This window comes from Rhipicephalus sanguineus, chromosome 5, assembly GCF_013339695.2.
Source record: "Rhipicephalus sanguineus isolate Rsan-2018 chromosome 5, BIME_Rsan_1.4, whole genome shotgun sequence".
NCBI lineage: Eukaryota > Metazoa > Arthropoda > Arachnida > Ixodida > Ixodidae > Rhipicephalus > Rhipicephalus sanguineus.
Window position 1 is genome coordinate 84692920 of NC_051180.1, and position 71780 is coordinate 84764699.

Sequence of the window (71780 nt, forward strand, 5' to 3'; positions counted from 1 at the left end):
AATTTTCGTACCTCTGCTACAAGGCTTTTTTGAAATAAAGACCTTCAAAGTAAAGAAAATTTTGCCGATTGAGCCATTTTCGAGGTTTTTTATAAAAACATCTACACTACATATAAAAACTAAAAATACCTGAGCAGAAGCAAAAACATGCATATATTTAAGTAAATAAATTTCAGCTACCTACCTTTAATATATTTTGTGCAATTCATAACGAAAGTTGGCCAAAACAGCAGAGTGGATGAGCGCTCCACTCCACCTTTTCGTCATTATTGATTTCCTGTGGTACGAAAAAATTTTTGGCGGCAAAACAAATTGCGGATCTCTTCTTTCCACTCATCAGGCAATAATATATAAAATTTTGAAATAAATATGAGAGGTCGACCAGCCATCGTTTGTTCGATCTTACGTGGAATCACCCAAGTACATATATTGTTTTCCTTGTTTAGGCTTCTCTAAATTCTTTTACGGTTACCAATCACCAGGTAATCGGAGATATAAGTGGCAACAGTGTTAATAGCAGCGGTGTCCTGCGGCGCTTTTTGCAACTGTACAATACGTCTGAAACGTTTCTGGGCAGCACATGTTCTTGGTGACGTACATCCGTCCAGTGATCCGTTATTGCCAAAACCGTAATACGTTTACGGCAAGGTAGAACTCCACAGCGCACCACCGTGCGGAGGCTTCTTATTTAAGTTCTTGTGATTAGATGGCAACCCGCTATCTGGCAGGCAGGTTGAGCAGCGACTTCCATAAATTACAAAATCGACAAGCGAAAACCGTTATCAGCGAAGTGTATAAAGAGCTGTCATGTTAAGCAGCTAAAGCAACGCCAGTAAGTAGTTTTGGAATGAAACTAATATACTTTGAGCAAGAAGTACGAAACGTTTTCAAATGAAACAAGATTGGTCGCATTTAATAAATTGTCAAGCGAACATTTTTGTGCATTGGCGCTCATTGCTACATTATATAGACATATAATAACAAATTTCCGAGTGTATCGAAGTATCGTAAGATACAAATCGGATACAATCAGTGTTGTAGTATTTTGTATCTGTATCTCAAATACTTCTCGCCTGAGTATCATGTATCGTATCGCGGTACAATTTCAAAGTATCTTTGCCCAGCCCTGTGCGAAAGGACGGACGCGATGCTACAGATGCCACACAACATCCGCTGCAATCGCACTTCAAAACCGGATTGAATCATGCAAGCTAGCCTTTTTTTATTGCAGGTTAAAGCGAGAATTCGGTCGCCACTTGCAGGCTGAACGAAAGCTTCCATTAAGTGAAATCACAAATAAAGCGGTGTGTATGCCCGTAAGCGGGCCAACAAAGTGCAACAATTTTTTTTGCAGCGTTTGTCAGAGAGCAGAAGGCTGAAGTCGTTCAAAACATTTTTTTCCTTGCGGTCATGTGATTCAATTTGCACACAGCTTTTCTGAACGCCCTATCGCAATACATTCAAAAGTTCGCACTCAGCTTGTGCCTGTACATGAAATGAAACTACATCTGTGAATAGGATAGCCAGATAACCTGTTTCTGTCATGCAGCTTTGGACTTGCTTCGTATTAAGCACGTGTTTTCGCTCTCCACGTATACACCCGACAAAACCATCGCGGCCACTGGGTATGTAAAGTTCTGCAACGCTAATACCGAGCGCGATCTGTTTGCTTTTTACACAAAGCATTACGTGTATAAATGCCTGGATAATTGTTCAGTTGAGCTTTGTCTTGGGCTAGTTGGTACGACAATCGAATTGTAGAAGAGAACGTTTGTTGAACACATACTCCTCTTGTTCTCTGCGTTAGTCATACGCGTCTTTTGCTCAGCGCGACTGCATAAGAAAGAGATTCAACAAGGAGTCTTGCAAAACAGCTCAGAAGCCAGATTTGATATTCATCACGCTAAACACCTTGATACATTGTGAGGTTTGCGTTTCTCTTGGCGAGACAAAGTTGTCGATGTGTATTATTCATCACGCGGCTTTTAAATCTGTCAATTGTATGCATGTAGAGCAGCTTGAGTCACGCTTGTGGGATGAAGCGAGGAATGGGTGTATTGCAGTATAACGTTTGATAACCGCATGTTGGCTATCATTACACTGCGAAACTATACCACACTCTAGAACAACATGAAATATGGATACTGAAAACTTCCTGTCTGAGAAAATTTCATCGGATACATGCTCACAGCCTTGGTGCCCTACGGTCAACATAGCGTTTTTGCCCATTGATTACAAACAATGATAGTAAATCACGCACATGTTCTCTCAGTCGTCCACGTTGCGGCCTCGTCGGTTACAGCGTTTGCTATTTGTTCGATATTCACAGGAAGACGCCTTGGGAAGAACCGGCACGTCTCCATGAAATGCTCAGTTGTGCCATTCGTTCTTTCGCTGGCCTGCTGTGCGAGCTGTGTTACCGTCTCTACCACCGAGGGTCCCCTGCAAGGTCGAACCATGAAAGTACTCGATAAGGAGATACAAGTGTTTCTGGGAATTCCCTACGCTAAGTCACCTATAGGGAACTTGCGGTTCACGAAGCCGCAGGCTCCACAGCCATGGCAGGGAATGTACGACGCAACACGCGCCAAGAAATCGTGCATTCAGCCTCCTTATCCAGGTATTTTCGACTTACCCACAGGGATATCCGAGGACTGCCTCTACCTGAACGTTTGGACTCCGTTGGCTTCAACGCGGTACGGGTTTCCCGTCTTAGTTTGGTTCCACGGTGGCATGCATCGAGCAGGCTCGGCTTACGAAGCCAGGTATAACGGTTCTGCTTTGGCAGCGCTCAATGACGTCGTGGTCGTCTCATGCAACTTTCGCCTGTCTGCACTGGGCTTTTTGGACCTGAATCATACCTTGACTCCCGGTAACTTGGCCCTGTGGGACCAACGTGCCGCCTTGCAGTGGGTGCAGCGGAACATAGAAGAGTTCGGTGGAGACCCCGATAGGGTCACAGCCTTCGGCGAAAGCTCGGGTGCCATGCAGCTTCACGGCCACATTTTGTCACCGCACAGTCGCGGGCTTTTCCACAGGGTGTTCTTGATGAGCGGTGCTATGAGTACCACTCCTGCGAGCATTCTGCGGCCGAGAACACTGCTAGCGTGAACACCATCTCGGAGGTTGTAGGATGCGGCTTGTACGAAGGGGCAACCGATCCTGGCGAACTGCTAGACTGTCTCCGAGACCGGTCGGCTCTAGATGTCGGCACAGTGAAAGCGGTGAAGTTTCGCACGACAGTGCGAGAACGAGTTTATCCCGTGCGAACCTTCGTTTGCCATGAAGGAAGGATACTTCGAGAACTACGACGCGATGGTCAGTGTCACGGATAACGAGGGGGCTTTCATTTTCAACCTTCATCCGGACAGAGGTGTTCGTGATGATGACTTGAGTTCTTATGAATTGGGAAGACTGAAAGATTCTCTTAAGCGCTTTCTTGGCGAGTATATTAGGGACAGCCGCTCTTCTGCTGCCATGAGCTACATTGACAACATTCACGTCGAAAACAACGTTGAATTGAGGAATGTGGTTGCAGACATTGTGGGCAATTGGTTGTTCAAGTGCCCCGCACTTCTGTTTGCTGAAAAGTATTCCACTAAGGGCAATAGTGTATATGCTATTGTTTTCGGTCACCGTTCTGAAAAATCGCAGCTTCCAAAGTGGTTTAGAACGACGCATGTTGACGAGGTGCCGTTCGTGTTTGGCCTTCCTTTCCTGAACAAGGCCGGTTACACTGACAAGGACAGGGAATTCAGCGCGAACGCTATGAAAATACTGGCATCATTCGCTCGATCTGGGTAAGTTTGCGATCTCCACTTCTCCTGTCTTTGTACAACGAATGAAGATATTAAAAAAAAAACCTTACCGTAACTGAGATTGCGTATTAACAAGAACCACAGAAACTGCTTGTGGTAATGCGAATCTAACTTGTCAGGATCACGTAATAAGAAGGGCGACTTCTCACTGGCAGTTTGCAAAAATTGCCAGTGCTATCGGTGTCGGCAAATTGAAAGCGACTATCGCATGTGTTGTAAAATCCTTTTACATTATTCGGCTACCATCTCTAAATGTGTATTATAAGAATGATAGGGTATAGAAGCTTCAAAAAACGTGTTGTATATCTAGATAGATTTGCAGAGAAGCGTGCTTTAGTGTTAAAAAAGTAAGGTAGTAAAGACATACACCTCATACACCTTCCAAGCACCATCTTCCGACGTGGCTATCCTGACGTTGTTTTGGACATGGCTTTTTCGAAAGGAACACCACAAAAAAGATGCAATCAGTAACTCTAATACCGTGTATTCAACAATGTAGCAGTTGTGTATATGTGTGTGCGTGCGCTTTTACCTTAATAATGTATATTTCTTCCGTGTCCTTCCCACAGGAAGCCTACATTACTTGACGGCAAGGAATTTCCCAGGTTCACACCCGAGCATCGGGTGTTTATGCGGCTTGAAGCAGAAAATTACACCGTCGTCGAAGACTTCGCCGCATCTGCCTGCGACATGTGGAAACACTCACTCTGAAATCCAATTGCACATGTAGGCTTCACCGCCGCAGGCTCGGAGTAAAATGTCGTGGCGAAAATGGGCAACAGCGTGTGAATGGTAGGCACTGGCACTTGAGACGCCTTAGCTATAAGTGCTGTGTTGCTGGACTTTACTATCGCAGGAACACAGTGATGCGCAAGTGAACTGAGCCTTGAGAACACTTGCGTGACTGTGTTCGTGTTTCTCTCTCTTTGTCTCTCCAAGGTTGAATAAATAAACGTGCCTCAGATATTCAGCTTTCCTCCCGAGTACTTCACAGTTAACGGTTAAGTGAAGGACGCCACGCAGAATCGCTGCTAGACCACGCATTACCAGTTTGGTCTGGTAAGTCTTCAGTCGCAGTGAAGGGTGCGGCTAAGGTGCCAGCGATAAAACACAGACGTATTAGCTTACTTGCGTCGCAATTGTATTCCATAAGTACTCGCGAAGGGATGCTTGAAATGCACCGAAGTAGTCTGCAGTGTGTGACGTGATAAGGTCATCAATGTCGAGGATGCATGAGTTTCCATCATGCACAACGCGAGCACTGATGGTAAATAAGAGAAAAGTCACAAAAGCCTGCTTGCGTGTCGAATAAAAATGTGCAAAGTACACACGCGCAGTGTTCCTGCGTAACAAAGTGCCTTATGGATTTGCCGAAGACGACGCGATAGCGGAAGCCATCTTCTTCCTGTTCTCAGTAGATTGTGCTGTTCCACTCTTACCCCCCCCCCCCTCCACTCCAACTGAAAGCTTCCTGCACCTTACGTGGATTTGCAATGCCCTCAGGATCGGCGCACCTTTGACCAAACGATCTCATGTGATGACGTCACCACATGACGTAACAAATTTTTTGCGGTCTATGACGTCATGAAGGTGTCGTATGGTGACGTTATCGCGTGATTATTACCTTTGCATAACTCATGTTGACTTTTTTGCATGACACGCCGACGCCGCCGACGGTTGCTTTTCGCGTTTGATGAGGCATCTAAGGCTTTTGCGTTGAAAAATGAAAGAGGTGCATTGACATTATGCATCCATGGCGAGCCTGGCACAGGTGAGCGGGGCAACAGTAATGAGAAAAGCTGCTAAGTTCGCAGCTAAAATGTGCCGCGAAAAATCCGGAAAGTGTGCCCAATGTAAACCACAAATATGCTAAATTAACTAGAATATTAACTAGAATACCTAACTAGAATATTTCCGAGTCATTCCAGTACTGACGTGATTCGCTTCCGTGTCATAGCGACTTAGATGCATTATGATGTCAAGAATAGGGGAGACTTGTCAGTGCACTTTTGCTTTCATTTATGCGTAACGCTACAGTGTTTAGTCTATAAATGAAGAGAATTCTGCTCGTTGTGTAAGCGAATACCTGATCCGAGTATTGCTGCACAAATTATATCAAGGGAAAATAGGCGTGGTCAAATTCTCCGTGAAAGGGGGGAGGGGGGCAATGTTCACCGCAGCGCCTCGACCCACCCTCTCATGGTGCAAGCTTCACAATGGATGCAAAAATACACATGACGAGATGAAGCGCCTCTCAACGGCCTGCCCTCGGTTCCCGGCTTTCCGGGGGTAAAGATAGGAAGTCTTCTTGTAATGAAACATCAGTGGTCTCGGCTCTCATTATGGTTGAAAGCCTGCGTCGCCATAACCAGAAGAGGCGCTGCCATAACCCGCTGGTGTAATCATTCCACGCCGGCTTTGCGAAGCTGAAGTTGTGGTCGTCGGTGGCGACCACGACAGGTGGCGTCGGTACCTAGGGCAGCTCTGCGCACGCGCGTGGTCACTGTATATATATCATGTTCGTCTACGTATTGAACAGTTACTGGTTTGCGCTGATGGGTTTTGTACGTCTTTCGTCACTGGCTTCAGTTTCTTTTTTGTAAAGTTCGCGCAAGAAAGGTTGATCATGTTTAACCAACTAGCCCATTCTCAAGCTTTTCTAGTTTTCACGTGACCTGGCGGACGCGATTCAGTACCGTGCTATCACTTAAGAAGAGAGGCCAAGATGACATCGGTGCACCATATTATCAGACTTATTACGACGTCTTGTGTTTCTTTTCTTTTTTTAAAGTTTCAGCTCCCGCACGCTCTCAGTAACATAACGAGGCGTAAACAGCGCACACTTGACGAGGACGGACAGGGGGAACACAGGGCACAGGCGCTGACCAGCAACTGGAGTTTTATTGCTGATAAGCCACGGTAAATATACAGCACTTATCAACAACAGCAAAAGGCACAGCAAAATAAGCAAAGCCTGACAGATACACAGTCAAAGCAGTTTAACGACAGGGAACTGTGATTGTCTAACCCCCGATAGGAAGGCTAACTCTTTTCTAAAAGCGCTATGGAAGTTCTAGAAGCGCTTTTACCCGCGGTAGAACCAGGCCCGTAGCCCCCGGCTACGGGCCTGGTTCTACCGCGGGTAAAAGCGCGCGAGCGGGGGCGACGAACGCGGCCGAAGCAGAGGTCAAACGAGCCGGCCCATTTCCGTCGCTCGGAGGGTGCATGTGATAACATCACCCTGCTCAGGAGGCCTGCCGTGGAAGCAGGCAGGAAACGCCCCGCCCGTCTTTAACGACTATGAAAAGACACGAGGCGGGGGGCGGGGGGTTGTCGCGCGAGCAGCCACTTTGAACTTTGAATCTAAGGGCCTGGTTGCGATCGCTGGCGCGCGCGCTATCTCGACATCATCAAAGCGAGCGGCTCGTATACCATTCTAAGTGCTGCGCTCGCAACGCGAAGTGACTATGCGGAGATCATCTCTCCCTGGAGCGGCCATATTCTCTTACACCAGCGTTTTGTAGTTACGCGAGATCGGATAGAGAACAGTTAGCTGCCAGCCTCACTTTGTGTAACACTAAAATTTGTTGCTATCGCATTCATTGCTTCGCCCTTGCAGTGAAACTGCGACTTTTTTGGCTTGGCACTTTTCCTTCGTCCTCGTTCTATTGCGCTGTTTTGCTTATATTCACTATCAGCAAATATAGTCTCAGTGCAGCCAGTTCTTTTTAAATAAGGTAATAGTACTCAGAACAGTACGCTCCGAAACAAACAATCGAGGGAAAAGCACAAAAAACAAAACAAACAGAACAGACGAAGTTTGTGGTGCTTACTTTTCAAACTCGAGGAAAATAGCGATTGGCTAAATAATAGACCTTATGCAAAATCTGCTGCCATCTAGCGGCCGCCGTGTGCATTTCCGCCATATTGAAGGCTAAGCAGGCGCGCTCCGCATGTGCACACACGGAGCGTACGCGTATATCGACGTGTGGCGACTGATAGGAACGGCAATGCCGACATGTTTTCTTGTGCCGCGTTGCTGAGATTCAGGAAATTGGGATGCTGAAAAAGGGTTCGCAAGAAACTAGCCTCCATATGTTGTCATATTTCTTTGCGGCCGACGAGAAGCGGCAGACGGTTCCGTCGCTCCGGCTACTGCTTACGACTAACGCCGTGTTTACGTTCGCCGTTCTTAATAGACGTGGTATGTGACAGCATCGGTACTCATCAGAGAACACTCTTTCGTGTCATGCCGGAAAGAGACAGGTTTTTCGCGCCGTGTACTTGCAGGCACAGACATACCTTCGTGTACGAGTTCCAAAGCTGCATCGCAGCTACCCGCGCATACCTGCGCAGTTGTTGACACCATTACATTGTTTATCACATTGCGATAAGAGTTACATGTTAGCTAGCTCGTGCGTGTTATCGATTCTCTGCGAACGGACCGATTGTGCTGGAGCGTGTTGTTCGTAGTTTCGTAGAATGGGAAGTTTAACAAGGTAGTATTTGGTGGGATGCCTTGCGCGCGCGTAGTGCTTCCCTATGCGTATTTTTCACGCATTTCATTTGCGATTACTGCCAAATTCAGAGGGGCGGCCCGGGTGGCCGGACAACCCAGCTTTATTTTTTTATTTATACCCCTAGAAGAACACATATCAGATTCCAGAAGCGTAGCCAGAAATTTTTTTCGAGGGGGGGGGGGTTCAACCATCCTTTTTTTTTTATTTTCGTGCGTACGTTTGTATGTGTACGTGTATATATGCGTCGAAACATGCAAAATCGAAAGATTTCGAGGGGGTTTCAACCCCCCCCCCCCATCTGGCTTGTAGCCGTACATTTACGGGTACATGTCGGAAGGATATTCAATAAAATACCAGGTAATCGGCGCCTACTTCTTGGAGCAACTCTAACGCTTTTCATGTTCATTTTACAGGTGCGTGAGAAGCGGACCTTGCTCACATTTTAGCCGTGCGGTAATCCTACGCAAAACATACATCGGTGACTACAGCAGCGAAATATTTCTTCTTTCAGAAATAACAAACAGGACGACGTTTTATATAAAATAAGATGCACAATACATTATATCGATGTAGGCTGTCCCTTATGAAATACGCTTTGAAATTGGGTCAACAGCACTTTCATACCATCATCGCTGTGCCCAGCCGCGTCGCGCGGTAATGCCTCTTCCCTGTGGCGTAGGCAGAAATCTTTTTTCCGTGGAGGGGGGGGGGGGGTGGCGCACCTTCTTGATTCGACATTGGTTCTGGGCAGATAAGTGGGGTCGAGTATCATCATGTGTTCTGTATCCCATGTGGGAAAAAAATTTCGGGGGGGGGGGCGCATGGGCCCGGTAAGCCCCCCCCCCTCCCCTTGACTACGCCACTGCCTCCTCCCAAACATCCTACACTACACCTGTGATATTCCGATAGCTAACAACGCTTCATTCACTACACTAAAAACAGACAAAATTTATAACCAAGCGCAAAGCTTCATTCTCAACGACGACAGGCTTACATGTGACTCGGTGACAAACTTGTACCTTCTTCTCGTTGCGAGGCAGTTCTTCACACGTAATAATTGTAAACGTAAAACTGGGGCCAGTAACGTGTACAGGCTCGTCTGACGTTTTTATGCCCCGAATGATTGCTATCAAAGGAGATGCAAGCAAGAAGTTATAGCAGCGACAGCAATACGATTCGGACACAAGCCTTCAACATGGCGCCGAATCGGTAGCTTCGTCAAACCTCTGACAGATGGCAGCAATTTTGCTTGCGGTCTATAACCTTACCTTATTGACACATCGTGCTCGTCTTAGAAACATTTACACTTGTGAGGTAATGTCGGTAACATCTTAATAAAGATGTCTTTGGTGCAGTCAGCTACCCAGTAACGCCGCAATCGCGCGTAACATGTTGATGTGATCGTCAGTTACTTCATGACTGCAGTACGGCTTCACCTAGGTGACCTGCGTATGAGCGTATCTTGGCGAATCGCGACACACACAGTGGAATTCCGGACACCCATGATTTCCTCAATTCTCTGACGGGCCTGCGATATCCCATTTCGTTCCAGTAATCCTGATATGCAGCTTTCCTTTCTCTTTCTCTCTCTCTCTCCCACGCAAAACGAGCATACGTGATCCGCGCCTGCGCATCGGCGCACGAACTGACGAGTTTACGAAAAAAGCACCAGAACGAGCAACCGCAGGGCTATCAACATGCCTAGTTTCCTACCTATGTTCGCGAGCGCGATACATGGCTGGCTTTCGCGCCTGCGACAATGGGCACCTTGTGCGTCGTGCTTTTCCTGCCCCGGCGGCGTGGTTAGCGCTGGCGTTTCTCGTCGGCTTCCATCCGGGCAACGAAGTCGGCGTCGTCGCGGAAGACGCCGTCGAAGCCCGCATCGAGTCGCCTTTCTCGTGCAAGGGCCGACCGTACGGCTTCTACGCCGACCCCAAGTACGGATGTCGCGCGTTCCACATCTGCAACCCGCAGATGATTAACGGCAAGATGGAGGCGCGCATCTACAGCTACTACTGCCCCGGAGACTGGGTCTTCGACCAGCTGCGCTTCGCCTGCTTGCCACCGAACGCGACCAGACCAGAGGCCTGCGAAGAAGCCGAGAGACACTACGTCATCAACGAAGCGTTCACCCTGCGGACCAAGGTGTTGGCGTCGCGGGTTTCCCAACGACGTTTCAGCTGCGAGAGGATTACGCCTGGAACGTACGCTGACATGCGTTCGGGATGCAAGTACGAATTGAGCATTTCTACCATCTTGTGTCATAAGGACCGTAGTTTATTGTGCACCGTAGGGGAAATATGCCTAGCTTTAGGAAACTGACCGTATAGATTCGTATTCGCGTCATCTAGAGCTCTGCATCACTATAAAGTCCTCAGGCACGCAAGGCCCGCATGAGACAGCATTTTGATGAGGGGTGGCATTCGAGAACACCCTCCCTCAGAGGCTTTGTTGCGGTTTAGAATAATCACACATGTTAAGTATTAAACCCAAAGACCTGAATTGGTGGCGCCCACTGTGCATTTGTGTCATTATTGTTAGCCATTATTATCAATTTTTCCGCAATAATTAGTAATGAAAGTTGGGTCATCAAAGAGCGCTTCGAGTTTTGACAGCTTAGCCGCCACGGTGGCTCAGTGGTTACGGCACTCGGCTTACGCCTTGCTGTACCCTCAAGGCGCGGCTTCGATCGCAGCCGCGGCAGTCGCATGTCGATGGCGGTGAAATGCTAGATGCCCGTGTACTCTTCGGTGTCTACGCGCGTGAAAGAACCGCAGGTGGTTGAAGTTATCCGGAGACCTCCACTTCACGGCGTCTCTGATAGCCTAAGTAGCTTTGGGTTGTTAGGCCACACCCACCAGCCTAGCAACCAACTTTTTGATAGCTTCTCAGTTAGATATCAGTTCACGTGGTGCTAGACGCCCGATTACTTAGATTTATGAGCTGTTAAATAAGCAGTGCTTCAAAGCTCACCCTCTCCACAAGGCGGCGTTATTCGTAGCTGATTTGAACACACTGGAACGCGCTAAACGTGACCTCATTTGAGGAACGCACCGCAGGGCTTGTTAAGGCGTGCTAGTGCGTGCATTAATTGTTATCATAATATTTGGGGTTTTACACGCCAAAACCGGGATATGATTACGAGGAACGATGCAGTATAGGGCTCCGGAAATTTAGACCACCTAGTGTTCTTTAACGTACAATGATATCGCGCAGTACAAGGGCCTGTAGCACATCATCATCATCATCATCATCATCATCATCAGCCTGTCTACGCCCACTGCAGGGCAAAGGCCTCTCCCATGTTCCGCCAATCAACCCGGTCCTGTGCTTTCTGCTGCCACGTTATACCTACAAACTTCTTAATCTCATCTACCCACCTAATTTTCTGTCTCCCCCTCACGCGTTTGCATCTCTTGGAATCCAGTCAGTTACCCTTAATGACCACCGGTTATCCTGCCGACGTGCTACGTGCCCGGCCCATATCCATTTCTTCTTCTTGATTTCAACTATGATGTCCTTAACCCCCGTTTGTTCCTTGATCCACTCTGCTCTCTTCCTGTCTCTTAAGGTTACACCTATCATTTTCCTTTCCATCGCTCGCTGCGTCGTCCTCAATTTAAGTTGAACCCTCTTTGTAAGTCTCCAGGTTTCTGCTCCGTAGGTAAGTACCGGTAAGGTGCAGCTGTTATATACCTTCCTCTTGAGGGATAGTGGTAGATTACCATTCATGATTTGATAACCCATCCTTATTCTTCTAGTTATTTCACTCTCATGGTTCGGCTCCGCGGTTACTACCTGTCCTAAGTAGACGTACTCCTTTATAACTTCCAGTGTCTCGCCACCTATCGCAAAGCGCTGTTCTCTGCCAAGATTGTTCCACATTAGTTTAGTTTTATGCATATTAATTTTCAGACCTACTCTCCTACTTTCGGTATCCAGTTCAGTAATCATGAGCTGCAATTCGTCTCCCGCGTTACTCGTCAATGCAATGTCATCGGCGAATCGTAAGTTACTGAGATACTCTCCATTAACTCTTATCCCTAACTCTTCCCAATCTAGGGCCCTGAAAAACTCCTCTAAACACGCGGTGAATAACATTGGAGAGATCGTGTCTCCCTGCCGTACACCCTTCTTTATTGGGATTCTGTCGCTTTCTTTATGGAGGACTATAGTGGCTGTGGATGCGCTGTAGATTTCTTCCATTATGTTTATATAGGCTTCGTCGATGCCTTGATTCCGCAGTGCCTGCATGACTGCTGATGTCTCCACCGAATCAAATGCCTTCTCGTAATCTATGAAAGCTATGTGTAGGGGTTGGTTGTATTCCGCGCATTTCTCTATCACCTGATTGATAGTATGAATATGGTCCATTGTTGAGAATCCTGTACGAAATCCTGCCTTGTCCCTTGGTGCATATCGCCTCCATCGAAATGCGACCGCCTCGACCGGCATCGCAGCCGCGACCTTCGGGGTAGCAGCCGAGCACTGTAAACACTGTGCCACCGACGCGACTGATTAGCGGTCATCAGCGCAAAAGCGCGAGACCACAAGGTAGGACACGTAAGCGGAACAGGCGCTGATAACTGTGAAACGGGCAGTACGTAGCGATACGCCTGCGTCATTGTGTTTGAATCAAATATAGTATAGCGATTACTGCAACACGGACTAAGCAAGCATCACTGAAACGTCCCGTATGCCGTTCCGATTATTCTGTTTTTTTCGTACAGTTCTTAAATAAGTACAGGGCGAAAGTATGGCATCTGCAAGATTTCGGCAAGAATTATAGAGGCATCAAATATGAATGTTGAAGTGACAATATGGACATGGTCTAATTGCCAGCATTTACACTTCGTGCCACTCAGAATTTGTTTGCTGTCCTGCTTCCGATGGAATGCTTAGTGCCCTTCGATTTTGTATATATTTATGATCACATACTTTCCCCATGAAATCTCCCAATTCGTTACCAATCCCGTATTTACCACAATTTTCCGGACGTGGTCCGCACGTGGTGGCTGGCGTGGATCGGTTGAGCGCTTGCACAGACGGCAATACTAGCCCTTGCGCTCTGGAACATGGACATCAGTTATTAGCCGCGTTACTTTTCTCTTTTGAGGACAATATTCACAGTGATATGAAGGTATTGACCATCGCCTAAAACGGCCGGAAGCCCAGCTTCTTGGTAAGGATTGATCCCGAAAGAATCTAAGGCGTGCAATCACGGACACAAGACAAGAGACGTTTGTGTTGTTTTGTTCTGTCCACTTGATCTTGTCTTTGCACGCCTTACTATATTTTATGAATGAATGAAAGAAGCGAAATTCAAGGGCTCGATTTAACAGCGAACCTGTTAAGCACGGCATAAAAACGACTGTTCCCCGCTAGCAACTCCGCCGCGCCGTTGCCTAGCAACGACCGACGCCACAGCTGCGCACTACCTGGCCTCACCTCGCTTCACTACCGCGCCAGCTGGTGTGACGTCATGTTAAGCCGCGCAGAAGCAGTAGCAACGGAGAAGCCGCCGCCAAGCCGCGCTCGGCAACGGAACGCGCTAGAGTTACTGTATATGCTACCTTTAGGTAGCAGAGTTGTGCATCTGTCTTCCAAACGGCCGCTAGCAACTATGCATTGCGGAGAAGCTGCCGCTTGGCCCAATTCTTGTATTTCTCTATGCCGCCGTCGCAGCGAATTGGATTGACACCAGACATCGAATTAAGTTAATCACCGGCCTTCGACGCGGCAAACATGTCGGCCGGCGACGCCGTAGGCATGTCGCCTGCAAAAACGGAGAGTGGCTTCGCTGCATAGCTTTGGTTGCTTGCCAGACCTATGCGTAACTCTGCTACGTAAAGGTAGCATATAAGCATATACAGTAACTCTAGAACGCGCCGCGCCTAGCTACGTCGACAGCTGATCTGACGTCATGCCAAGTCGCGCATGCGCCATAGCAGCAGCTGCAGAGGAGCCGCGTCGAAGTGTAACCGCGCCAAGTTTAAAGCGGCCTAGCAACCGTGTACCTGATTAAATACGTCATAAACAGACCTACTGCGCATGCGCCTCTCCTCAAAATCGTCATAAAAGGCTGCGCTGGGCCGCACCGAGACAGTTTGAAGCCATGGGCCGGCCGAGGAAGATCCGCAAAACCCAAGAGGAGGCTGACTACCGCGAGGCTCGACGTGCTGCGGAGCGAGAGCGTGTAGCCGTCGACGTCGAACTGATGCAGCCTTCTTGCCCAACGAAACTGCGGCGAAACAGCGACTAAGGGAAGATTCCTTAGTCGCTGCATGCAAAACCACGCAAAGCCAATAAAACACGACTAAAACTAACGGCAGCCAAGTACAAACCTAGAAACAGTCAAGTTAATACTCTTGGATCGACCAGCTTGGCTGTTTCAAGCCTTACGCGGACGAGTTCAAGCTTTTTTTATTTGTTAGACGCGCCTTAATGAAAACAAATAGACAGTGAACCCAAGGAAGGTGTAGGGGAGGTCATTTGTAGTCTCTTTAACTGCATCGTAGTAATTATTAGGCAAATGTGAAGAAATTAAAGTGGAGGAAGAGACAAGTTGCCACCGACAGGGTCCGAACCTGCAGCTTTCGAGTAACGCGTCTGATATGCTATGATGACCAACACGTATCCTCAGCTTATTATAACATGTCGCACAACCATCTATTTTGGAAAGAAAGGTGCACTGAAGAAGCATGGATCACAGGTTCAACGTTACATAATTGAAGTAATCTAAGCATAATGAAAAAAAAAATACTAGAGCATGAATCGTGCACCTCTGGTTTCGTCATATATACGAGAGAGACATGCCAATGGTGAGCGAGTCTAGAACGCCGTTATAGTCCAGCCGCGTATAACTAGCCATGGTTGTAGTGAAGAGAATCGACGGCCTTCATTACATTTCTACGGGCGTCTATGTATTTCTGGCTTTTTGCAACGACACCTGGGCACTTAGGTTTAGGTGCACGTTAAAGAACCAGACGGGGTCGAAATTCAGTTCAATTTTATTCTCTCATCTTGCAATACAGATGGAGGTGTGAATAAAAGTTGCCCTAGGCCAACTTGAAGACTCTCCAAAGCTAATGTTCAGCAGGGAGGCAGTGTAGAGCTTATTCAAGTGAAAACAAAGCTTAAGTTCACCAGGGAATCACCATAGAATACACGAAACAGCAACATGTTCACACGAGTAAACTTAAGTAATTTTATTTAAATACATAGTGTGATGTTCTTCGCGCGAACAGGAGAACTAATCGACGTCGCTGGGAGCATAGCTATTAAGCAGAGACGGGGAAGTACAATGAAGGCGTTCTTTTCCAAGAATACTTTGATGTGTCGGTACTATCCATTACTCGCCATGTCACAGTGCATAGCCCACTGCTTTCTTCCTTTGTTCTGCTGATTAATTAGTCCGTAGTCCCTCACTATGGCATGCCTCAAAATCATATTGTGGTTTTAGCACGTGATTACTCAGGAGCCATAGGTGGGCAAACTCACCCATGAGTCGATTCACTCAGACTCGGATCGAGCCTTGAGCCGGAGCCTGAGTGAGTCCGGGTGAGCAATATTTATGTAAGGCACGTTGCCGGGCTAGTTGGTTGGGAATCATAATTCGTATGGCGTAGCGCACCACGACAGGGACAGAGAAGAGGGACGCACACACACAGCGCTAACTTGCAACTAATGGTTTTTATTTTCGATCACACATGCCTTTTATACAATAACAGTGGATCGATAAAACCCAGAGAACAACATGTAAAGATACAGCACAAGCCTGCACGTTAGCAAGTTCGCGCTGTGTGTGTGCGTCCCTCTTCTCTGCCCCTGTCGTGGTGCGCTACACCATACGAATTAAGAATATTTTGGTGAGTTTGAGTCCGCGTGAGTCCGGTTGTGGGAGGTATGGAACTGAAAATGATAGTGTAATAATAAGGGACAAGTATAGATTAGAGTGGGTCAGGGAACAAACTGTTTTTATAGATATCTTAGTTGAAATAACGAAGAAATGAGCATCGGCAGGGCATGTAGAGTGTTGGCAGGATAGCAGTTGGTCATCAAGAGAATCAGACTGGATTCTAAAAGAAGCCAAGCGCGCCAAGGGGAGGAAGGAAGTTAGGTGGGCCGATGAGATTAAGAAGTCTGCGGGAATAACGAGGCCGCAGCAAGCACCGGACCGGGTTGATTGGCGGAACATGCGCCAACTGCTTTGCCCAGCAGTTGGCGCAGTCCAGCTGGTGAGGATGATGAGTCCGGTTGAGAAAAATTTTGATGAGTCTGAGCCCGAGTGAGCCCTAAGCGCGAAACATATTTCTTGAGTGAGCCTGAGTGAGCACCACTTTCTTTTTTGCCTGCTCATGCCAGCAGCTATTGTTAAAATTGCGCAGGTCGTACTTCGCATGCGCTCTCATCGCAGGCAAAGAGACCGCCGTCAGGCTGTCCTGCCCCATACCCACTGTGTTCGACCAACGCGCCAAGAATTGCATCTTTCCTGACCTGGCGACCCCTTGCGAGCTTTCGGAGATGTACTTCAACGTTCCTGACTACGCGAACATCAAGCTTACCAGCAAGCCGTCGCCAATGATCAACCTTTCTCCCCGAGGCAATCGTCGCCTGCCCCGCATGCCGACGGACTCTGTGTATCGGAGTCCCGTTGGAAATAAGGTGAACCTTAGTACATGCACACTGGGAACATATTTAGTCCTCTCTTTTACCTCTCTCCTCGTGTTTGCTTTGTTCAGCTACTGGTGTTTCTTCAGAGGCAGGTGATTGGGAAGAAAACAGGCAGACAAATTGTCTGCAAACGTTGCCATTTGAAAAAAAAAAAACATTTTCCAAAATCTCATATATGGGCCATTTCTGCCATTTCTGAAGGCGATTTGGTGCCAGGACTCCAACAACATGTCGATACCAATCCCCAAAATGACTAAAATCTGGTCGCCGATTCTGAAATATAGTTTTTCTTTCACGGTTATGTTTCAACACATGGTGACCACATGGGGTGCCTCACGGAAACAATGCTTTAGACCAGTCATGCCTGTGTAGCTCACGAAAATATTTATTAAGAAAAAAAAAATGTGCGGTGAAAACAGTCATGTGCGGGCCGCGGTCCGCGTATTTGAGACCCCTGTTCCAGACTATCCTCACCGCAGGCCTTCTCTGCATCGGTTCTGTTCATGGAACATGCATACACTTCAGTGTGCTCTACCAAATTTCTGATTATTTCGCTCGTCATTCCTCTGTGTGAGCATCTCTGTAGCTTTTCTCGTCACTCTGCGCCAGTTACTCTCGCGGCCTTCGCGCTCGACATCTGTTTGCTCATCGGTCTTTGCACTTATCGTTAACGACCACGGCAGCAGCTATTCGCGGGAATATACCGCGCTCTCTCGTCACGTTGGCTCGTACGTTGCGCTTTCTGTTGCGAACCGCTGTTCTCCGCGTCATACACATCCGGCAACCGATACGAAGGCTAGAGAGATTCGTTTGGTTGCTCGCATTCTTTAACTATAGATTGTGCGTCACTATCTGAAATGTATACACATGCGTCATGTAATTCGATGTCAAGTGAAGTATAATACTTATATTTCCTAAACTATGGCTGAGATATTGCGCAGGAGGCGTCGGTGGTCAGAAGCTATTTAACCCCGCAAGAGCGAAGTAACACCATTCGGAGTCCTGCAGCCGCAGGGCACCGCTTGCGCTCGCGACCTGAAGGTAGTGCGTCGCATACTGTTAGTTAGTAGCACTTATGTGGAGCGCCAATACCTGATATGACGTAAGCTTGCGTACACTAATTGTATAATTGGTGTATATGCTGTTAATATTACACATAAAAGCAAACTGCGCATCAAAACGTGGAAAGCGAGACTTCTATAACAGCACTATACTTTTCTTTAGTTTCGGTGGAAGTAAAAAAAAAATAAACCCACCCGTGCGCTTAGGTTTATTTGCACGTTAGAAGACGGCAAAGGGCCACAGTTAATATAGACACCTCATTACGGCGTGCCTCGTAATCGTATCTTGGTCTTAGCAAGTAAAACAAAATTAGATCCAAGACCTTGTCACCGTTTGCACTTTTTCTCTCGGTTGATAATGAAATATGCCAGCCCACACTGAAAACAAGGACGGCACACATAACGAGCAAGCGCGTATGCATGTTCTTCGTGCGTTTTTGTTTTTTTCTGTTGTGAATAACCAGCTGTCTGCGATTTCGTCTTTAGTAACATCCTTCATTGTTTTTTCTTCTCTCTTTCGCGACGCCACGTTACGGTGTTTAAAAAAAACTCAAAACAGTTGCTCTCATCCGAAGTTGTCTTGGATGGACTCGGAGTGAAGCACATCATGGCGAAGCACGCTGTCACGGCTTCCAACGGCCACAGCGTCCTCAAGGCGCCTCCTTCGAACTTCAGCTGCGAGGGTCGTCAGTACGGCTACTACGCCGACGTAGAACTCGACTGCGAGTACTTTCACGTGTGTACTGTGAGCATCGGCTCCGAAGGACAGCGAGTGTTCGTGAAACATTCGTTTCGTTGCGACGAGGGCACCTTCTTCGACCAGGAGCAGTTCGAGTGCCGCATCCCCGAAGAGGCCCTGCCCTGCTGGCAGGCTCATGACTACTACGACGGTAACAGTGCGTGGAACGAGTGAGGAAGAAAGTAGCCAGCGGACAACATTTTGATGACTCTTCACCAAAGAGAAGTGTGAAACGAATTCATCTGTGAATGGCTAAGTTTACATAAGGGAAGTGGGCTTTCTGACGCAGTTTGAGAATAAACCAAGTCGAGTTTAAGCAACTGTGGCGTGATATTAAGTAGGTCACATGGCCTGCTGGTGATGCTGCCGGTTGTTTGCTGCTTGTCAAAGTCGACGTCACTTCACCTGGCCGACCTCTGCATTATTTTGTAGATCTTGGTGCAACATAAACAAGGGGAAAAAATTTGCGGGTTTAACGCAACTATTGCGCATTCATTATTCTGACTTGAAGGACATAGCACTCAATCTTAACAATTCTTCGACCATGCTTTAACAAAAGTTATGACGTGGGAAGCTTACATTATAATTCTGGTAACACAGAGATTGTCTTACTGCATCAAGAGAGCAAAGACCAAACGTTGAAAACTTTTTTCTACTTGCATTGCTCATCGGGGCGCACATTTCTGTGACAACCTACACCCGCATAGTCATTTAACTTTATGCGCACCTCATTTTCACTGGTTTTCACGCCCATTTCTGATTTTCAGTGACCGAATTGGTGCGTTAAATATCATTCGTTGTTGACGATTCAAGTGGCTTGAAAAGCGCCTCGTTGGCTTAACACACACTAGTGGCTTGAGGCACAATTAATGAGACTAAGTACAGACGTAAATAAACTCACTTTAGTACCTATCTATTCTTTGTCTTATTTCGCGCCTCCTGGCCATATTAGTGACGCAGGTGCGGACTAGGCTGACGTCAGACTTCACTAAGCCCACGAGCATTCATTACTGCCCTTGTAATACGAATGTCACATGCTCAGTCTCTACGAGGCCTGATTCAAGTAGTACAATCATCTCGGCGCTGGACGCATGCCCAACAGAACGTCCGCTTGTTTGCCTTATCATTTGGCGCTACTAATGCTTGTTTCGTCACGCGCCAGGAAGCCCGGTATCTTAATGTCAGAAGGGTCGATTGCAAGAATGCAACCATGCGCACAAAATGTTCGAAATATTATTGCACGCCATAGTGCCGTGCGCACGAACCATGAAAAAATATGAAAAACAAGCACCTTACTTCAGTACGCGGGCTCACCTGTCTTTGTCAAGGCAGTCGAATCTATTTATGACATGATACTTGAACAACGGGGCTAAAGAAAGGACCAAGGAAGAGAAGACAGATACGACGCCGTTCTCTCTTCTTTGGTCCGGTGTTTTGCGCTGCTGTTCAAGTACCGTGAATTTAAACCGACCCGCCCAGTCTACCATCCTACTTCAGGCTATTTATAGCGTTGTTCAGAGGCGTCAGTTACGAGGGGCAGGTGCAAAGACTGTGATTCGCCTCTCCCCTTATCTCTTTCATGATGGTGGGTAGAGGGGCGGGAGGGGAAGCACCTCACCTCGGCGAAAGCTTTAACATCCCAAATTGCCTGCCAGATTAGCTCTAGACATTCTGCATACAACCATAACGCATCTCGAGGAAATAAACTTCAAATGAACTCACATCAACGATTTATTTTTAGTGAGTTCCTACATAGACCCGTTAGAATGTACGGGTACCTCCGCGCCGTCTAAGTATCCGAGGCTTCCAAGGCTGTTCTTCCACTTGAATCAGGTGCCGCTGGATGTCGCTTGCAGTCCACGGAGTACACGACGTAAGTCAATGTCGCTGCTTTTGCGTTTCTCAAACTCGAAAACCGCGCCGCTGGCCCGCCTGACTCGTTTCGTGACTTGCCAATAGATGGCGCTCCATGCGTTCCCACAGTCGCGCGGCACATGGCGCGGTAGCAGCAAAGAAACTGGAGCTTCCACCTGCGAAGAGAGCCAGATTGAACAGCTTTGCCCTGACATGCGCAGGTGTTCGTGCTCCGCAGTGCTATGCATTTGCATATGCGCTTGCTTGTGCATATCGTACGCTTGCTTGTGCGTATCGAATGACACAGTGCGAACAGTGGGACTCAAAAACAAATTTCATGTTTATCACCCTGATCTGCTTCTCTTACATCAACAATATTTTTTGCAATAACGGCAACGCCACTACCTCGGGAGCACCTATCTTTCCTGAACAGCTGGTGGTTTGACGAAACGATTTCCTCATCACACAACCCGTCATGCAACCAAGTTTTACATGTAACACACACATGCGGATTGTATAATAATAAAATCTCATGCAGTTTCTCTATTTTGTTGACAATATTTCGGGCATTTAGTGAAAGTAGTCGGAACTGCTGAAACTGTGACTGCTATTCTGTACGTTGTGTTCGCATTTCAGCGCTGCCTCTTTTCTTTAGAATTTGTTTCCGCGCGTTATGTACGTCATCCCAAAGGTATAGTGCATCGTCAGCGCGAATCTTATCATGAACGAGCTTGACTTTTTTACCGCTGTGAATTCGCGCCACAGATGTACAACTTATCCTTAATTTATTTCGAAGGACATCGCGAACAACTTTATCCAGTAGTTTTACCTCGGTTTCATTCGGCTCTTCCGGAATTACTAGAACTATCAAATTTGAACGGCAGCTGCGGTTTTCTAAATCAGCAAGTTTTTCTTGGCGAGCTTTAAGGAATTCCTGCACTGCATTCATAGCCGCATTTACTTCTTCGTTGTCGCGACTTTTTTGCTTTTAATTCAATCATGCTACATTCCAATCAGACGCTTTTCAAAACCGTGTATCGCTTTCTCTGTGGATTCAAGTCGCTCTTTCAAGCAAGCGATATCTTCTCTAATTGCACGTTGACCATTCACTAACGATTGGAACATTTCCTCTATACGGTAGGACCCGGATTCTCTTCATTATCGCCACAAACTGAGAGCTTGCAAGAAATTAAGCACTCATAGACAATACTTAAACGCACATGTGTTCACGGCAATACAATCAGGAGTCTGTCATCGCTGCTTATCGTGTACTGTAACTAACATGTACAAGAAGAACGAGACGCATGGTCAGCTATCTGTGCCCAATATCCGTTAACATCTGCGCTTCTATCGCATGCGGCCTGCCGATCTTAACGCTGCTTTCTTAACTCCTTTTTTAAAAGAAGTCAACCTCCGCGCCTGATTGAAGCCGCCCTTTGCCATGGACTTCCCAATTTGCCGTTAAAACTTCCATCTTTCTTGTCTTCCTCACAGGTAAAATGTTATTAGCGAGTAATTTCGCCTGCATGGAGATCTCTTCTAGTTCTGAAAACTAGTATATTAGTATAGTTCCGTGACTGATAACTGTGCTGTGTTCACCGTGTAACATTGTTTTTTTTTTCGGCTCCCCTCACCCGATATCCTTTTTTTGGGGCATGTAAGGTACTTTCAATGAATGAATGAATCTTCTTTGGCCAGCATATAGAAACCGTTTGACGACATTCCGAAGTATAGCGAGTAGTATCTTACTCGGGCTCCTGACTGTTATGTCGAATAATACTGAACGTTCGATTCATTCGCTTTTAGTCCTACGAAGTTAAAAAAACCACATTTGTCATGATCACTCACATAAGTGTTTTGGAGACAAGTTTTATGCAGTTGTGGAGAAACCACGAAGCGGCATGGCGCAGGCTACTGGCTCCCTAGTGACACGGGCCAACCACAGACACTGGCAAAGTGGCCATACTTATGCAACGCCAGGAAGAAGCTTTCCCTTTCATTTAAATTTGGCATGGGTAACACGTCGTACGTGACGTTTTTGCTTAGGTCACGTGACTTTTCCGCTTGTGATGGCGACGGGAAGTTACGCTATTGCACTCTTTAGGACGTAGATACACGCGTGACCAGCAGGAGCCTCCACTCACTGCTTCGTGCTTCTGTAGTTCACTCAGCAGGCGTGCGGCAGGCAGCATATGCTGGCAACATAAGCGCGAGGCAGCTGCAACGCGAGTGTGCATTAGAAACACAAGACGATGGCTCGGCGTGCCAGCTGGGGATCAAGGACGGACGAGTGCTGTAGCGTAAACAAGATCCTCTCTCTTTAGCGTTCAGCCATCATAGCTTCGATTAACCTACTTAAGCAGGAAAACGGCTATTAGGGGCGAGACCACAGGAAGGTTACGAGCTGTTGGGGAATAATAGTGCCTTCACACTGTTTTTGCTTTCCTCTAAGCTGCCCCTTATCTACGATGAAGGCAAAATGATCAGATAAATAGGTTGACACAGCGTTTATTCTTCGCAGTTCGCTGTACGCTTGAGCAATATTCACTAAGTAAACTCGAAAATTCACCCCTAAGTATCATTATGGATATCAGATATCTCGGGCTTTTTTATAGGGCATGTCATGTCCAAAGCTTACCCTGAGTGTTCTCAAGCTAAACGAAAAGCCGCAAAATATTCTGAATATTTATGAGTTCATTTTCCGTTTGTATTATCGTTATACAAGTGATGTCGGCATATCAATGCAAGGTAGCTCTAAACTATGAATATACCTTCGGGAAACCGATATCTGAGGTGTGTGAAAATAGAAGAAAACGGCCGCCGCATCTGGGGCATACGTATCATCATCATGGGATTAGAGTGTTCCATTAAAGGGGAAGAAAACGGGGCAGCCATGGCATCAGTATCATTTCTTTACATTTGGTGCCATGAAACCCGGGACCACGACTCCGGCTGGAACTGAGACCGCTAGGAGCACCCATGGACTGAAGTGACTGGAGGTTCGCGAGACGGGAGCCCTCATGTTTACTTTGGCTCCCTACTGACTCGCCCTTCACGACGATGGCCCGATGTTCGCAAGGCAAGACAGTCCATGGAGGTCAGCAACGTGTATGCAGGCGTCGTCTGGAGGCTCGCGAGACGGGAGCCCTCACGTTCTAATTCGGCTCTGTACTGACTCGCCCTTCACGACGACGGCCCGATGTTCGCAAGGCAAGACAGTCCATGGAGGTCAGCAACGTGTATGCAGGCGTCGTCTGGAGGCTCGCGAGACGGGAGCCCTCACGTCTAATTCGGCTCTGTACTGACTCGCCCTTCACGACGACGGCCGATGTTCGCAAGGGAAGACAGTCCATGGAGGTCAGCCACGTGACTCCAGGCGTCGTCTGGAGGCTCGCGAGATGGGAGCCCTCACGTCTACTTCGGCTCCGTACTGACTCGCCCTTTACGACGACGACCTGAGGTTTCCAAGGTCTTCGACGTGCACATAGAGAGGAACATATCGAGAGCCCTGCACCCCGACCAGTCAACGGTATCTCCGCCCATCGCAAGATTTTCTCACCAATGAGAACTTCGAGACGTGCGAGGCCAGGGCGACGAATTTCTGTCCCGACACCCGTCCTGTAGCCCAGCCTTCGAAGCAGCAGGAACATGAAGTGCAGGTGCAAACTACCATAACGAAGGCGGCTTCGATACTCAAGACCCTATAGGTGATTAATATTCTGAATCCTGATCACGCAAGATTGGCCCTTGAAACCACGTGCTGTGTACCTGCCTGCCTGATGAAAAGATTCGCGTGGCCAGAATGCCCAGTTCCTTTGGTAGCCCAGGAGGCTTTAAGAACGAAAGGGGAAGTGAAAGCTGTACATCGCCAGCAGACGCATCGCAGCAAATGTTCTACCAAATGCAGCAACGTTAGTGACCACCTGAACATCTAACTACTGAACTCGATGCAAGCCAGTTGACGAAGTTTCGAAGTGCTGAGGGACAGTACTCGTCTTTCGATTCAGTGTGTTCATTTGGCGGCAGCGGGAATGTGTTGAAAACAGAAGAAAACGGCCGCCGCATCTGGGGCATACGTATCATCATCATGGGATTAGGGTGTTACATTAAAGGGGAAGAAGACGGGGCAGCCATGGCGTCGGTCGGTCTCATTTCTTTACAAGGTGTGCGAGGTTCTATTCCAGAAGAGCTTTAGATAAATTAAGCGCTCGTCAGCAAAGATACGCATATTATAGAGCGTGAACCACTTCATTTTTATTTCTTTTTCTCGCTCTTCGAGTATATGCGTGGAAGAAAATAAACTAGAAAGAAAGCGATGTGCGAACAGAACCTATATACTCAAAAGAAAAAAGTAACGCGGTCTCTTATGCATTCGTCTAAGACGACTCGCTTCCATCTTGTTTTTGTTCTCAATCGAATGAGATTATCCTCGCCCGTCATCATGTGACGTCATAATGACTTCATGTTGATGTCAAATGACGTTATGATAACGTCATCTCTCATCACGTAACTTTTTGCACTGTTGGTGTTGACGCTGACCCCAACGATTAGTTTTCGCGTTTGATGAGGCATTTAAGTTTTCGGCTTAATATATTACTGTAAACTACACTACATACAAATTTAGCGGCGTTCACATAATGTGTGGTAGACAAGTGTCTTGCGTTTGACTTCGCGTGCGGTTGTTATCTCGTTTCCAACTGTAGCACGGTCAAAAGGCAGAGAGGCCATTTCTCTGTGATAACATGCAGAACAATTTTATAGGGGGCGATGACCGACTGATAAGGTTGGAGGAAGAAACTGGTGTCTGTCTTTGACTGGCTGATGCGCGTGCCCTGGTCTTTTGTATACTCAGTCTGGTTGTGCTGCGCTGCCATTTTATCACAGAATGGAGCCATACCAGCTCGTCCAAATGCCTACGTTGCCGCAGTTTCTGTTCCTTCTTAGCGGCAAGACGAAGACAGACACATTTTTTTTTACCCTTCATTTTACTTTATCGTGATAGGGGCTGATTCTGAGTACAGATGCGTCAATTTCTAAGCTATGCTCTGCTTCAGCCATTTGGCAGTGAGCGCACCGATCACAGCGGTCACTGCATGTCTTTGGCGAAAGAAATTGGGACACCCTACACAAGTCATGCCCTAGCGTAATAAAAAACATAAAAAAACAAGTTCATGCGTTTTTGAACTGCCACACAGCCATCAGGTTCTCTGTCGCAAAAGTCGCATAATCTCTATGAACTTTCTGTGCATTTTTAACACGAAAGCGTTTTAGGCCGGGGTCCACCAAGACTTTAGTGACGTATTTCCGTCACGGGTATGACATTGATAAAATGGACGGTAACAAATGAGAAGGAAAAAAAAAGCTGTAAAAAAGTTCCCCCGCCGGGAATCGCACCTACGACTCCTTAGCCGCGACGATAAGTGCCCGGCGCTCTACCAACAATGCTAGCGAGACTTTTTCTTTCTGGATTAGGCATAGTTTTCAATTTCATGGCACAAACATGCATATTCCACACACAAGATAACAACACGCATAACAATGATGGTGCTATTTAGAAAGGTCAACCTGTCGTAGATTTAAAACCGCTTCAATGAAACCAGGTCATCTAACATAGACGTCCATATTGGTGGCTCTTCTAGAACTCGATAGGTCTCTCTTAAACATACTGCATATTCGATGAAATACTCTCTAGCGGAAAAAGCTTCTAGGTTAGCATTTTGCACTCCATTATCCTTTTCCAGATACTGTGCATGCAACCAGCATAACCACGTCATAGGGGAAACCAGTTGTATCTGTGGGAAGGAAGCGAATACGATATGGAGTAACCGGTAATTCTTTCTTTAAAGTGCGTTGAAGAATGTCCCATAAAAATATTGCGTCCCAACAATCCAAAAAAAAAATTTGGGGAGGGGCGAAGCATGTAGCGAAGGGTGTTTCAGTTCCACTTACGTAGAAACCTGTGGAGAGGCGTAGCATGCAGTGTGCGCCGGTGTTTCCCACAGCAAAATCACTGCTCATGGGCAATGAGAGACAGAAGAAAGATTAGGTACAGAGACCCGCAGTACACTTTTAGTTAACGTGCATGCTGCGAATCTTTATTGTTCAACTGTGTTCAGCTACGGACTTTATTGTGGTCGGTGAACGGTTGTGCCGTGCGAGCGATCGATTTTTTTCAATCAAGGAACTCGTTAGCATACGCTGCCTGCATCGGCGTTGACTCTCACGGGCGAGGGCGCGTTCTCGTTCCTTGCGAGCAGATAGTTCAGCGTTCATCGCAGAAAGAGAGTTTCCATAGTCAGCGCGTGCCGTTCGCTCTCACTCGCAACACAGCGAGCGCTGAGGCGGTGGCGCCCTCTTTTGCGCTCAAGCAAATGGAGCAGACGACGATGCGCGATGCAAGCCCACACGCAGAGACCCCAAGGTGCTTCGCGCCTAAAATATGTGTTCTATCGTTTCTGGTTTGTTGCATATTATACAATTTATGCTCCAGGGAACAAAGAGTTCTTTTCGCTCTAGCCAAGGCTTGACAGAAAGTGTGTTGCTATGTAGTTGAAAGAAAAATGAATTTGTTTACGCCCTTACTGTCATCTTCGACGATAGAACAACCACCCTAGGAACGCCCCTACCAGCCAGGGCAGGGTCGTCCAGGGACAATGCTAGCGAGGCATATGCACGCCACTTCAGAAACGCGCCTTATATTTCTCACACGTTCTCTTTCGCACGGTGCTTGCTCTCTGTTGGCGGGGCTAGGCGGGGCGGGGCGGTGCCGCGGTCTGTAAGCGGGGAAGTGAAGTAATGCGGCATCATACACTTACTAGTGCCGCTAGAGAACGATTGGGCGACGACGCAGTTAAAGCGTTGCCTCGGAGATTGCGCTCCGGCGCGCAATCTCGAAGGCAATGGTTAAAGCGTCTCGATCACGCCAGCGAAAAACACTGGCTGCGCTAGCGTCGGGGAGTCGCCCTGGACGCAGTTACGTTCTTTTGCCTTTCGCTTCATGTTGGCGTGTGACGGCTCGTTGTCGGAGTAGTGCAGCTTCCACATGCGCCAATGATGTTTCGCCGCCGACTGCTTCGAGTGCGATAGCACCGACTAATAAAGCTGCTGCAGTAAGCACTGCAGTAAGCACTGCAGAAAGGCAATGATGTCGACGAGCGAATGTCTTGCCTTGGTGGAGCGAGGACTACATATGGATCGGACGCCCAAATCGAAGAAACACTACAAACAGCTGCAATGGTAATACAGGACGAGGTCGCCAAGGTAGGCCTCAGCTGTACACCATTAAAATCAGAACTTTTCTTGATTCCACCAAAAGGTAACAGAAACCACAATTCCATCAAAATCTGTGTACAGGGTAGGGAGATCCCTCAGGTCCCTACCATTCGCATCTTGGGGCTCTACCTGCAACAAGATGGGAAACATACCGAAACCATCAAACGCTGAAAGAGCACGCTGGCAGCTACCACGCAGCTAATACGCAGAGTGACAGTTAAAGATCACGGCCTGCGAGAAGCAGATACTCTGCGAGTGGTACACGCGTATACCATGAGTAGAGTATTGTATTCTACACCTTACCTCAACCTTAATGTGACCGAAATCCAAACAATTAACTCTATAATCAGACAAGCCACGAAGGCAGCGCTCCGCCTCCCAAAAAACACCAGTAACGAACGCCTGGTAGAGTTAGGTGTGCATAACACCATACAAGAACTAACCGAGGCACATCTGCAGGCACAATATCTCCGACTAGCCAGCACCCCTAGCGGAAGACATATACTTTCAAAGCTCCAAATTCGCATCCCCGCCAATCATGATTCCCTGAATTCCCTACCCAAGCAAATTCGCGAAACGTTCTGTATTCGACCGCTCCCCCGTAACATGCACCCCGATCGAAACCGCGAGCGACGGAAAGCCAGAGCAGCAACTCTCCATAAGGCGTACGGCGGGGAGCGGGATGCTATCTGGGTGGATGCTGCATGCGATCAGCACGGAGCCACAGCGGTGGCCTACACACCGAACACCCCTCCATTAATAAAAGAATTAACTCATGGAACAAAACCAGAAGAAGCGGAAGAGATCGCTATTGCGCTAGCGCTCGGCAGTTCCAATGCTACCTACATCCTCAGCGATTCAAAAACTGCATTGCTAAATTATGCTAGGGGCAGAGTTCACCCTACCACATTCCACATGCTGACCCAGAACCCCCCTTCCTCCCACAGCGCTGAGCTCATCTGGGTGCCCGCGCATTCGGGAAACCCTGGCAATGAGGCCGCCGATTCTTTAGCCCGAGGGTCGAGAAACCGGGCACAGGTGGATCTCATGGAGGGTTTCTCGAAGGAGCGTGCGTGTACCTTTGCTGAGCTCACTGCGAATGCTCGTGCTGAAAGGCAAATATACCCCCCCCCCCCCCCACTCTTCCCTTACTACCAGGGAACAGCACCTATGGCGCCGTCTGCAAACGCGGACTTTACCTACCCCCTCCCTCCTCTCCCACTACCGACCCATCCCACCTTCCTGCCCTCTGTGCAATGCACCGAGGGCAAACCTAACCCACATTCTCCTGGCCTGTCCGTCTTCTCCTCCTCCCGGCGGGTCGGTGCTACTCAGAACCTGGGGGGACTGGGAGACCTCGCTACGCTCCACGGACCCGGCAAGGCAGAAGATCGCCACCCGCCGGGCTGCCAGCGTCATGGACCTATTAGACATGAACCTTTGAGTGTGGTGGGGTCGCGCGGGGACCCAGGGGGCCTGGGAGGTCTTGAATTCCCTTGCAATAAAGTTTTTTTCGACTCGAAGGCCAGCAGGACGTGGAACGCATGCGCGCATTCGTAGCTCAAGCTACGAACCTCCACCTCCCGTGTTGCTGAAGCGCAGTGTGGTAGTGTATGCATGAGCACAGGCGTAGGTTACCCTATTACTCGGGAGCGCACACCGTGCCGCTTCTCTCCTTAACTGACGACGATTTGAAGAAGTGCACATCGAGTACCAGTGTTTATTATGTGCTTGTTGATGTCATCTTTCCGCGGGATTCACGATAAGCTGTGTGCAGGTATATGTTAAAAACTTCAGCTACCACAACGGTTAAATCACGATCACGGGCGTTAGTCGTCGCGATGGAGATGTGCCACTAGGCGTCAACGTGGGTGCTTCCACGTCAAACAGTGCTATAGGTGGCGAACACCAATATACATTGTACAAACTCTCATATAACACTACAGAATAAGCACTACTTCTGTGAAGACGCGTTTTACTTTCGTGTTATACTGACTCATATGGCGGAGGGATCAGCCATGTTTTTTTACTAGCGTCAAGTGCAAACGGGTGTGTACCGTACTTTTCAGATTATCTGCCGTTACGGTTTATTCAACCACACGCACAAAGGCGGTGCACGTAAGCTCGCGCCTCCGTTAGAGAATAAATACGAAAGCCGCACATTGGCATTTGACGCCAGTAAAAAAAAACACTTTCAATGGATACTTTAGGATATTATGAGCAGAAATCTTCAAGGCATTAATCGGTTTTCGCGACACCCTCGTGCCACATATTTTGATGCGTGGCATGTAGAATTTATAAAATTTTCAACTATGGTTTCTCTTATCTGAGCTTGTTATCATGTATCGCGAACAATTTTAGCAACCCTACAGATGCAAGGATGTCCATCATGGGAGAAGGGATAATTTTTACTTCTGGCACCTATTACTGGTAGCTGAGGCGGGTCGAAATTTCTGTGAGGAAATGAGTATGAGAAACAGAGGCAGAATTCACAAATTTCTTCCGTAAATGCTCCTTGTCATTGCTCGGCCGTGTTCGCTAATTATGTGCCCAGCGTCAGGATTGGCTGAAAATTCGTCTTAACGAAGGATTCTAGCGTTAGATGGTTATGTAAGTTCAGGCCCATTTGTTAGTTAGAGACCGTAGAGATTTGTACTTACGCTTGCACCCTAACGCACTCACCCGCCCAGTGCATAAAAGGAGTAGGCGATGTTACAGTTTATTTTAGCGTCATTGCAGCCACTGTATCCTAGATGAAAACACAGTTAAAAATTAGAAGGTGCGTATCCATTTATCCTATAAAGCATCAAGGAAAACTTCTCATATAGCCAAGAAAAGAAAATGCTACAAAAGTGACGGAAAGAAGACATCCGCTGCTGTCTATTTCGGGCGACGCTGTTGGGCTGGTCCCGAATCGTTGCCCTTCAAAGAAGAGCTTATGGCTTGAGGGACGTGGACGTAATTAAATGATCTCTCAAAGTAGCTTGTGGAAGGTAAGTAAATACGGAAGATAAAGCGAAGCGTAATAAGGAAAACCAGCGGACCGAGCCCAAATGTTTACATCGAGAAGACGATACTTGACGAAGATGACGAGTACTTCCTGTTTTGTGTATTTTTCTTAAAGGAGCGGTTAGGTAGGGTCTACTATGGTGCGCCCCTGTTCTGCAGATGTCACAATATCTGCAAAAGAGGCGTGGTTGCAGCTAATTTCGATGATGAATGAAGCGTTCCTTCGAACGTTGACTACAAGTACAGTAGGCGCAAAGCAAGACCAGCGCAGTTTGATGGAGGCGGCTGTGCTTCCTGCTTCCTTAATCACTTGAGGGACAGTATGCATCCGTTCATCGCTGTGACGCAGCCAGCTCGTAACGGCAATTGTGAGGGACCTAAATGCTAAATTTTTCTCTCTATTTGTGCGTTCGCAGCACGAGGTAATCACGGCGCTTATCGAGAGGTTTTGTCTGGCTGCCTACGTTGCCGTGAAGAGGAAGAAAACGAACGTTGTGAGCTCGTTGTCCAAGGTTTCGTGAGCTCGGAACGTTCCAACACTGGGTGCGCTTTGACAATTAGCGCTGTTTTCCGTTCTCTTAATTCCAGATCATGCGTTCGCTGGAGAATTATTCCACGCTTTCCGCATGTCGCAAAGGTCGCCTGTCCCATTTCGATGACGGCAATATGCAAATGCATCCGTGTTCTTAGATTTAAGTGCACGCAAAGAGAAAAAGAGAGAAATATGTCTCAATGAAAAGCTGGAGATGTTAGCCTGGCTCTTCGCCTGACATGCTACTCCAGGTGCTGGGTGAGGATTATAACACTGATAAACACATCGCAGCACATAAAGCCACACACACGCACATAGATTGCACTGCTTAGAAAGTTTCGTTCATGCTTGTGGCCCGCAAGAAAGGCAACAGCGCTTTCGTGGCACGTAACGCACAGGTGCTGATTGGCCATGGGCCCAGAATATGTCGCAGCTCTAAGCACGAGTCGCGTTGTAGGTGTGAGGTCGCCTTCAGAGACCGTCTCTCTGATGCGTATCGCATACATACGCACAGAACGTGTTTCAGGCCTTTTGGGATGTTACATTCATAGGAGTGCGCCATGGAGGAAGGAAAAACTAAGGAGAGGCCCTGACGTCACATTCGTGAAGCCAGGTGAAGCCTCCGCATCGCAAACGCCCGCATTGCCTCCTAGCGAATTAGCAGCGAAACATTTCGCGATATCCGTCTCGTCGTTTGCTAGCGCATGCGCGCATCGAGCGAGTCGCGAAACTTTTGCAGCCTTTTTTTTTGTTTGATTTTCGCCATGCAAGCGGCGTAGTCGATTCACGCGTGCTGCTCCTTCTGTGTGTTCGTTAGGAAAGCTACGAAATGCCCAGCTGTTGCGTATACCCTGTGCAAATCGCGTGCACTGCGGACAGTACTGGGTGGCACTTTTCATGTGTACGTATACGTTCGCTTCATTACTGATCACTAAGGCATGGTATTTGCGTGCGAAGCTCTCGGATGTGCGCTCTGTTGCTTCTTACTCGTTGTGTAAACTCGGAACACGCGTGAAATCTTGTTTTTGGCGTCTGAGGCGCCGTACATTCCATGCGCTGAAGGCATCGTACGTTTTAGAGGCTGTGTCGTTCAAACGAAAGAGCAATAAACTTTTGTTGTTATCGGACTACGTGATGTATGTATTGTGCGGTGTGCGCTCGCTGCGTGCTTGTGTTGTGTGCGCACTAGAATTACAAACTTTACGTGCACGATCGCGTATACAATACAGAGGTGTCTTCTTTTCGACATGAAGTTACGCCAACTATAGGTTGGCGTTGCGCCGAATAGATATACTGCGCTCACTCCATATACACGAGCAAAGAACCGCTAATCGGACAATAGATCTGGAAATCGGGCTACAAGAAAGGAAAAGAAAGGCCTAACGCCCAGTAAGACGCGTAAGTCACTCCTAGGTGAGTTCGAATACGATGATGCAGGGGCTGAATGTTTTTGATTACGGCACGTACCGGTACTTTCTGTACTGTTGCACAAAAACGCTCCACGAAGAACTTCAGCACGCACGAACAGCCTGGTAAACGTCTGCTTGCAACATTTTACTGCGTGCGAACCGCACAATACGAGCTAAGTTTACGCCGGGACTACAAATCCGAGCAGAAGCGAACCACCGCGAAGAGCACGCCGCGGGGCGTCTGCTGTTTTGTTTGCCCCATATCGGTTTGTTTGCCCCATAAATCTGACGTCACTTCCGCCACACTTTTTGCAATGCATTGGGATAGGATAGGGCCTCTCCTTAGTTTTTCCTTCCTCCATGGAGTGCGCACAGGGGGGGGGGGGTGCAGGGGGGCGGCCGCCCCCCAAATCACCTAAGAGGGGGGCGCAAAATCGGCCCCGTACATTGACCCTTCTAGTTACCTAAGAGGTGGGGGGGGGGCGCAAAATCTGCCCCATACGTTGACTTAGTAGGGCGGGGGAGCGCTACGATGAACCTTCGCCCCCCCCCCCCCCTGATGGGGAACCCTGCGCACGCCTATGGTTACATTGAACGCACAATGTTGAGTACGACAGCTTAATTTTGCTATTAAAGCAGTTAGTATAGGCGACGTTTAATCTGACGCGGTGTAGGCATGTTTTCTCTTGTCTGTTAAGGTCTCGCGGCGCATCGAAGGCACACGATGGATCAGTTTTGTAAAAAGGTCCATACTGGTGACTAGCATATGTCCAGAGGGTCGCTGGAAGCGCCAAGCGTGTGCCGATACGAGTGTCGCTGCGTCTTTTCTTGAGAAAGGTATCTCGACTATTTCTCTCAGGCTTCGTCTCCACCTTTGGCAGCGTCATCAGCCTGGACGTTGCCTCGTATTCCGCAGTGTAGAACAATGCGGTAATTCAGTTCGCAGGCTTTGTCGCATAGGCGTTTGATGTCCATTACGAGCTATTCCTGCGTGCTTGGGCACTTCAGAGACTGCAGCGCCGCTCTTGATTTGGTGAAGACGACCCAAGGCTCAGCTGTCTGGTCTACGATTGTCACTAATCCCGTTAATCGGGTTGCCAATCGCCGGGCGGATTCTAAGGGCTGGCGTCACGGTCCTCCGAAAACGCACCACGAAAGCACGGACAACTTAGAGTTGGTCCTTTGGTGCGCCAGCGAACGCCGGTTGTGGTCCAAAGACCGAGTCAGAGCCGAGAGTCGATAACACAAACGAAAACGAAATATATTCTCAGTTAAGGCAATACAAATAATACAAACACATGCACACTCGGCTGGTACCAGTTATGGTGTTTACACAACGGGAGCTAAACAAACAGATCACACGCTACGAATGCAATCGCATGCATTACAACTATTCAACGACAGTTAAAGTCCTGAATAGATAATGGCGTATCCAGTCCACAATACTTAAACGGTAATCGAATGCTTCTCTTCAAGGAAACACTCACGCCAGCTCCAGCGTTGATCGTCGTAGCTCAACCGTCGTCGTGACTTGTCACGGCTCACACGGCGTCGTCATCCAATTCTTCCAGATTGACGATCGACTGACCGCACACCATCATAAACACGTCTTCTTTGGCTAACGAAGCCACACTTCGCATAACTTCACCATCACCGGGCCACTCTTTCACTCTCTGACTTCTCGACCCCCTGTCTGCACTACTCGACTCTCGTCGTTTGCACGCTTTTATCTCTTCTTCCCCGGTTTCCAGAAGCGTCGGGAGCGTTCTTCGGCGTGCAATACAGCTAAGGCTACAGAAGGGGCGAGAGCTTTCTCGTAGGTTCGAATCGCGGCGGCACCGGTCGGGGATGCGTCCCCCCTTCCTTCTAGAACCATCCAGGCTTTGCCGGGCGTTCGATCGTGTCGACGGCGTCTGGCTCGAGTGGGTGAGGAGGATGCGGCGCGCCGGCGTCTTTTGATGCTTGTTTTTTCGTCTTTTGCGCTTCTTGGGCGAGCGGTTCGCGCCGTTCTGTCTCGTAGCCAGCTGAAAGCGGCCTCGCGCGCGCTTTATAACCCGCTAATTTGTGACAACGATGTAATAAAAAGCAGCCATTAGTACAGCCAGTTAAGTGGCTGTAGACGATGTACGGTGACTGAGAGTGAAATAAATGGTGACATTGGCAGACGGAATCCGGACACCGGAGGCAGATGATGCAGGTGAACAGAGCTGTCACTGTAAATACGACGGTTAGGCTTGTAGCTGTTTTGCACGTGCTGTAGAGTGAAATATATTAGTGCTGGTCCGGATGTAAAGAATTCCAGGTAGTCCATGTCAATACAGAGTGCCCCAAGACGCGAAGCGAGGTTCGTATATTTACATCGTAGCGTTGGTCCATTAAACTTCAAAATTTAACTCTTTTTGCGTCTTCGCTGCTGTTGGTTTACCAACAGGAGCGAAGATTAGTTAATTAGTTAAGCATTACAGCACCAATTAGTTAAGCATCACAAAAACTTCGGAAAGGTGCTAACTTACAATTGTTGATTAGAATTGGATAGATCTGTCTGCATTTTTACATAAAACCCCGTTTCAAAATAGAAATATCAAAGTTGGCTTTGCTTCGTTATGCAAATTTCAGTCGAATTTTCTCATCTGCGAGGCCATTTTTAACTGTGTCGGTCAAAATGCCGCTCCGTTGACACAGTTTTACTTTTCTTCTCCGTATATTTAGATGGCGAAGCGAAGAACGACTGGATGAAGGCCTGAAGATAAAAGAATAGTGTCTCAATACGTGAACGTCGACAAGTGTGAACATTGGATCGTCGTCAGCTTAACTGATTTTACCGGCAGACAGGCAAAGCAAGCTCACTTTCGAGCGCTTCACTACTGTCAGAGTAAAAGGTGAAAGAAGGCAGATTCCGGGGATAAGTATCTTTTTATTGAACCAATCCCACTACGTAATAATATTTTATATGGTGCCTAGGATGATGATTCGCTTGTATGTACACGGATGAGTTTGATGCGTATTTACAAAGTGTCATCTTTCCGCATTTTCTCGTAAAGAGACTTCAGCTCGTCGAGGTCCATGTAGCAGCCTTTCAGGTGCCTGGAACAAATCAAACGATATAAATATATCAAAATCGTGTTTGTAGGATGTGCATGGAAATCATGACTTCAAGAGCAGCTAGCAATATGCGTCAGGGCTGAGAAAGTACTGGTGCCAGCTCAAATTGCACATCCTGTGTTCCGAGTTTCTATTATGATTGTCAGCGTATAAGCTCGTGAATTTCATTTGTGGGCCTTTTTTCTAACTGCACTCCTGATATGCCAGAGCCTAAGGTAGCAAATGACTCGAGAACTTCAATAAAGTCACCAAACAGACCCGGAAGGATAAACTATGCTCAGCTTCCAAGCCCTTTAAGTCACGCTTTGCAAATACAATAATTGTACTTATTCCGTGAGGTCCCCGCGAATTATCACTAAGCATCTATCTTTCTTTCTTTCTTTCTTTCTTTCTTTCTTTCTTTCTTTCTTTCTTTCTTTCTTTCTTTCTTTCTTTCTTTCTTTCTTTCTTTCTTTCTTTCTTTCTTTCTTTCTTTCTTTCGCGATATTGGTGCCAGTATAGACACTCGCAGCCCTGCATCGTTTTCGAGATGTGCTGTGACGGCATGTGTAACTCACTAATTTAGGAATGTTGGTATTATTCCCTTTCAGCATCTAGCGCACAACGCAAGACAAGGACCGAGTGACAACGGACGAAGACGGGGCGCTAACTCCCAACAGATTTATTTTCAGAGCGTCTCGCGCATATGGGCGTCATGCTCTGAAAATAAGTCTGCTGGAAGTTAGCGCCTGTCTTCGACAGTTGTCACTTGGTCCTTATCTTGCGTTGTGAGCTAGATGCTTAAACGGTATGTCATTTGACACATGGTGTGTTAAATGTTTGCCTACGGTTTTCAATGGGCATAGTCACCACCACTACCGCATGCACGAGATACACCAACGCAATGCTCACCTCTCAACTTTCGTGGGGTCGTAGCTCGTCCTTCCGTGCAGGATCCTTCGGTTGTTCAGCACGACGAGATCGCCGGGGCTCAGGTAGAAGGAGTACTGCAGCGTGCTCTGCTCGATGCGCTGCGCAAACAGCCGTAGTGCCTCGTAGTACGTGGCCACCTGGTCTTGGGGCAGCAGTGGCGGCCGCATCGAGAACGGGCTGTAGTGGATGTCTTTCAGCTTGCCCATGTAGTCGACGCTTATCACAGGCCACGATTCACGGAACCACCTCTGCGTGAAATCAAGGACCGATCCTCTTCTTTACTCCACGTGTCAGTGCTATAAGTGTGACGCATGTGTGTCCGGAGAAGTAGCAATGTCAGAAGCAAAGTTCGTTGTTGGGCTAGTCGGTTAATAAATTCAGCAAATTTTTTTTTGAACTGCGCGAAGACAAGACGAAGTAAAGTGACTTGGAAAATCTGCTCTTCCGGTGTGCCTCTGTGTTCTTGTTTTCATCCTGTCCTTGCGCAGTTTCAAAATTGTGCTGAACAATTTACGAGCACTTGCCCTCTCCTTATGTAATTTTTCATTTCCGCCTTAGTATCCCTTGTTTATTTGGGAGAACTGCTTTCATAGCTAACGGAGGATGTTGCTGAGGCATTACAGTCAATTTCGTGGGCGATGACATAATGTGCAACGTGTTACGTTGCCTTCCAATGGATGTTTCGCATTGCCTTACTGTGGTGAAAATAAGATAGTAAGCTGGCTACAAAAGTTCGAGAAGACTGCTTCAATCGTGCTTTTATGTTGCATTTGATAAGATTCATCTCTTCGTATTTATGCAAGTTTCGAGTACACATCGGCGTCAGTAGCTCAGTGTATAGTATCGCATTTTGGGAATATGCATGCGGTTGATCTGTCCCTTGGCATGGAGGCCATCCTGGCGTGGGCTGAGATGGTAGAGGAGGCCTACTTCAAGTAGGTCCTCCCCCAACCCTCGTCCCACTGCCCCCTTCCCGTTAACCAGGGAAAAATAAAGTTGTGCATTCATTCATTCATTGCCATGGTGTTCGCTCTCATTCAAAAAGACCTGCCTTGTGGAATTTGAACGCGCGTTACATACCTCGTGTTATCACACAGTTAGCATCGGCGCCTCCACTACGACAGCAATCGTAGTTCACATTGCAGTACATGAACATGTAATTCTGTCGCTCATCTCGGAATAAGTTGCTATCTGTAACCCTCTCGCTGTGTATATACTCACGTCTCTCTCGGCGTCCAGGAATGAGAAGATGACCGGCGTCGTGGAGAGGATCTTGAAGTGCTCGGGGTAGTTGTAGCGTAACCACTGAGCCGCGTAGAAGCCGTCCACGAAGAAAGACTTGCCGCCGGCCTCCTGGCCGCTGGTGGCCGGGTCGGCAGCCTTGAGGCAGTGCAGTAGTTGCACGCCCGGGGCTCGTTCCCGGTACGCCAGGTCGGTGTGGTGGCTGAACGGGACTCCCGTGTAAGACAGGTGCGTCTTCGGGTCGGCGTTGTAGCGCACGTCGAAGGTCAAGCCGTAGCCGGTCTCTCGGATGTAGCCCATGCGCCGTGCTACGCTGATGATCTCGAGCTCGTGGAGGGGCACTCCTAAGAAAAGGGATGCGTGCAAAGAAAGCGCTTAAATTTTGATATCGACAGCGTTTTGTCACAAGGATAGGATATGGCTGTTCTTTGAAACCGGAATCTATGATAATTATAACGCTAACAAGGCCACATTTTTTAAGAGATTATGTAAGCTATCTTTATCAGTCAAACGTGGTTAAATCAATGACTTTCATTTCTCGCATTTATTACTCTAGTTTCTCTCATAACACATGTGCCCTTGTGTTTGAAATGACTCATCAGATGTATACGTGATTTTCTTTTTTCCATTTGCGTTATAACTGACGATGTGATTGTTGCGTAGTTATGCGGTTTTTGAACGTCCACATTGTCAAATTGCATTCAATTATTAAGAGTAGTTATAAAAATCTGCGTATGCGCAATACTGGCAAAGAAGCTGTGATGAAAGACACCAGGAGAAAAAAAATAACAATGAGGATAGTTTACCTTTGAGGACGGAGATGCCGTACTTGCACACGTTCTTGAGCATCTTTTTGAGACCGGCTCGTGTGCCCATAAAGTCCTCGTACTCTACTTCAGGGGGGTTCTCCTCGATCTCATCACGATTCCACAGGATCACGGACGACTTCTTGTTCGTGTAAGCCTCGTCCTTGATGTCATCATGCGGCTGCGGCACAGCCATGGGCTCGGCAGAGGAAGCAGCAGGGGCGGCCACCACTTTAACGGGGCTGGGCTCTCTACAGATAACAATAAAATGCCTTGTTACAAAATTACAACGTCAGTGATACGTGAACATCGGAACAATTCGTACAATCTGAATGAATCTATGGGGCTAATACGAACTTTTGAATACGCTCATACACATTGTTCACTTTAGTCGGCTATTGCGGAACTAACTTTACATGTTGGTGGGCAACTGAAAGATTATGATGGGACCCTTCAATACAGGGACCCAGTTATGTTGTAACGGGTAAACAGTTAACTGAAGGCTTGGCTAAATTATATGAACGTTGCTTTAACCTGGCAAACAGTCGCGCACCTCGCATTTTCCAAGGCTTTGTAATATCGGTTAAGTAGTTCATAGCTGATTCTTCCGCAGCTATTGTCTAATGTCTTACGTGCCGTTAACTAAGCTGTTATATAAACTCTAATCTGCACCGGTGTAGTACAGTCCTGTCAGTTTTAATATACAGATGTGTTGAAGTATTTTATTCGGAGCACGGAGGAGCTAACAAGATGAGCCTGTAGCCCGGTACACTTAGTAACAAAACGGCCTAGCGACGGACAAAGATTCGAGACGTACGCTTCTCGCTCCTTCGGCTGGAAAAGCTGGGAAAACTGATGGAGCCATTCGGCCGAGTAGGTGCTGGCATGCGGTGGTCTACGTGCCGACTGGGGCCAGAAGACCTCCAGAAGCTGAGCGTTGTTCTCGACGTCCCAGGAAAGCGGTTGGATCTTGGGGTCTATCTGGGCGCTATTCAGCTGCTTTTCTTGCGTCGGTGGATGGACGCACGCCTGGCACCGGCAGCTGTCCCGCAGCTGTAAGATGAGACAGCGGGAGACGTCAGAATGCCGTCTTCATTTATCGATTCAAATGAGAAACACTTGAGAAATTCAACCGTGATAGCAGTAGTGCAGAACCACATCGAATGCGTAGCACTGGTAAAGGTAACGGCAGAACCACACGGGGCACATAAAAAGACAACATGAAAACGTAAGAGGTTTACCGCTTCGTGCTGTCTCTTTCTGTGTCCCGTGTGGTTTTGCGGTTACCTTTGCTAGTCATGCATCACCAACTGGCCCACACCCACACTCTTCTGCGTAGCACTGGCTTCAGGTCTCTGTATCCTATTACCATTTTGTTTAGCAACTTCTGATGTAGAGTAATTTTGCACGCATCTGAATGTTTTCGTAAGGTGCAACGGATGTTGTTCCTGAATTATGGCCCGATGAAGCGAGAAATTAATGGTGCAGCAGCGCTGCATTACAGTGGCTAACATACATGGGTATGAAAATTCATCGTGGTTTGGACGCAGCTGTATTGTAAGCTTGTCTTTGTTTCACATTATTCGCCGTAATATAAATGTGGCGATACTCACCCAGGTGCTGCTGAACTGACATTTGCTGTTGTCGGAGAAGGTGACGCATAGGGTGTTCTCGCTGGATTTGTACACGTCTTTGATCTTTGGTGGGGGAAGTGAGAATTCTTCGTGCTCTTCGGCGAGAACAGTGCTCATAGAACGAGCCGATCTTGCCGCTGGAAGGATCAAGAGAAGACGAAATCACTCAAAATGTCGATATTTGCATTGTAGTTATGCCACGTAATGTGACCTTCGAACAATGTGCACACTTGCACTTGCGCATATTCTGGCGGGCCTATGGCAAAGAATTCAATCGCCAGTTCCAAAAAACCGGCTCGTAAAGCAAAAATAGGGCCTGTATTTGGCAAAATCCTTTCATCAGTCGTCGACAGGCGCTTTAGTTATCGGTTACTTTAGCAGTTTATATGTTGAAAACTATAATAACTCTGGCGTATACATTTTGTTTCGGTCATATTTTACAAGGCACTAGTAAGCCTCGAACAACATAAGATTTATGCAGATGACTACTGCGCCTAAATAAGATGCACCACACGAGGTAGGATACCTACCTGTAGCTTTGGTGATCGGGACACCGGAAGAACGGCATTGAAGGATTTGCCTCCCGGTTCCAGAAAGAAGAATTTTTCTGCAAACTGGAATGAAAACAAAGTACGATATAAGGAAAATTGCTCGCTGATAGACATGCAAAAGCAATGGGCACTTACAAGCAAACATTTCAAATGTATTTCTCAGTTGTATAGCTGCGCGTGCATTTGTATGGATGCGCGTTTATTTGAACGTATTACGTTCTTTTTTTCTCATCATATGGCGACAAAATTCTGCGCTTTCTCGCACGGCGATATGAGACTTGCGAGTTGGTGAACTATTTTATTGAGTGATACATTGTCGTTTAGCGGTGACAATCCGTAACGTGTGCTAACGTCACATAAGGGGGCGGATATTACATCATATATACGGGACGGTGCTCCGGACTGCATTTCGATGAAAACAGAACATCTTTCCATGAACGCTACTGAACGTGAACGTAGGATGGAATCATTTTTGGGGCCACTTCTACGGACCACCCCTTATCTAAGTGATTAAAGAATTCCCTCTGATCCAAGGAACCTCCCAATTCACCACCTCTATCGAATAACTGTACGACAGCGTTCATCGCATAATAGGCATTTTTAGCTGAGCATTTACGATCCGCTCCTGTCAGACCTGTGTATGCTAGCGATTTACACATAAACGCGTAGATGGAGCTGTAGCGCGCGTGCGCAGAACGATCGTACTAGCAGCGGAACGTAGAACGCATCTCTCGCTCCGCTTATTAAGCCAACTGAGCGAAGCGTGAAGGTGTGTCACTCGGTTTCGCCTTCGTTTTGCAGCCAAGCTGACCGCGTCACGGAAGATCCGCTCGTCAAAAACGCGAAATCTATGCAGTTTGCTGCATTCTCTCGGGGCGCTACATCTGCATGGGGCTGAGCGTAAGCGACGCTAAGCTAAAACCATCTAATTACTCTAATGACCGGCTCATCGGTTCACACGTTATCAGCGACCCACATGTTGGGCTCCTATAGAGCTGTTGCTTGGTGGTCTTCAGCGTTTCTGAGCTCAGCAACTTTTCTATCTCTAGCCCATTGTTACGTTCCAGGTCGCGTGCCCTTTGGACGGCAATCGACGTGCACTTAGGTGCAACACAATGCAAAGATAAACGGCAAGGACGCGTGAGATAATACGAGTGTCACGTATGCCGTATGCCGAACCGAGGCTTTCCCGGGGGACCTTTAGAGGGTGACGTTCGGGGGATAAGACGCGATAACGCCGGCAGCACGAGGATGGTGCTCGACAGAACTCCGTGGCAGGAATACCCACGGGGTAAAAGTGCACTGAGGACAATGTTGACAGGTACTTGGTCGTCATTGGCGCAAAATTCACTCTTGGCACTGGTTATCATTCATCTCTCACCAGATAACAGGGCGGCCACAATTTTGCGTGTCTAGCCAATCTCACTGTTGTAAAAAAGAAAAAAAAAGACCAGCTCCTTGCCACAATATATCAGAGCAGTGACGGACATACTGAGTGTCGAGTATTCTATATTGCTCTATTACATCTCGTTGTTGTCTGGACTGGTTCGAGCAAGCATCTTCTCAACGACCTTAACTCCTTGATTTAACTGTTGTTGTAGCTGTTGCTGCTTATTGGTTTTCGACTTGACATTTCCTACCCTCCCGAGATTATATAAAACCCTACTGAGTAGCTGAGCACCCGGCTACCAAACATTAAGAGTTCGGCTGAAGAGCTTGGAAATTTGTATAAAGGACATTCGATAGCTATCGGCAGATGTGTAATAAGGCTGGAATATGTCCACTTCTTTTGATTCGATGTTCTGTATTACAGACAAATGTTAAACCTACAACAACAGTAACTTATTCTGCATTTACATACGCATCGGTTGAAGCTACCAGGACAAGCGCAAAAAATGTTTTAGGCGACATTGCAATGTGCGGTATTGTCCCAAATATTGTCCCAAACCCGGCCCTTGGTCCCCGTCCCGAGAAAGCCGTGTGAAGCGAGCCAAACACTGACGCCCTTATCTCCAGTAACTTCGGTAGGCTGCGGGAAGGGTCCCGAGGGGTCCCCTCTTATCGCTTTAGCTGCCATGTGTTCTCAGTGATATAACAGCGACGTAGAGATGCCATAAAGCTAGCAAACAAATACACTCGCTGTGTAACGGCACTTCTCGCTTCAGCTACGGACACAAGCGGCACTGATAACGTATATACTTCAAGCTTCTTTCCCGTGCCGGCTTTTTAACAACGGAGGACACTGTGTCGGCAGCTTGCCAGTCGCCGTTGCTGCGCTCGCAGCGCGCGGGCTTTTTTGACTCGGAGACTAGGAAACGAGAAGGCTTACTCCTGAGGGCATGTCGACATGATCTCGAGTGGCGCGAGAGAAAAAAAAAAGATCAACGTCTGCAAATCTATTGTGCAAAGTCATGATCGGCTTCTATCAGACGATAGCTTGGAATCGCTCCAGTGGAAGAGGTTCAGAGGAAGCGCTTGGCACTATGCCCTTTTCTGTGTCGAAAGTAGAGAAAAAAGAATAATGGGAAGTGTTTGCGATCTGCGCGCCTGTTTTCAATGCCCTCGAGTGCTATGTGCGTGGCGTAACTGTAAGCAGCAGCGATTGGAGCCGCTACCCGTAGTTACGTCTAAAGTAATTGTCTATAGTTGCTTGGAGCCGGTCGGCCGATTCCACACTTTTGCGCAAGATACTTTCGGCTGCAGGGAGCGATATCAATCATTCGAAGACGTTTATTATTTGCATTTAGCCATTTGTATCTACGAGTTTATGTTTTCTGTTATTTGCAAGTGTCTAGAAATCGTAAAGAAGTCACCGCTACGCAGACTAGCAAAGACAGCTCCACGTGCTGATTTCTTTTTTTTTTTATTATGGAGGAATATCGTTTCGTATGTGCCCCAAAACAGCTGGTCGATCAAGAGTTACTGGACAATCAGAGACTAAATCGCGTGAATCATGTGGCCGACGTGCCCTTAGTTAATTACAGAACTTGGTTTTGCGTGTATAGCTGTTTTAGTCGACGTGCTCATAATTTACTGTCCTTTTCTTTAAGGAAAGTGATTGTGTCTTAGCATGCGTACTGCAATATGAACGCAAACAAAACTGTTAAGCCGCAATACCAAAGCGCTAAGCAACTTGTAAGCGGGTCCTCGAAACACAATTCTTGTATTGCCTTAGCGTAACTCAGTTTGAGCATTAAAAAAAAGGACATAAGCAAGGAAGGAAAACGAGAGGCTACATGATAAGCGCTAATACCAACTCGCCCAACCAACCAGTACTTGTCAAACTCCAAAGACAAGCCCATAAAGCTCATTCTTAAGGAAGTTCTCCTGTTGTGCATTGTTAAGAGGACGTGTCTCTCAGTGCTAAACATAACTAGATCACAGAAACGGAGGCACCGAGTTCTCGCTGTCTTAGAAACGCTAACTTAACGATCTTAAATCTGAAATGATCACAAGTTTTGACTTAAGGAGCCGGGCAATGACCCAGTTGAGCTTACACATGAGATTATCGCTAATTTGGCCTAAATCTTGTCAGGTATGTGACCTTAGGACCTGATCGAGGATATTTGCATAGTTGCTGGATTTTCGTTTACAGGTACACAAACAAACGAGACACGTGTACTCACCTTCCATGGTTGCAAGAGTTCGCTCTGCCAACTTTTCATGTATGAGATGGTCAGCTCGGCACTGGAGTTCAACTTGTTTTGAAAGGACCTCCAGGGTCTGCCATTCTTTAAGCGTCTCGCTGACCAATCAGGGGCTACACCGCGAACCCCGTGACCAACACACCCTTCGCTTTCCGCTTCTCTCGCCCCGCGAGCCCGGACTCCGCAGACATCCCTTATCCCGCTCTCATTTCTACGCGACTCTCGAATTTTCGAGCCCTCTCGCTGCTCGCGATAGAGGGAAAGGGCGAGATAACAGCCGCACCGCTGGCGCGCGCGCGCTGCTCGCTGCAAGTTGTCGCGGGTTCCGCGTACGTCACGTCGAAGCCGGAATGCTGACAGCGTACAAAAACTCTGACCGCTCGACGTGGCTAATTTCACAGGATGAGTGACAGCGACGTCGTCTGGTTAACACCGAGCATTGTTACAACGTCCAGAATCAATCGAGAAAACTGGGCAGGTTCGCAGCGGGTGCTAGGTGAAATGCAGGACAAAAATATTCAGCGTACTTGGTCGTCATTTCGAAGAGAATAACATCCGAGGATCTGTAGCCGTCCAAAGCATGTTTCTGGAGCATTTCATACGCTGCATTACATCAGCGTAGAGGTCGCATGTTTCACAAGTTTCGTTGTTGGTGATCTCCTTTGATATGTTCCGTACCCATTATCATTTTAGCGGTTCTAACGTAACCGCCGTTAACAAAACCATGTTGTAAGTAAACTTCGACGCGTAACTGTTTTGACACTGCTTTTATTACCGAGCGAGAAGTACTATATTCCTCCCTCGTCATGTTTTTCCCGTGGTCGGTAAACAACCCCGACAACTTAGGCGGATACGACTTTCCACGCTTCAACGACAAGATTACCATACGACGTGCTTCTTCCTCTGACTTCAAATGTTTGCATTCAGCTCTGACCTTACAACGAGGGCCTTTCGGTATCGTTCTTCACCGAGGGGCGTTATTACTTTATTGCTTTCCCGTGCTGTTTGCTTACACCGGGTCTGCCGCTTGAGCAACAGTGGCAGGACATAAACAACTGCCGACGTCGACGACGGTGTTCCCCAACCTTGAAACGCGGCGAGTGAGAAAAATGGCCGCGAGAGAGACAGAGAGATAGAGAAAGAGAGAGAAAGAGAAGAGCCGCGACACCGAGTCGGTTCGTTTGTACCACCATCGCCTCGTCGTCGCCATTTCCTCCTCTGACCCAGTTGGCCGTGTTGCCGGGTGGTTGTCGGCGCGCGAGATGACAAACACGCCGCGTCATTGTCGGCTGCCTGCCGACAGCGCGCAGCTGCAGTTGCAGGCCAGAGTCCACTTACGCCGTACGGACGCTGGCGAAGAAGAGAATCCTCCTCCGGTTCGGTGGCGGCCGGCTACTTTGGCAGGCAGTTGTGACACCTCCTTTGTTGCTTCGCTCGCGTCGTGTTGCTTTGTATCGACGATGAAACTAGCTTCTCGTGCTGCGAACGCACGACGTTTCGGCCTGACAGGTGTCGTCTTAGAATGAGTAACGCCGGTATTGTCAATAGAGACATTGACCCACCCCAGAAAACAAGTCCCTGTGGCTCATAGAGTCGTTCAAGTTACCCGACATTACGACAATCGCCTGATGACAGACTGGTCGGCGTGAGTCCACGTCATATGAAAGGTGCAATGGCTCTGTCTCCGACAAGGATGACCATGCTGTCATTTGCTCTAGAGGAAGCTGGCGATTTTTCACCTTGTTCTTCAACAACCGCCAATTCAAAGCCCATAGTTTCTTAGGTGTGTTACGAAACCAACAGTATCACATGGTCTTATCTTGTTAAGCGCCTAGAGCAGAAACGTGAATCGGGCCGCTCGTATACTGGGTCATCTCTGTGGGGCTAAACATAAAAAAAGAAAAAAAAAACTAAACAAGGTGCTCAGGAGGATCGTTTGTTGTGTTAGTTGGCATTGCATCTTAGAAACGTATGCATTTATTTCTTCATTTGTTCCCGTCCGGGTGCGCTGTAACATTTCTAAAAGAGGTGGCTATAGAGAGCCATTCCTAGTCTTAAACGTTGTTTGGATGCATGCCATGGTAACTCACCACCAGTGCTTCATGGCATTCCAGTCTACACGGAAAGTAGGCCCCACCTACTCGTGTCAAGGGACATTCAGATACGCTCATAGCGGCCTTGGTATAACGAACTAATGATCTGGCAAACATAGAAGCCCAGCAACTACCTTTGATAATTTTGTACGAGCAGGAACGATCTCCAGACATCTGTTTATATCGTTCACGCAGAATGTTGATGATCCTCGGCCTGGCGAGCTACTTCGGCGCGCTATCACTCACCTTCAGGTAGCGTATTAGCATCTGAAGCAACAGTACCGACCTACAAACGATGGTTCCTTAAAATCCACAGTGAACAGTGCTGCCACTGAGCGTTATTCTTTATATGTAATGGCATGACCAAGTGCAGATAATATGGCGCTTGTCGGGGTAATGTAACTGGTGTTGTGCCATGTCATGGAAGACACAGTAGATGAATAGAAATGTACAATAGCCTCAGCCTCGGTGTTTCTCATCCCAAAAGTTGGAGAAAAGAAAATGCATAAACTGTGACATGAACGATTGTCAATGGCACCTGCTCCACCATACCTAAGTAGTAAAATATATCACCGAAAAAAAAAAGAACAGAAGCAGTACATCGGGTCATTTTTACTGGCAGCAAAGCTTAACAATAAGGAGTTCTGTACAGTTACTCATAAATAGAGGCGTTTATGGCCTTTACTGTGGTCGGAATTTGGATGGACGTATGTGTTTTGACCTAACGTGCGCATTCAGCGTGTGAAGGACGTTAGTGAACTTTTTTTTTGCGATGTTGTTATCTTTAGTTGTTTATCTCCATTTTCATTAATTTGTTCCTTTGGTCTAGCATTATGATGCATTCATTTATCTTTTTTGTCCATAGGTAGATAAATGGAGTAGTCGACGTGCTCCCTAGCTCAAGCATTCCCAGCTATCTATGTATAACTACGCACGCACATCTTTTGAGGGTTGCAAGCATAACCACGGAATCCCGGATGCTAACGCCATAATGTCCTCTGAATAAGAATTTTCTCTTGCCCGATTATATTCACCCGGTTCATCAAAGAAAAAAGAACGTCGGCATGCCTGTTCTTCGGTCTGCCAGAATAATCGTCCGACGGCGGGCTCTTTCACTGACAAATTTACTTTCAACGTGTATGTACATTCCGTTTCAGGTGAAGGGGATTCAATGGAACAGATAGCATGTTTACACTTGCATGAGGCTGTGCCATTGTGATTGTGCGCTGAGCGTGGACTCGATAAGTGGTGGCTGTTATTTGTCTCTATTCGCGTGCCTGCCTTCGCACAATTCGTTTTTTATCAGGTGTGGCACGCGCCTCTTGAACCGTAAGTGATGGCTGACGTGATGACTCATTCCTCAGTCAACGTTTAGTTATGGCTCGTTTTTTTCAATCTTTTTTTTTTCTGGTGGAAACTGTAGAATATTTGGTGTATATTTCGTGCGCTACCATGAGTTTATACGAGCATGCGAAGTGTGAGATAATAATTGAAATGCATTCGCGTAACGCCTTGCTCCTCACGTAGCAGATTAAACGGAAGCGGAAGATTCTTGTTTGAGGGAAAAACAGTGGCGAAGAAAACAAGGGAAAAAAACAGTGCCACTGGTACCACAGGACCACAGGGATGCACTGGCACAATTTTAGCAAAGCTTCAACTTGAGCTAGATTGGGCGACATGTTAATGTAGTTGCGCTGAGCGAAGGGCACGAAGGACTGAGGAGAAATAAGACAAGAATTGCAAGGACACTTGTCCTGTTCGCTTTGTCCTTAGTCCTTCGTGCATTTCTCTGAGCGCAACTACTACAGTAAAAGGTGCAATTTCGACCACAAGCCGTGTTGCACTTCTGTCGAAATTAATCTGGCGTTACCGAGAGTTGAGCCTGTTACCTCGATAATGACAAGAAGCAGAACGTGATACTGTGAATAGTAAATCAAGTCGCCACGACTGCTAGACGTGACTGCTAAATTAATGGCGCACTGAGCGTGTTTGGAACCTTGGGAGTAGACTGGAAATTGTTGAGTACATGTACAAAACAAAAACGAAAGCGTATGCGTGATTTACTACCTCTTAAGTGCTACGAAAGATTAACGCTTGAAGAGTGGATAACTTGCAGAAATAACACAATAATAAAAAATAGGGGATATGTAAAAAAAAGTATTTCAAGTCAAAAGTATTTCAAAAGTATTTATGGTGTTCTGCTAATCCTACGCTTTAGCGTTCAGTTAATTGTTCGTGTGTGTAGGGTATAGTAGATGATACACGTGAAATGAACTTATATCGGTATCAACAGATAACTTGTTTATTTTAATATTTAACGACACTGATATTTCACAAAACTATCTCATCTGGGACGTGGCGAAAAGCATTGTGCATATTTTTTATTCATTTTTTCTCTGTGCTTTTATCGCACACGTCAAACAAATTAGCGTGCCTCTAACCATTCTCTTGGTGACACTACATCGCGTAAGACAATCACAAGTTTATTTTTTTCTTTCGTGATAACAACGCCAGATCGAGAAAGCTTAAGCGGTGAAAACATGAACCAGCGTCGAAAGTGCGAGTGTACACATTTCACATGCACATATTAGATGTTTATATTAGATGTTCTTGTGATTTCATCGCAACAGCTGTTAACGGAAAGCGCGGAGTGTGTATGTTCACTGTCTCTTCGCAATGACTCATGACCTTTACGGAAATTTTCGCCGCACTCTCGTAAAAGAGACTGATGTACTTCAAGTAATACCTCTGCAGTCAATGATCCCCAGCAGTCATCCGGCTCACCGGTTCAAGTGCTTGTCGAACTGAGTATACCGAAAAGACATTGTGTTTGTGACCGATGTTGCTTGTTTACTTTTACCGTTCTTCATTCGATAAGCATTTGTTTGCGACCGTATCTGTTCATCGCATTCTGAGATAAACGGACGTAATGAGCAGTTGTTTATCCACCGAGGCTCGTGTCCGTCGCGGTGATGCTGATAGCGTAATCTCTAGCAAAGATTCACAGCGATGTTTATGAGAGTTAAAAAACAAAAACGAAAGTATTATAAAAGTCATTCCACCTTTCACTCCGAAGTTCATATAATGCAAAATTAGGAGCACCGTCTGAGGCTACGATCCACCACTGTGGTCTAGTGATTATGTTGCTCGACTGCTGACCCGAAGGTCGCGGGATCGAATCCCGGCCGCAGCGGCCGCATTTCGATCAAGGCGAAACGCTAGAGATCCGTGCACCTAGATTTTGGAGGAACGAAGGAAAACAAAAAAGCAGAAGGCAGGGAGGTTAACCAGAAACACTTCCGGTTAGCTACCCTACACTGGGGGATCGGGGAAGGGGGATAGAAAGACGAGAAATAGAGAGGAGGGAAGAGAAAAAAAGAGAGAGAGAAGAGATGCACTGAATTCACTGCAGCGAGCGGGACTGCACCACAAGTAGAGGCGTTCGCACAAGCCCGTCGTTTTCAAAAAGCACAATATTGCTTTCACTGCCTTGTGGGCCGTCGAGAGATGTGGACGCGAAGCTTCGCTTGTCCATCGCCTTTGGTTGGGAGTTGCTTTTACAAAGGCATATACAACGTTAATCGGAATGACTGACAGTGCGGCTTGCGATGTTTACGGCACCGAAGAAAACATCGAACATTTGCTGTGCCACTGCCCTCATTTTGCCTCTCGGAGGGATAAGTACTTTACAACGCACTGCGGCGACTGGATGATCGGCCAATTTCCGTGCAGATGACACTATAGATTTTGGAGGAGGTTAAAGAAAACCATAAAGTCAAAATTTAAGGAGCTCTCCACTAAGGTGTCCCTCATAATCATATCGAAAAATCTGGGATGTGAAACACCAACAATTATTAATATTATCTGGGGCTACGAAAACAGCTCGAAGCCAGAGGAAACCAAATGGCCGAAACCCAACTGTTCAGTTGTAATAGGGTCCGGACTACAGCACTACAGCTCGTTCACCCAATGTGTTCTTCAGCTAGACATCTCAGAACGATCGCAGACATCGCCGTCACGCGACTAGAGGCGTCAGCGGTCGCGTGTTTATCTAATCCCCCTTTCTTTATTCGCATTCTTCGATAAAGCCAGTCTAGCTCGCACTCTCGCCTTGGAACTGTCGGTGTCTGCGAGTGCCGGCACGTGGATTCATGTGGTCTGTGACGTCACAAGCAGCCAAGGACGCGGGCGGTGTTTTTCTTCTTTTCGCCCGCGTTGCGTATCCTCTGCGAGGGGGTTTCCTGACCTTGTGGCTCGCGTTCGTCCCCAAGGGCACGCTGCTCCGCGCAGGACGTTGCTGCGCAACACGGAGCAGAAAAACTTCCGCACTCCTTTAGCGTGTTTGCTGTCCTTCTGCGCGGATGCTATGTCGCACTTGGTAGTGGAAAACGCCCCACAATGCCCAGTGATGTCGCCCCAATTATCGTTGGAGCACATGTCGATAGTGCGAAAGTTGGCAAAGCTTACCCAATTACAAGTGTATCTAGACCGCGAGTCCAGAAATGGCGCCAGACTATGTGCTTGTTTAGGCTGGTAGTCTGGCTTATATTGGCTTGTTCTTAGGAATAAAGCTTCAGTTGATAGTCATTGCTTGTTATGTCTCTTTCTCATCTTTTGTGTTCCGTCCTTTTTTGAGCTTTTCCGCAATGAACCATTACCAACTGGCCTAGTTTACCACGCGCCTGTTGTTCACTCAACTTGAGCAGAAAGTAATTCCCGGCGTCTTTCTCGATGACGGACATTCATGTCTTCGAGCGTAAGCTTAATCGAGTCTGTTAAAGAATTGACTTGGACTTCTGCAAGTTCATACTTATATGCGTTTAGTATCAATATAAACACAAGTGTCTAACATTTAATCAAACATCACCACATGTGCGAAGACGGTGCAAATGAATTACCCAGCATGGACATCGTTCCGTGTAGATAACACATATTGCTTGTAAACTATTTTAAGTATTGTTAGACGGACAACGCATTTTGGACTAATATTAATAATAACTTGGACTGATGTGACCGTTCTTTGAGTTTGCGTTAGGTAAACATCACAGTATTTTATGTTGTAAATAATAAAGAAAATAGTAAAGAGAACGCGGCAGCGTTACAGTTTGAAAAAGAGACTCCGCTATATAAGTTTTTTGATACTGCTCTCCAACACTAACTCAGTAGCTCTATTTGTTGTCTATTGTAACTTAACTTTCCCTGTGTTTCTGCCACAACCTATGCGCCTATCTGTACTTCGTCTTATTTTGAACATTTTTCCTGTTTCAGATTATGTTATGGTGCCAAACAACAGGGAAGGCACTTGCGATGAGAGACGTGGTCGGGCGTTTAGCATGTGTGATGTCAACCTGCGCCCCGAGTGCTTTACTGCGTAATTTGTGCCTCGATGTCGATCAAGATAACCTGCACCAATGTTACTATTTCTTTCTTATTAATTATTGAATTTTTACGAACAATGAGCCCTTTCCAGAATGTGCTGTATTGACGCATCTTAATGCCTAGCAGGGATTGAAGCCTAGGAATACTGACCTCGCCTAGAGCACTTCGCAGGTCACTGCTGAACTACAAACCCACATCCCTCTGTAATCCATGGATGAAGGTCCTTTCGCAAACATTGTGGCGCAGAGTGCCAAAGGCAACTTGAAGGATGACCGGGCATATTAACCGGTCCCGAGCGACAACAATCACGAGTTTTAGGCGCTTGTGTAACAGCAAGCGCGTCTCTCAGGAAGAGCTCGGCGTCCCTGGCGATAGATGCGGCGGTGGCGTCATTTTGACGTCAGAGTTCGAGTGTGTTTCAAAACAAGTTCGTTCGCACCCTGTTCGCGGTCGCTGGCTAGTGAGCTTACACGACGGCATCTCATTTGCCCAAAACGAGGCGAGTATTGCTTATTATTTATGTTATTAGATTGTTCGCATAATATGTACCGATACATGGGTTAGAAATGACAGTTTTAAATTAGTCTGCGCTTCATTTCATTGTGATTCGAAGTCCGCGTTCATTATCAATGAACACGAATCCAAAAAAAAGAACGTACGAACACTCAATTGATCATGCCAGATGAACTGGAATGTTCTAATACTGCTTTGATCTGCTGCACAATGAAGCTGCATCTGCGCAGTCGTGAGATTTTCCATCACGCAGCCTTTGCGTTTTTGTAACAGCCCAAAATCCGCGAAGCGCACCCGTGGGATGCAAGTGATTTGCGCAGTTGCACAAGAAAAATGGCGAAGCTTGCATTAAGTCGCACAAGGCTTGAAAGAGCGAAGCTGGACGATTCTGAAGTCTAATCTGGTTGCTTCTAGGTGGTTGCTAGATTTCAGCTAGGTGATGCTAGGTTGTTTCTAAGTTGCTTCTCAGCGCGGAGAGGTTCGAGTTAAACCACCGACAGTCACAGACACGACACGGATGTACAAACTCCAGCGACAAAAACACGCGCTGAAACCGAGCGTTCGCACCTCCCCTAGATCGACGGGCACGCCGTCGTTCGCGTAGGGCTTCCATCGTTTCGGGGTCATCTCGCAGCCGCCGTTGCCTTTTTCGTTCCCTAGTATTCTCTCGTTGTACGTACCGCTGAAGCACTCCATACAGATGCGGCCACTGTGTTTATCACCGGGTTAATCCGGACGGTCTATTAGAACTTTCCTCAATTACTGGTTACGTGTGTCTAGAAATCTTAAATGGTGCTTGCCGCCCGTCTGTGGTCTTCATCATTTTTAGTGGACCAGCGGTGAGCAGTGGGATTTGATGAATTTTTGTGGCCCACACCCGTTTATGATTATGATATATGTATAGTTTTTTGTGCACGTTTATACGCACCAAAGTTTTTATGGCTCCGCTGTTAAAACCTCAACACTAGCTGAATTTGTTGGAACCAGGGGCGTAGCCAGAAATTTTTTTCGGGAGGGAGGAGGGGGTTCAATCATACTTTATGTATGTTCGTTCGTGCGTTTGTATGTGTGCATGTATATATACACAAGCAAAATTAAAAATTTTTTTTTTGGGGGGGGGGGGCAGGTTCCTCCCCCCCCCCCCCTTTCACTGCGCCTCTGGTTACAACAATCTCAAAGTCCGCTATACTTGACTCAGGCGCTCGGCTTTATGATCCAGTGGCTGTCTGGGATTAAAAAAAAAAACAATCAGTAGGAAAGTCACGGATGATAAATTTACTCGGCATTTTGCTGGAATGCTAGGTATCTAACAGCAAGCAACAATCACAGCGTCTCATTAATCACAACTAGAAAACTAGAAGTTGACGCATGTTGCTCACTCTTCAACGAACCATGCTTCCTTGGGGAACGTCTGGCGCATTCGCAAACGTCGTAAGAAGAATAACTTTGAGTCTCCGACCAAGACGGGGGTTGGGAATAGAGCTTATTTTCCTGCATGATTCTGAAATTTCAATCTAAGACGTCTTTGGTTATTAATGCTCAGAACTCAAAACTAAATTAAAGCATAAAGCGATGATGCAGGGAAGTTAGCTAGAGCGTGCTAAATATAGCGGGACATTTTGTGCTATTTGTGCAGACGTACGCTCTCCAAATATTTATTATAATAATTGATTTTTTATCTCGAAGTAGAACACAAAAATAACCATCATTCAAGCAACACCAATACTTGTATTACGTACAACAAGCAACAGGCATTTTTTTTTATAATGACCTCAGATATATGCGGTGTTAAGATAACACCGACACAAGCCAAATAAACGCTCAGGTTGCACTTGTAGACGATTTACACTTGAAACCTTAGAGTGCGCAGTGCAACATTCATGGGACTGTCATTTTCACAGCTATGACATGTATACGTCATTAGGGAAACACACTGTAGCTACAGCAAAACATGCCCTTATAAATTTCCACAGTGACACTAGTCCCATTGAGATGCATTACTTGGCTTAGCGTTGTGTACATTTTGTAGCTGTCTTGCGCGCTGAATGTTACTTCATATCATTTTTTCCGTGCTCGAAATACGATGCTGGGTAGCACGTGCCGCAATGGAAACCTACTAAGATTCATTATGAGTCATGCGTCTCTCAATGCAACATGCGAAAATGATACGCAAGTTTTCGATCTTAACAGCGCTTAAAAGTATCTTCGATCAGTTCAAAAGGTGTGACGTATTCATTCCTTTGGGTTACATGTTCCTGTGGGTATGCACTTATGTTCACCGGTAAGCTAATAATCAGCTTGACAAGAAAGGTGTGGACCGTAAACGAAGCACAATGTCCCAGTTATGAGTTGACACAGTTATGAGCTGAACTGTGCCAGTTATAAGCGTGCACGTGAACGTGATTTCTGATTGGGAAGCTTGTTTCCTTAAGTTATCATGGTCGACATGTTTACAGCTCGAACCAATGGAAACTATCATCCCCATGGCGAAAAAGTCGTTTTAACTCCCACCTTCATCGGTCTGCGCTATGCAAAACCATCGTTAAAACGAATCTGTGCGAGGTTTATCTGTATCAGTGTCTCAGGCGTTGTGTTTTTTTATTTATTGATTTTTTCACTCACGGTGGTGGAACGACAGTACGAGCCAAGTGTGTCGATGCAATAACGGAAGTGTTTTGACCCACTTGTTACAGAAAGAGTGAAAATAAACAAGTGCCCCTTTGGTAGAAAAAAAGAAATACGAATAGTTTCAGTTGGTTCGCAGGTGCGTATACATTATGTGCCCACATGGGCGCGTAGTAACATGCCTAGAACTGCTATTCTGTCACGCTGTTTTTCTTCGAAGCTGTTTTGGCATTCCGTTACTCCCAGCTTCCAAATATCAGACCCGTGTTTGTCGCAGTTTGTTACAAACAACGCGAGTTACCAGGGTGGACACGTCGACTACCTTGGCAGACGGCCATGGTTTCGCTCTCGAGAGACGGGTAAGGCCTACAAACGCTCACCTCCGCTATCACCGTTGCCACGGAAACGAGGCAAAGGATGCGCCGGAAAAAAACAAGCCCGCACGACGCTTACGCCCGGTAAGGAACTTTCTCGGCTTTTCTGGCCTCGATAAGCGCTCCCTGTCCCGAACGTTGCAGGCAATCAAATTTGTTGCTTTCGGGTGTTCGTTATTTTTATTATCCCCCTTTTTTAGAGCGAAGCCGTATACGGTTAGGCAAAAACTATTAGGTGGTATGTGACACAGAAGTTGGCCAAGCTTCACAGCTTACGACTGCTCCACTAAAATAAAGAAGTCGTCCGCTGGCAGAAAACGAATGTACCACAGAAATTGGCCGAATCCCACTACTAACCACTGGTCCACTAAAAAGGACTAAGGGAACACACGCGCTGCAAACGCCAATGAAAACTTCAGGAGCGATGTAACCAACCAATAAAAAAGACATCAATGAACAGTCGGGATTAACCGCGTGATAAAGACCGGGGCCATACCGTTCATATTCGTGGGTTAACCAACTGTATGGAGTGCTCGGGCGGTGATTTCTTTTTCTATTTCTTACACCATACTCTACGGCAAGAAAAGCTTTTAGTTGAAACCAAAATCGATAGAGGTGCTACCACCGCAACGTATTGCTACTATACTGCTGGTTCAAGCACTACACACTTGTGAGCTGCACGGAAGCACTTGTGTGGCGAGCACATGTGATTTCGCGTCTAGGATTCTAAAACCATCAAACTAGAGGCCCAGTTCAAGGTCTCAAAGAATATTAGAGTGCTGTCTAACGTGTAGGGATTTACTTGTGGATACAGCGCGACTGACACAGACGAAAGGCAAAAAATGGGACGCAACACGGCGCTGACTATCAAGTGAAGTTTCAGTCGATAGTCAGCGCCGGTGTAGCGTCCCTGTGTTCGCCTTTCGTCTGTGTCAGTCGCGCTTAGCCACAATAAAGCTTTATCAACTGGTCCAGCGTCCCATTTTTCTATACCTGTGGAGTTGAGAGAATATTTGTGGACAAGGCGAATGGAAAGGTTAGAAGCGGAGAAATGAAGACACGAGAGCCTGGAGAGTGAACAGGTCATTGACTGTCCGGCAAAAAAGGGGCGCAAACCTCTGCGCAGACTTACGCTACAGAAGCACAGTACAACGCTTAACATTTACAACGTATGTTTTGGGGTATCGCCGAATTTTGTTAAAAACAGGACACTCTGCACAGTAGGTGGTGCAGCTGTGCTGAATGTTATCCTACCAGACTCAACGATGTGTTCTGGAAGCCAAACTTCGTCTTGATGCAAGACCACTATTATAAAACAAGATCCTGGCACCTTGACCTTCGGTTTCGTGCGTGCACAAGGCCAGGAAAGGCCTGTAGCGCTACATGAGTACGACCGGACTTCACGGGCGTTTGTGAACTACCAGCGCGAGTCCGTGTTGTGTGTGTTCACAGTAACAGTTCATTTCTTCTTTTTCTTACCCTTGTTTCTTCTTCTCCATCTTCTCGACTGCTGACCCGAAGGTCGTGGAATCGATTCCCGACCGCATCGGTCGCATTTTCGATGGAGGGGAGAATGCTTGAGACCCGTGTACTTAGATTCAGGCGCGTGTTAAAGAACCCCAGGTGGTCGAAATTTCCGGAGCTCTCCACTACGGCGTCCCTCATAATCATATGGTAGTCTTGGGACGTTAAACCTCAACTATTATTATTATTATTTCTTCTCTATCTTATCTATTATTCCCCATTTCCCCCATCCCACTTGTAGGGTAGTCAACCGAGCCAAGTCATGGTTAACCTCTCTGTCTTTTTCCTTCGTTTCTCTCTCTTTCTATCTCTTTCTTTTTTTCTCTCTCTCCCTCAGAATTTTGCCATGGTGTAAGGTTCGCTTAACCTTCTTTCTACCTAACAACAAAATTATACGTGAAGTCGAACAAATAGCTGGTAAGGTCTAACAGTTAAGCGCGATAAAAGCTTTTACTTTTGGCATTCCAGGGGTAGAGGTTGTTGACACTTATAGCGGTGCGATTTTACAAATGTGGTCGTCCCTACCTCTACATCTGAATGCCAAAGCAGAGCGTAAATGAGTGAAACAATATACAGCTTCAAGTCCACAGTACCCGTAGAAATTGTGCAACTGCTTGGCCATGTCATCGTTTTTGTGTTACTGCACGCACCTGTGCACGTAACTTGGACAGTAGGTGCAACGACATGATTAGGTTACCTAAACGTGTTCATAAATCTAACATGCTTCGGTTTTTCTGCGTTCCCAAATCAATTTCCGGTTACTTGGGCCTTATTCAGATGGATGCTACTCTTAAAGTGTTCGTGTATTTCGATACAAGAGCACTATGAAGAGTGAAACTGTGTTAGAGGTAACTCCAAGCCTTCCACAGTATACGTGCGTGGCCTAACAGCACAGGTCCGGATTTCATTTCCTACGCTACGCCCCATATATGAAAGAATTCAAAGTTTATTATGTTTTATAACTTTTGTAACGTGAGGAAGGACGCATATAAGCATTAACCAAATGTCAATAAAAGGGAACAAAAATGTGCGAATCCCTCGCACTGTGGCAAGTGGTTTAAGTGAAACCTTCTTTGGTGTTTGCAAGGAATCGTGCTCTTCTTTAGATATAATTCGTAATTATAGACTTCGACGAAGTTGGGCTCGTTTTTACCAGAAAAAGCTTCTGTCACCGTAATGTTGTGGCGCATGAGAGAATTAACAGTCTATCAGAATTACTGCACAACGAACCGAAGTCGTTTCGCCCCTATTGTTTCTTAAGTTGTTGGTTTTTTTTCAGCCGTAAGAGACACGATACGGTTCCGAGCTTGCATAAACACTGCGCATCGAAGCCGACGCACTTTTCGTTTACAAGAAAGCGTGTACTCTTAATATAATAATAATACCTGGGGTTTAACGTCCCAAAACCACGATATGATTATGAGGGACGCCGTAGTGCAGGGCTCCGGAAATTTCGACCACCCGGGGTTCTTTAACGTGCACCTAAATCTAAGTACAGGCCTCACACATTTTCGCCTCCTTCGAAAATGCAGCCGCCGCGGCCGGGATTCGATCCCGCGATCTTCGGGTCTGCAGTCGAGCGCCATAACCACTAGACTGCCGTGGCGGGTCGAAAGCCTGTACTCGCGTTAAAATCTGACAAGCAGGCTCCGCTCCCCGTTTCAAGATCATACCTTAGCATTGTTCCACGGAGCTCATCAGACGCCGTGGAAGCTTAGCGGCTAAGGTGTTGCGCTGATAAGCTCGAGGACGTGGGTTCGATTCCCGACCACGGCGGCCGCATTTATGTGGAGGTGAACTGCGAAAACACCTTTCTACTCAGACTTCGGTGCACGCCTAAGGTCGAGGTTAATTCGGAGTTTCTTACAAAAGCTTGGCTGGTAACATCGCCGTTTTAACGCGATAGCGGTGCTCGTTTCGCACAAATGCCGGTGTCGGCGGCGGCGGTGACGGCGTCTGTGGTTGTGAGCGAAGAATCGGCGTTGTCCTTGAGCGAAACCATGAGGTAGATGCAAATAAAAATGGGAGCCGGATGGCGTCCGCACTTCGGCTTTGCTTGCGGGACGGGTTAGGTCTCCACCGAGAAGCGAAGGCAGGCTAGCGATTGGGAAGGCGATACGAACACGGTCCGATTGCGTTATCGCGTTCTGCTACAGAGGCGCTAGCTTCTGGGTTGTAGAAAAATTTTTTGGCACGTAAGAAGTCCACAATTTAGAAGGCTCAAGCAATTCTTGGTGAAGTGATCCTGTTATGCTGAAACATTTTATTAATGCTGTTTGAATATCGGTGCTTCTTATGAAACAAACAATTTTTGGGGTTGCGATATGGGAGTAATGAAAGTATAGTGAATGAGAGCTCATGAAACTGGTGTACAAGGCATTGAAAAAATAAACATGCAAGTATAGCAGTCTATATATTGAACACAACGTAGTATAATATTAGAGAAAGACCTCCTCGGGAAGAAAAAAAAAACACTTGCAGTTGATAAAAAAATCATGCCGCAGTCCTGACACGTAAAACCGGGCAAATGAATTTAATTTTTTATATATGAACTTTGCAATTATTAATTTATACGTCGTGTTATAAACTACCACTTTAGAAAAGGCCAGTAAGAACATTGAAGACTTTTCTAGGCCACTGAGAGCTGCGTCACCATTGCTCCATAGCACCAGTGGACAGTCAACGAGATGGCTCTTGACGTAACCGCTGTTCAGATAACGTCAGAAGAGAGCGCAACTGCAAAACAAATCTGAGAATCACCCTGATAACGTGGCTCGCCAACAGCCGCCCCATTTCTCGGCCTCGCTCTGATAAGAGGGGGCCGCAGCCGCGCACCGTGCAGCCCGTTGAATTAAACCTTGTCGCGCTGCGATGAGGCTTTTCTCTTTCTTTCTTTCTCTTTGTTTTGTCCTTATCGCTTGGCTCTTTTGCGGCTGACGTCGCAACGGAAGCGATAAAGATGAACGGCGGAAAGATGCTTCGTCACTCTTGCGCTGTTATTTTGTTCCTGGTATGTGTACGTGTGTGGCGAAAACAGGATTAATGGCGACGGATGAAACGTATATGCAAGACATTTTCTAGCGCAAGTACGCTGGGTTATTTGCGTAGTTAAGGCGTGTGCGGCAAAAACTGAAGGGGGATGCTTAGAACTTTCTATTTCAAGGTGAAAGCCTGCAGTTGGACCCATAGCGATGGTGGAATGAAGCTCTAGGTCCACCTGGCGATCTATAGGCACCTTGCAATTGAGTGTTCGAAATGCGACAGCTGCGCAAATACCCACAGCCTAGCGTACAGAAGGAGCCAAATTTGGTCGGCCAGGCGACTAGAAGCGAACGCGTCTCGCGCGCCTCTCCCCCCCCCCCCCCCCCTCTGTACCAAAGTTAGAAACCCTTATAGAAAAGTATCTATGAACGTTGGCCTATACAGTGCATGCTTGACAGGGCCAGCGCCACAGGACCGGTGTGAAGCAGGCGTCTCACCCTTCTTCAGGGCGAGTTGGGCTTGCATTGCAGCTATGTTATATAGATTAGCGCATTTATCACTGGGTGGCTTATTCATAATCAATCGCTAGTGGCACCTGTTATTGCCTGATCTGTTATTTCGGTGTCTCTTCTTTGCGCTAAGCTACCGCAGTTACGACACATGATGGCCAACTGTCACGAAGAGTGCATTATTAGTGAATTAGAAATATATTGCAAAGCCAAAATCGCTGGGCACCTGGCCAACTTATCTGTATATACTGTATTAACTGATCCGTGTACAAACATCTGTTTGGCTTTCATTTTCGCACGACTGCTCTAAAACGAACGGCGATATTCCGATGTTCTCCAGTTTAAGAAAACCTGTACCTGTCAAAACTTGGTGCTGTACCCTTCCACGACTGCAGTCTTCCTGCCAAGAGGAGGGGGAGGGCGTACACACGCTTCAAGAAAGTCGTGCTGTCGTCAGCAATAGCGACGTCTCGACGATGACGAGGAGGAAGAGACATGGCCGAACGAGTCGATATCTCCAGTGACCTTTTGTGCATGCGACACCTCCGGTAAGTGGGCGATTTCCATGCTTATTGGCTTCAGCTATATGTACAGAAACGGCCTGCTACACGGAGGCGTACATTCCCCCTCACTTTCGCTCTTTTTTTCTTTAGTGTTCTTTCATACTTCTCTATCCCTTTTTCCTGTGCAGTGTAGAATATCGGTTATTCTGAACTGGTTAACATCTTTGCCTTTCCCTCTCTCCTATTTTCCCTCCCTCTTTATTTCCTTCCTTCCTTCCTTCCTTCCTTCCTTCCTTCCTTCCTTCCTTCCTTCCTTCCTTCCTTCCCATATTCACTGGCAAGGGGAGAAGGATTACATCCAAACGGCGCCACCATGGGAGAGGACGGGCCAAGAGTGTTGGACGCCGGACTAACTGCTGATTGAGGGTATGGCATACGGTGTGACATGTTATGGTAAAACTTTACTGGGTTGTGAGGCTCAGCCAAGGGCTGATGCAGGCCACTCCCTCGCCGAGATAGGCAGGCTATACCTAAGTCGTGGGCCCTCTGAAGGTGGTACACAAAATAAAGTCATTGTTTTTTGGATCAAAATTTGGAAGTTTATGTACGCAAGGTTCATACCGGCAGTATACAACATGTCTACAACAAAGTACAGCAGGGCTGTACTTTAAGAGAACGATATTAAGGCGAACGCCTTTAATGTCTCATGTACTCGCGGTGTCCGTCGTCCGTCCGTGCCCTGGAACGGTGCCCGCTGTGGCCTCTCCCCCTCACACTCTCTCAGCAATCACGTGATGGCACAGCGGAGCGCGCGGCAACGTTCCTTCGTCAGACGTCTCGTTGCAGCAGTCTAGTTAGTCGGATGGCTCCCAAGCGGCCCGGTGACGATTCCACGGCAAGCGGTTCGGAGAAGCGCCCCAAGAATGTGGATTCCCCCGATACCATGGCATAGTCATTCGAACAGCCATAGGCTTTCACCAAACACACTTTGAAATTTACAAAGTGTCCTTCAATTTTTTATGTCTCTGGTCTGTGAAGAGGAACGATGAAACATGTGCGCACGTTTTCGCAACTCTCGTTTCCGTGCCAACAAGGTGTAATCGATTGACGAACATTTCAGATTATCTTTGTCTTATTGACGAGGACCTCGTGAATTAATCAAAAAGAAGAAGTGCAGTGCTTGCAAGTCTTCAAAGAACAAAGAACAGGAAACGACCTTCTCAGAACTCGTGCCTCTCGTAATTGTACACGCAATGAGAGTGATAACACAGCGGGTCATCGTTACAAAAGGCACCGCCACCGCGCCCACAGGTCGAATAAAGAACAAAGAAAAAAACCGCAATTGTCATGCAGCACATAAACGCTATCTAATCGTACAAACTGGTGTGCTGCATTTCGCAGAAATGAGCGTACAGCTCAGCACTGCCCGAGAGGCGTGGGCCGCGTAACCGCCTACGGCCGTCCGCACCCAGTTCTACTACAGCATTGATTACATGGCGATCCCTGGGTCCCGTAGCCTTGCGTCACTGGAGGACTCGAGGTCGTCTCGCAACAACAAGCGAGAATCCACTGCCTGTAAGCTGAGATAACGCGCAGTGCAACAGAATGCACGATAACTCGCTAGATAAGTCCTATGGCATGCGCGGAGCTCGGAGGAAATTATGTTGCCAACCGTGACTAAGCACAACGTTAACCTCGAGCTTGGGGCACAGCGTACACATAAACAACCAGCATATCGCTGACCTCGATAAGGCAGTTAGCTTAGGTGAAGTGGCTGTTTGCTTGTTTCCGAAACCCGCAGCTGCCATAGTTAGACTCAGTCGTAGGACTATTCTCGACTGGCGAAAAAAAACCTGACAGACTGGTGGGTATGTTGAACGGTCTGTCTGTACTCTGCATAGATAATCACAAGAAAAAAAATATCACACGGTCCCTTGTGCATATGCCTAAGACTACTCGTAGGCGAAAGGCATCTTGTTCTTTTGCTTCTCAGTCTATTGTACTGATCTCCCCGTCCCCCGAAAGCTTTGTGCACCCAACGTGGTTTTGCATTGCGTCCGGGACTAGGGGCAGTGGAAGCTTCTGCACCTCACGTGGTTTTGCAGCGCCTCCGGGATCGGTCCACCGTTGACCAAGTGACGATGTCGTGTGATGACGCCATCGTGTGACGTCACATTATGCGACGTCACATTGACGTCATGGTGACATCATTATGATGACACAAATCTTGGCTACCTTTGACGTCATGACGGCGCGATAGGTAACGTCATAGGTGACGTCATCACGTGATGACGATTCTTTTGCGTCACTCGTGTTGATGCCGACGGTCAACTTTCGCGTTTCATGAGGCATCCAAGGCTTTCGCCTTAAAACGTTTAAAGTAAAGAGCTTGCGCTTGTGCGGCTGCCGCGCGCAACGGGCTTTACGGCTTCCATAAACGATTAATGTTCTGGGATCGATGTTCGCTGATTAGCGCCTGATCGCCGCTAATCTCAGCGGTGACTGCCCGATTGCGACGACTAAGTATAGAGGGCGACCCAGTTCTGCCGGGCCGCGCAACGGGGAACAAAACGTAACACTCAAGAGAGCGTACGGACAATCTCAACAGCGCAGGAACTCAGCGGAAATCTTAGAATGATGGTGCTCGGCTTTTGTGTCTATCCTGTGTTGCTGTGAGCAAAATAGGGGAGGAAATAGCGAATTCATCTTGAAGAAACCAGCAAAATAATATTAACGATACATCTTAGTACTAAATATCATGCAAACAAAAACTCACACGGTTCCTTACGCATTCGCCTAGGACGACTCGAAGGCGAAAGCCATCTTTTTCTTCTGAGTCGATGTCCTTCCCCGCGCTTCTCCGAGCGCTTTCAACACCTAACGTTGTTTTTTACAGCCGCTAGCGTCGTTGGCATTGCAAGCTTTTTGCACCTTACCTGGTTTAGCACTACCTCCGTGATCGTCCCAACTTTGAGCACGCGACGACGTCATGTGATGACGTCACCATGTGACGTCATGATGACGTCATAATTACGTCACAAAATTTGGCGCTCTGTGGCGTTATGGTGATGTCATATGGTGACGTCATCACGTGATGATGACTTTTTGCATCCCTCGTGTTGACGCCTCCGACGCGGGACGCCGATGCCTCGACGCCGGCGGTCAACTCTCGCGTTTGTTGAGGCATCTAAGGCTTTCGCCTTAATAATGTCGCCTGAAGTCAAGGTTTTACAGCGAAAGCTGTTATGAGATCACAACAAGGGCCGTTTTTGGCGCCGTATTTGTCCGCCGCCGCCGCCGCCGCCGGTGTCCGCAATCACTATCGCTCGAAATAAGAAAAAAAAAAACGAAATAAGAAAAATTTCCAGGATGGAACAAGGTTCAAACCTGGGCCCTCTGAGTGGGAGCCCAGTGTTCTACCTCAGAGCCTTGCTGGTGCTTGAAACTGCTTTGCAAAAAGACTCTATACAGTCTTCATCTCGGGAAGGAACCACATTAACATGTCTATTGTAGCGTGGTAGAAGAGTAAAATAACAACCACGTGTCACACAACGTGAATTCTGTAACCAGGCGGCACACAATGCGAATTGCGCAACGAGTGGGTTGTTGAATGCTTCCAAACCATTACGAAGGGCTCTGCCATATTTCTTCATCGTCATTAGCCACAGCATCAACAAAGTGCACATAATGCCTTACAGGTGTTTAGCAGGTACCACGGTTCTGCGCAGAATGACGAAAAATTGCATAGTGGCTGTTTCCCTTCTTCACAAAAATTATGATGATTTATAGCGTAGTGGGTTCCTCGCAGTGCACTTCTATTGGTTGCCAAGGAAGCCCATAAGCCTCCCATGATCCATTTCCTCAAGGTCTCAATAAGGTTAATTCCCTCTCTCTTAATCTTTCTTTCGTTAACGTATGTTATAAAGCGTGGTGGGAGAGTTCAATTATGACCGGGCGTCACACAATGCGAATTACGTAACTAGTGGGTCTTTTAAAGCTTCCAACCCATTACAGAGGGCTCAGCCACAATTCTTCATCGTCATCAACCGTCGAATCAACAAAGTGCACATGATGCCTTACATATGGAACCTCGCTTCTCCGCAGAATAAAGAATAATGTCGTGGTGGGTGCTTCCCAACTTCACAAAACTTATGATTTGGGCCATGGTGGGTACGTTGCTAGTGTAGTTGTATTAGTAGCCACAAGAGACTTTATAACGGGCTCTAGAAATGCCGTTCTTCGAGCTTTCGCTGTGACTGTGCTGCGCTTTCCGCGCAGGCCTGGCGTTTTTTTGAAGCTGGAGCAGGTCTTGCAAAACAAGGTTTTAAAACTGTATTTATGCTATAGTAGTACGACAGAAATATATCTTCAGAGGTCTACAGAGAAGTAGCAAATAGGGGTGTGTGAATAGTGAATTTTAGAACCGAGTTGAATACGAATCGAATAGTAATGACATCGAATCGAATGCGAAAACTAATCGAATACTCTTCGAATAATTTTCGAATAGTAAGGCGACCATTTTCGAAACTGCTCAAGAGTTCCATAACATTTTATTTGCAACAAATATTCACAAAGATTACAAAGAAACATTACGATTACTTTAACCGACAAGAACTACTACAATTATGTCAACTGAGGTAAGCTTGTACGCCTCAGCGACTTGAGAATTCGGAATATCTTGTAAATATGCTTTTAAATACAGCAGCGACTACAGTTTTCACCAGACTTTAAATAACACTGAGGCATGAGAATTACGGAATTTCTGCTCTCCTACGGGTGACCGTAGGAGAGGAGAAAGAGGGGGAAGCAAAGGAGAGGAGAGGGCGATACATATCACGTACTGTCGCAGCGCATTGTCTTTAGGGAGCCTTCATGTGTGCACGCCCCCTCCGTTTTTAAGACTGGTTACACACTACTACGACGGGGACGAACGGGTGCCGCTATAAGGAGCTTCGCCCCTAAAAAATGACCCATAGAGGAAAGAAAGATAACAAAGAAAAGGTAATCCCATTGCTAACCCTTAAGCATGGGAACGAGGCAGACCCACAGAAAGGCCGCGTAGCATTTGAACTCAAAGCCTTGAGCAATGCTACTTGAATTACTTTTGTTAGAGTAATTTCAAAGTAATTTCATTACTTTTCAAAACTAATAGTAATGCATTGTCATTACTTTCGGCCAGCTGTAAACTGTAATGTAATTGTATTGCATTTGAAAAAATTGTGGAAAAGTAATTTGTAATGTGGCCTAATTAGCCTTTAGGAGCAATTTAGCCAACTCTGCATATGTGCAATAGCAAGCGGAATATATATATATATATATATATATATATATATATATATATATATATATATATATATATATATATATATATATATGTATGTATGCTTTTTTTTTTCATGCGTGCCCACTGGTAATAGTCACCACTGAACAGCGAGTTTGCGCCAACCCGTGGACGACGCTTTAAGCGCGTCCGCGAGAGCCCCTCTTGTCGCTTTAGTCCTGCTCGTATGCCGCCATGTCAGCCTTTCTGAAGGATCGCTCCCGCTTACGCAGGTGCCGGGGACTCTGCAGCCGCACAAAGGCATTCCGGAAGTTATCAGTACATCCACGAGCCCTTCGAAGAGGGGTGTGTTAGGCTCGTGGCGTCCTCGTTTGGAAAAGAAAAGAAAAAATAAGAAAATACCGGGGGAGTACCTGTACTGATTATAAGTGCTATCTACGAGGCGGATAAGAGAGAGCGTACCTAGACCGTTTCCGAGAGGACTCGAGTGTTCGGCAAAATCAAACAATCGGAGTGGAATATTGCGGCTTTGCTCGAGGTGTGCGCAGTTCCTTTTTAGGGCGAAAGCCGAACAGTGCAAAAGCGAATGACGCCCTTGCATTTGGCAAGCACATTTTGTGTAGGAACCGGCGAGAATGGACCAGCATGATTGTTCGGCCAGATAGAGCCATTAGAACTTATCACTTAAGTCTAACGTTATTGTAAGAAGAGACGGGGGCCTTGTGGTTATGAAACTCTGCACATGTGGCTGAATAGCATGCCTTGTTCAATGAGCCTGAAAAGGAGCCCATAGGTTAACCCGAATTGACGAAACTAACGTGGCGAGAAACGCTATTTAATGAAGTGTTTCCTGAAATAACTCAGTTAAAAATGAAGTGATGCTATCCTTTTATTTTTGACGAAGACGGGTTTTTCTTCGCTCTAACGTTATTGCGTTAAAACATGTCGGTGCCGTAGTCACTGTCCTAGGTTCTTTTTGACGAGATTGCACGCCGCGTCCATGCACGGAACGGACTCAGCAGTCGTAGGGCTCTGACTTACCGGATGGCGCTATTCGCCGCGAGATCGGGCTACAGGTGGCAGCACCGTCGTCGCGCTAGTGTGGATAGGCGGTTGTCGGCGCGTATACAAACGTGCACAACAGCGCTTCGTTGTGAGCGATGTGACCCGATTTCCGGCAAACAAAATGCGTTGACTGCAGCTTTGTGGTAATATGTGCGCCCTTCATTCCCGAATTAATGCGCGAAGCGCGCCGAACGTTACAATTACTTGTGAGAGAAGCGCATTCTGCCAACGAACGGGTTGCTCGCCTTCGACGACAGTCGGCGTTTTCGCAATGGGTGACGTTTTCTTGTTGTTTTATTTGTACATGTTTAGCTTGTGTTCCACCTACTACGCGCCGCTGTATAGCGCGACTGAATAAACTATTTACTTCTTGTTCATTTGGGTGCCCCTCTACAAAAAGAAAGCCCGTATTCCTGCACGATGAGTTGAAGTAGCACTCTGTGCACTGCGTGCTCAAATATTCATTCGCATTTCTTATGCAATTCTCCACGAAATGTAGGACAGTTGATAAGTTTACTGAGGAAAGCAACGTGGCTGACAGCGCTTTAGCGCTATGGAGACGTTTAACACGCACACGCTTGTTTTTATTCCAGTAACAGAACACAAAGGTAACTGTACAGCACGGAAATTTCTTCGGTTGATTACTTGCACGACAGTAATGGAACAAAGGTCCGGTTATTTCACAGCACCAACGTACGTTTTTTCATACGAATAATGTCCGCTGCCTTCCGTACATCTAAACAACGCAACACAAACGCTCAAAATAATGTAAAGAAAAAAAGATGTGGCTTCGCGGGGAAATTACTACGACATAAATGTAAAGTACGCCGTTTGGATTATTTTGACCATGAGGGCTCTTTAACGCGGTCCCTAAACTAAGTACATGGGTGTTTTTGTATAAATTTCGCCACAAGTTAAAATTGCGCAAGGCAACTCAGTTTTGCGATTTCCGTGTCATTTCATTTTCTGTTCTTTTTAGGGGACAATATAAGTACCTAAGTGTCAGACGTGACTTAACAGAAATATTTCTCTCTAGTGAAACCAGGACAGTACACAACTAAAGCTCGTCGCGTAACGTATAAACAACACCTAAACCACAACGCTCAAGTACATGCGAGCCTTTTTTTTTTACCACCGTGCCGTTCAAAGGCTATATTCACATGACATTTAATACTTCTCATCTTTAGGGCAACGCCAAGTGCATTTTGCAGTGCGCTTGAACCACAGGGCGGCACCTACACTGATATGACTCTCGTGAACGGAGGGTACGACGACCACACACAGCACTCTCGACAAGTGCACTCTCTGATCTTATTACAGTACATATACAGCCGATCAAAGCCAAATGCTTCTTTACATCGTATTAGGCATACGTACGAGCGGTTAAAGTTGCACTAACGCAACGGAACAAACTGCGTTTTGAGGATCTGCATGACGTACGCGCACATGCAAACACAACGGGGCTAGCAGACGACACATGGAGCCATCCACACTAGGCGCGGTTCAGCCAGAAGCCACTAGGCGGCAACTCCGCTCGATCTCGCGGCCAAGAGCGACGGCGGTGGTTGCTTTCGTTATTTCGTGGTTCAGACAGGCAGCATTGGTCGTCTTTTCGCAACTTTCTCCTCGGCCTGCTCGCTCAATCACTGCATTCATTCTCCGCGTCTTTGCACATCGGTAGCCTGTTATAGCTTCAGGTACCCGTCTACCTGGCCTGCATTGGCCAGACATGGCACTCCCCATGTCCAGGCCGCCCTCGCGAACTTTTCACTCTTCCAGGTGTGACTGGAGGCAAAAACAATGCGGCGGCCACATTTGAGTACCGCTACGGAACAATTTTAGATTTTAAAGGAACAAAAAATATCTTATTCGATTTTGTGCATTTCATAATTTAGCGATATTATTTGAGCGTGACCACCACTTCGTTAAATCCAGTTTCAACTGTACTAACAAAATGTTTACTTGTGGTATTTTTCCTGAAAGTTGCACGAGAAAGAGGAAAGTGGTCTTTATACTGGTCAAACGTCAAGTCGTCCCCTTGAAACCGACACATTAGGTTCAGAAATGACGTCCTACGCGAAGGAGCATGGGTGTTGGTAGTGGACTAGCTAAGCCTAAGCGCTATTCCTTCTGGACTGCTCGTATGTCGTCATGTCAGTCTCTTTGAAAGATCGTTCCCACTTATGCATAGGTAATCGGGAACGATCCGTCATCATCACTATCCTATATGCTATAGTATGCATGCCAAGGAGTGTTCCTGCTTAGATTTTGAGCACGTTAATCTGAGAAAGTTGGCGAAACAACGGCTTGACGGACAGGCTCGCTTTATATTACGGACAGTGCTGCGTTCGTCCTGCGTATATGATTATAATAATTTTTTTCCTGTTTGGCATGACAAAGTCCTAGGCATTCTGCACAGAAGCAGTATTGGCTGAGGTTACGTCAGGAGTGCCGCAAGGGTCGGTACTTGGCCCTTTGCTCTTTTTTATTTATGTCAACGACATCAGTGATAAAACTTATTCTTCTGTAAGCAAGTTTGCACAACGACACTTAACTCATAAATTGAAATTCTCACATGACATGTACCCTTCATGAACAGGGATTGATCGCACAAAACATTTGCATGACCCTCATTACGTGTCTGCGGGAGTGTATCACGATCTAAAAGTGAAAGAAATATTCTCTAGAAGTGCTGTGCTCAACAAGTCGTTTTTCCCCCAAACAATTACAGCCTGTAATCGGCTACCCAGTGACATGGTGAAGATAAGTTCAAATGCCGCTTTTTTTCCAGGAGCTCCATGATGTAGTTGTAAAGTCTTGCCATGTTGTGATGTTATGGTATAAATATGATCATGTGGTATTTACTACGTAGCCTGTACTTTCTGTTGTGCACTTTATGTAATTACCCCCCCCCCCCCAACTGTAATGCCTATCACGGCACTGCGCGTATTTGATAAATAAATAAATAAATAAATCCTTTCCCTTTGGGGTATAAAAAATTGAAAATACTTTTGCAAGCAAGCAGAGCACTCGTGGCCAACTTTAAGCTTAGATCTCAATTTTCTATTTTGTTCGCGCATACCAGCCATAAATAATAAGAGATTAACAAATGAGGTTGGTCAATTTACTTGCGCCGTAGCAGGTGTTAAACACGTTTCTAACGCTTCTGGCGGAACGTGACGGTTTGCATAAGCATAGCTTTCGGTGTCCTTGGGAAGCCGCACTGAGAGTTTAACAAACTAGTGTCACGCAGCAAAGCAGAAAGACGGCAAATATTTATTTTTTAATCCGCACCGGACATGCTGAACACGAGGACGGCATTCCACGAGATTTTACTATGGAACAAAGGGACACTGTGCTTTCAGAATGCCCAACAATGTAGATATTGACCCGCCGACGAAAACGTCTGATCGATGACGATCGTAGCGCTTTTTGAGTGTACATAAGCGGCATTTACAGTATCTATACTTTTAGATGTGGCCTATGAGTCTGGCAGTTTTTTTGTGGAGCATTCATTCCAGTTACATTGTTTCGAGGGGTCTTCTATTTCTCTTCTATGTCGCATGCTTTTCTAGTTCTAGACACGGAAACATACCTTCTCCAGCGAAACTACTTTTGCGATCTTTCACCCTAACTCAAAGCAACACCTTGTGATTGACACGTCTTTTCACTGCAATAAAAGATATACTCAGCCGCATAGTACATACCCCCTTTTTTCGCAGCTCTTTTCGTCCCGTTTTTTTCCGATAAGGGTTCTCACGCATGTTTATTTTATTTTCGCTCATCAAAATTTAATAATCTATAACATGTGATCTCTTTTTCCATTGGCCTAAACACACTGTCTCACTGTGGCAAAGCTAGTTTCCCGAGTTCGCCAGCCATTGTTTTTATGTAGTCATTCCGCACTTTTCTTATCGGACACTGCCGTGGAATAGCAGCTTCTGCCTCATCAAACACTAGGTTGGCGACACTGAAATTTTCCTCGCTTTAAGCAAGTGAGCTGTTGCTGCCAAGATAAACTCAACAAACCCCCGCGACAGCACATCCGATACGTCTGCGGGAGCAATGGCTTTCGTTATATTCCCGTTTGTTTTTGCTTCTGGTTCTTTAGGTATTTCAACAATCATGTTTCGGCCTTGGTTTGAAATCGA

General features: G+C 46.9%; 3 protein-coding genes across 4 annotated transcripts; 2 read left to right on the forward strand and 1 right to left on the reverse strand.

Annotated features, from left to right (window-relative positions):
• Window positions 1-2361: 2361 nt before the first annotated feature.
• On the forward strand, window positions 2362-3111 carry LOC119394781 (cholinesterase). The gene has a single exon (XM_037662087.2). The coding sequence runs from the start codon at window positions 2362-2364 to the stop codon at window positions 3109-3111; it is 750 nt and encodes a 249-aa protein (XP_037518015.2).
• A 6881-nt stretch (window positions 3112-9992) lies between these two features.
• Window positions 9993-19123, forward strand: LOC119393927 (uncharacterized). The gene is made up of 3 exons (XM_037661118.2): window positions 9993-10569; window positions 16726-17002; window positions 18632-19123. Exons 1-3 carry the CDS (start codon window positions 10073-10075, stop codon window positions 18983-18985), a joined length of 1128 nt encoding a protein of 375 aa, XP_037517046.1. The 5' UTR covers window positions 9993-10072; the 3' UTR covers window positions 18986-19123.
• A 16658-nt stretch (window positions 19124-35781) lies between these two features.
• Window positions 35782-40774, reverse strand: LOC119393928 (gamma-butyrobetaine dioxygenase). 2 transcript variants are annotated; one of them, XM_037661121.2, is made up of 6 exons: window positions 40563-40774; window positions 39767-40002; window positions 38950-39200; window positions 38123-38487; window positions 36881-37149; window positions 35782-35971 (listed from the first exon to the last, which is right to left on the reverse strand). In XM_037661121.2, exons 1-6 carry the CDS (start codon window positions 40698-40700, stop codon window positions 35893-35895), a joined length of 1338 nt encoding a protein of 445 aa, XP_037517049.2. In that variant the 5' UTR covers window positions 40701-40774; the 3' UTR covers window positions 35782-35892. The 2 variants fall into 2 exon arrangements, with proteins under 2 accessions (XP_037517049.2, XP_049271486.1); XM_049415529.1 differs by having other exon boundaries at window positions 38950-39196; window positions 39763-40002.
• Window positions 40775-71780: the final 31006 nt, after the last annotated feature.

Coding starts and splice junctions, on each gene's coding strand:
- LOC119393928 (XM_037661121.2), bottom strand. CDS start 40,700: ATGAGCACTGTTCTCGCCGAAGAGCACGAAGAATTCTCACTTCCCCCA. Junction 39,201..39,766: donor CAGCCGAAGGAGCGAGAAGC/GTACGTCTCGAA, acceptor TGTTATCTGTAG/AGAGCCCAGCCCCGTTAAAG. Junction 37,150..38,122: donor TCCTGGACGCCGAGAGAGAC/GTGAGTATATAC, acceptor GATTTCACGCAG/AGGTGGTTCCGTGAATCGTG.
- LOC119394781 (XM_037662087.2), top strand. CDS start 2,362: ATGAAATGCTCAGTTGTGCCATTCGTTCTTTCGCTGGCCTGCTGTGCG.
- LOC119393927 (XM_037661118.2), top strand. CDS start 10,073: ATGGCTGGCTTTCGCGCCTGCGACAATGGGCACCTTGTGCGTCGTGCT. Junction 10,570..16,725: donor GACATGCGTTCGGGATGCAA/GTACGAATTGAG, acceptor AAAATTGCGCAG/GTCGTACTTCGCATGCGCTC. Junction 17,003..18,631: donor GGAGTCCCGTTGGAAATAAG/GTGAACCTTAGT, acceptor AACTCAAAACAG/TTGCTCTCATCCGAAGTTGT.